This window comes from Camellia sinensis, unplaced genomic scaffold, assembly GCF_055761805.1.
Source record: "Camellia sinensis isolate YWXY unplaced genomic scaffold, ASM5576180v1 Unanchor3, whole genome shotgun sequence".
In the NCBI taxonomy this organism is placed as follows: Eukaryota; Viridiplantae; Streptophyta; class Magnoliopsida; order Ericales; family Theaceae; genus Camellia; species Camellia sinensis.
This window is the reverse complement of record NW_028129178.1, coordinates 19,850,765-19,922,853: the sequence shown is the minus strand read 5'-3', so window position 1 is coordinate 19,922,853 and position 72,089 is coordinate 19,850,765. Positions and strand designations below refer to the sequence as shown.

General features: G+C 34.4%; 2 protein-coding genes and 3 pseudogenes across 7 annotated transcripts; 3 read left to right on the top strand and 2 right to left on the bottom strand.

Annotated features, from left to right (window-relative positions):
• Positions 1-21,208: 21,208 nt before the first annotated feature.
• Positions 21,209-28,093, top strand: LOC114305802 (histone-lysine N-methyltransferase, H3 lysine-9 specific SUVH5 pseudogene; annotated as a pseudogene). 3 transcript variants are annotated; one of them, XR_014358658.1, is made up of 3 exons: positions 21,209-21,393; positions 24,056-26,802; positions 27,689-28,093. The product of XR_014358658.1 is annotated as a histone-lysine N-methyltransferase, H3 lysine-9 specific SUVH5 pseudogene, transcript variant X2 (transcript). The 3 variants fall into 3 exon arrangements; XR_014358657.1 differs by having other exon boundaries at positions 27,664-28,093; XR_014358659.1 differs by having other exon boundaries at positions 21,211-21,393; positions 24,147-26,802; positions 27,664-28,093.
• A 361-nt stretch (positions 28,094-28,454) lies between these two features.
• LOC145816123 (expansin-like B1) lies at positions 28,455-29,883 on the bottom strand (annotated as a pseudogene). Its single transcript, XR_014358553.1, has 4 exons — positions 29,802-29,883; positions 29,495-29,601; positions 28,837-29,149; positions 28,455-28,691 (listed from the first exon to the last, which is right to left on the bottom strand). The product of XR_014358553.1 is annotated as an expansin-like B1 (transcript).
• Positions 29,884-42,702: 12,819 nt separating this feature from the next.
• Positions 42,703-47,388, top strand: LOC145816222 (histone-lysine N-methyltransferase, H3 lysine-9 specific SUVH5 pseudogene; annotated as a pseudogene). Its single transcript, XR_014358656.1, has 3 exons — positions 42,703-42,998; positions 43,812-46,068; positions 46,959-47,388. The product of XR_014358656.1 is annotated as a histone-lysine N-methyltransferase, H3 lysine-9 specific SUVH5 pseudogene (transcript).
• A 189-nt stretch (positions 47,389-47,577) lies between these two features.
• On the bottom strand, positions 47,578-49,541 carry LOC145816223 (expansin-like B1). The gene is made up of 4 exons (XM_082912521.1): positions 49,343-49,541; positions 49,098-49,204; positions 48,148-48,459; positions 47,578-48,002 (listed from the first exon to the last, which is right to left on the bottom strand). Exons 1-4 carry the CDS (start codon positions 49,476-49,478, stop codon positions 47,805-47,807), a joined length of 753 nt encoding a protein of 250 aa, XP_082768647.1. The 5' UTR covers positions 49,479-49,541; the 3' UTR covers positions 47,578-47,804.
• A 14,104-nt stretch (positions 49,542-63,645) lies between these two features.
• On the top strand, positions 63,646-64,683 carry LOC145816122 (uncharacterized). Its single transcript, XM_082912369.1, has 2 exons — positions 63,646-63,710; positions 64,110-64,683. The coding sequence occupies exons 1-2, from the start codon at positions 63,646-63,648 to the stop codon at positions 64,681-64,683; spliced, it is 639 nt and encodes a 212-aa protein (XP_082768495.1).
• Positions 64,684-72,089: the final 7,406 nt, after the last annotated feature.

Below are 72,089 nucleotides of genomic sequence, written 5' to 3'. Positions count from 1 at the left end.
TGGATTTGGTAGAAAGAAGCTTGAATTTTTCTTGCAGATTTATTGGCATTCTTTGATTTGAACAAATGGATTTGATTTGACTGAATAGCTTAATGAAATAGAAAATGGCTTTTATCTTGATCTTACATTTGTGGGTTTACTCTATTTCTGGGAAAATTTTACTCTCTTTTGTGTATCTCTACCTCAACAAAGTTCTTGAATGGTATTTTTGCTGACAAATCTGGAGGAGAATAGATGTCCTTAGAATTGAAATTTTATCTGGTTGTTCAATTTTCTTTGAGATTGAAATTTTCTCTGATTGTTCAATTTTTTCTAGATTGAAATTTTCTCTGGTTGTTTAATTTTCTCTGGATTGAACTTTTCTCTAGTTGTTTAATTTTCTTTGGATTGAAATGTTCAATTTTCTTTAGATTGAAATTTTCTCTGTGATGTTCCATTTTCTCTAGGTTTCTCTAATTTGAACTCAGAGAAATTTCAATTTTCTCTGGGTTTGGGAAGTCTAGAATTTCTCAATTTTCTCTGGTTTGAAACCACCACTCAGACCACCACTGCATTCATCAAAGGCAGTGGTAGAGATATCAAAGATGAATTGTGGGAAAAGAGTACTAAAATCTTGAAGGGATTTGCAAACCAAAAAAATTTGTGCAAACCAGAGAAATAAAAGATGTGAACCTTGAAACCATGATGATGATGAAGGCTATCAAAAAATCAGTTGATTACTGATTTTTCTCTGAATTTCTAGTTTGGTATTACAGTTTTGCTGTGTGCCATTGTTGGATTTAATGTGGATTTTAAAGGTATTTTCTCTGGTTTGGTCAAAAATTTTGATCCAGTGAAAATTCTCTCAACCGCATTAACAAATAACGTTGAACCCAATACTAAAACATCAGAGAAATTCTCTAGTCTTTCCAGAATTTCTCTAGATCGGAATTTTCTCTGGATGTGGAATTTGTGTGAATTTTCTCTAGATTTTTGGTTTTGTATTACAATTTTGTTGTGTGCCATTGTTGCTATTGAAAGAGCTTGAATTGAATTGCAGTGGCTGTATTGAAATGGATTTAATGTTCGTTTTAAAGGGCTTTCATGGTGTTGCTACAACTGCTTATTTGATGTAAAAAAAGATGATGATGATGATGATGACGACGAAGGCTATCAAACAATTTCTCTGAAGTGGTTTAAATTTTCTCTAGATTAGGTAAGAATAAAGCAGAGAAATTTTGATTTTCGCTGGAATGGTTTGAATTTTCTCTGGATCAGGTAAGAATAAAGTAGAGAAATTTTGAAGCTTTGGGAATACACCCTGCAATAAATTACAGATTTGTAGTCCAGAGAAATTCTCAATAATAATGAAGCCTTGTGAACCAGAATTTCTCTAATTCATCCAGAGAAATTCTCTAGATCGAATTTTCTCTGGATTGATGTTGAGGGACCTTAGACATTATGAACATATTGAATGTCCTTTATGCTATAAAATCTTAATACTGGGGACCTTAAAACAAAATCCCCAAAAATCTAACTATTTTTTCAAATACAAAAATTTTAGCCTATTAAAATAGTTAAGAACTAAAATAACTTACTAAAATAGCTTACTTTCCAAACGAGGCCAATATATCAAATATTATATCTACAACACATACACAAGAATTATTGAATTGCAAGTCTCTTAGATTTCTTAAGCAAACAAATCAATAATTGCTAACTGCCACCAACTTGATCAAATACATCTTGAGACTTCTTCCCCTACCGACCTAGGTGGAGATATCAACCACACCTGCTAAAATTCGACACTTCAAATATTTGTCCACCGACAAAGCCTTAGTCAACATATCTGAAATATTATCATCCGTATGAACTTTTTTGAGTTGTAACAATTTCAAATCTAACACATCAAAAATCCAATCACTTTGTTTGGCTTGGGTTTTCCAAAAACACTTTTCAGAAAATTCTACTTTCTTGTTTTCCATATTTTTTTGTTTTTATTGAATTGTTTTAATATTTTAAGCAATTTTTTTTTTTTAAATTTTTAGACACGGCTAACATTAATACACTTAAAAAGTATATTATTTGTGAAAAAAATCTTTAAAAAATTCACTAAATACCAAAAATACAAAAAAAAGCACAAAAATTAAGTATATTTTTTGTATTTTTGTGTATTTATTAATTTTTAAAAATATTTTTTCACAAATATTTTACTTTTTAGATACATCTACGTAAAATGCATCTAAAAAAGTTTTAAAAAAATGTTTAAAATTTTAAAAATATTTACTAAAAACAAAAAACTCAATTTATAAAAAACTTAATTCAAAAAACTCAAATCAAACACACTGATGGCATCTCACATTAATGTGTTTCGATCTCGAATGAAAAGTACAATTACTCAAATGAATAGCACTTTGACTATCACAATAAAGCACATACCTTTCATACTTTAAACTAAACTCTTACAAAAATTTCTTCAGGATAAATTCAGCTTCGATAGTGTAGGCGCCATGCCTTTTTTGAGTCTAAGACCTGTTTTCCACACAAACATTGGACTAACTTGATTTAACAATAAAGAGTCACCACTTAATTTTTAAAGAGGAATTAAGAAACCTTTAACGATGAAAACTAAGTTAAGGACCAGTCCGTCATAACCAAAAGATTTCTAGGTTCAGGAGCTTAGGTATAAAATGGGAAGGTCATTAAATGAAAGCAACCCCTTTTTGCCCAATCCGAAGATTGGCCTCTACTTATTTTCTATTTTATGATTTTAGTGGTTAATTATTCACAAATTTCATTTTAAGCCTAAAACCTTTAACTAACCTAGAACTAGATGATTTGAACAAAACAAGTGTCATTCATTTTAGTTTCAAGAATAAAGCTATAACTTCCTTTAAAATAAAGATTTTTCATCAAAAATGGATTTTAAATAAAACATGGCCATAAACTTGAACTAAAATAAACAACACTTATAAAAACATGCAAAACGAACAATTTTGCAAAGAAAACATTTAACTTGCATCATTGAAATGATGATGCAAGAAGCACACACATGACAAGAAAGACAAGGAGACTTACCCGTATGCCCACTACCAGCATCTTTCATGCAAAAACATAAATATGCAACTAACATACAAAACCTGAACCTAGGTCTGGTTTGAGGCTACTAATGATGTTTATGCACAAAAAACAAATAATATAAAGAGTAAAAATACAAACTAACTACATGATGATTCAAACCGGGTCTAACACATAGATTCTACATGATTACATGACCCTAAACATGCTGTTCTAATGAAAAATAAATGAAAGCATGTGAGAAGAGGCAAGCAAATGAATAAAACGAATAAAATATATGAATTACATGATGATCACGCTATCCTAACAACCCTAGATGACTACATATTTGAAAAGAAGAAAGAAAAAGGGACTGAAATAACCAAGCCTCCCTCAAGTAAGGGTTGTTGATTATAGGTCAAGTCTCCAAGTCGTTAGGATGTTTTTTAAGTGTTTAAGGTTTCTGTGAGGTGGGATTTTCGAGTTAGAGGGGAGGGGGAGCGTTTCTTTCTCTAAACTTTCAAATGCTCTAAAAAATGCTTCAATTTGTCACCAAAGTCTCACACCCTCTAAAGAATGGGAGGAGGGGGGGAAAGGTTACAAGTACTCCTAGCTTGGGGAGGAAGCCAGATGACGCTACTTGCTTTCTCTCTAGTGCCTCTCTTCAATTATGCATTGCCATCCTTGTAAAGTTTCCATTTCTATCTGTCGGGGGAAAGTGTGGCCACATAGATGAAGTGCAACTGCACAAGAGAAGTACAGCCTCACAATCCAGTTGCAGTCGCACTATGTACGTGTGGATGCACGTGCGACTAGGGGTACATGTGTCAACTTTGCAGGTTAGGTGTGGGTTTGTATGGCCAGGTGCGGTTTTGCATGGCTTTTGCTTACTTAGGGTCCAAGCAAGCTCAAATTGTCCTTAGATCAATGTTTTTGATAAAACTGGTTAGTAATTTTGGAAAATACCATCAATCCAAGTGTAATTGGGCTTCCTTTATCTCTCAGGGTTGAAATATTGATTTTTGGCTGAAAAACAAGTTCAGGGGTATTTTGGTCATTTTTGTAAAAGTTAGTTTTTGGCCAAAATAGGATATGATAGCAACTTTAAGCAATTTTCATCATTCTTAGGATGGAGGTATTGCCATTTCATCATCGGAAGGCCTACAAGCGCCTGAAGTCTTAGGGTCAGTTATAATAAAGTGTCTACAGGTAGTTGAGAGAGTAATACATTTTTGCAATTTTGATTGCCATGTCACAGCTCTCCCTAGAAAATTCATCAAATAACCCAAAGTAGATTTCTTAGAATCAACATTACCGGTCGTGTTGGAATCCGTGAACCCATCAAGCAATGGTTTACCATTCCCAAAACATAAACACACATTTGAAGTGCCTCAAAGGTACCTTAGAATCCATTTCACTGTTGCCTAATGTTCTTTGCCTGGAATAGAGAGATATCGACTCATCACACCAACAACATGAGCAATATGTGGCCTTGTACAAACCATGGTGTACATCAAAGAACCAACCGTTGAAGCATAAAAATTTTTTAGCATCTCTTCTAAGTCTTTCTCACTTATGGGACATTATTTTGAACTAAGCTTAAAGTGGCCAACAAGTGAACAACCAATCGACTTTACTTTATTCATGTTGAACTTCTCAAGATCCTTCTCAATATAGCTTTCTTAAGACAACCAAATCAGTCTCTTCTTTCAATCATGAACAATTTTCATATCAAGTATTTGCTTTGTCGTTCCTAATTCTTTCATAGCAAATGACTTTCTCAACTCCAACTTCAATTTATTAATCATGGTGGCATCTTGATCCGCAATTAACATGTCATCAACATAAAGTAAAAGAATAATAAATTTACTATAGGATCTCCCAGGGGTACCTGAGTGCGTCCGACTATTCAGACTCCCAATGGGTCTCTGTTTTTCACTAGTGCAATGTGAAATAGAAAATGAGGGTCCAGATCTAACAAATCTATAGAAATCCACTAATCGCAAAATATGCCAGAAATGGACTGCATTACCAGATTTCAGAGTCACCACATAATCTTTTGGGAAAACTAGGAAATCCATGGCTTGTACCGAAGGCCACTGTCCGTCACAATCAAAGTGTCTCGGTTTAAGAACTTAGATATGATGGGGAAAGGTCATGAATTGAGCATCCCCACTCATCCGATCAAAAGATCAACCTCTACTAAATCATGATATGAGATTTATAAAACAATATATGCTCATGTTACATTTATTATTAATATTAATGCTAAGATTACTATGTGAAATGAGCAACTATAGACTGTCATTTACTTCGGAATGCATTGATCTCACGCATTTTGAAAGACATGCAACTCAAAGAAAACAAAAATGAACTCACATGCATAGAAATCAATGTCATTCCAATTTAAGTGAAACAACCTCTATTCACTGGCAATCACAGAGATAGATCAATTAAGCAAGTAGCCGCATGGTAGGATACTAAGCATAATAAGAAAATTATGTACAAGCGGGATGCTAAAAATATAAATGCTCATCTAGTATTTACTCACACCACGTAAAAAGATGGAAAAGACTTAACGAAATATTCTATATGCAAAATACTAATGCAATACATACACGAGAATATAACTATAGATTCGGCCACTAATACATGACATGTGAGTCATTTCAAAGCATGAGATAGCGCACAAAATTACATAGGAAATGATAGAGTCCATAAATGCAAATGAGCCGAATCCAAATGCATGAAAAATGGATGTAAGCATGAGGATAATGATAAAGAAAACATAATGCTATAAACAGGTATGAAAAGCGTGGAAATAAAAGGGGTAGAAAGAAATGGGGATTGGAAGACATACAAGGAAATGGATAGAAAGAAATGGAGGTTGGAAGTTATTACATCAAGCCCTTACAATGAAAGGAATAGAAATAAATGGAGGCTAGAAGACATACATCAAACCTTTACAAAACGGAACTTCTCTACAAGAGTGTTCGAATAAACTATCTAACGAATAAAGCTCTATATGAATTATTACATTGTTGAATCTAACAAATCATAAGAATATGAGAATTTGATCTAAAATAACCAAGAAAGGAGATGATAGAAATTGCACATACGCAGGAGACCATCCTTCATAAACTACTTTGCTTGCTGCCAAAGCCTGCTCTGTTTTGCTGACAAAAACCATCTGTCCATACAAATAAATTGTTTGATTGTACAAAATACTGCTGGCCATACACTTCATTTATCTGGCTGTACAAAAAAAGCTGGAAGTACTTGCTTTGTGTAGCAAGACCAAAACAATGCAAACAAAGTGCTTTCAAAGGATGCTCATCCTTTCTATTCCTTGCTATCATGAAGATTTTCAAGGTAGATGTAGATAGGCTCACTAGTCACCCCACAACACAAGGTGCTACATGATATTTACAAAAGCTATCAAATGAAAAATCTAACATACATAGAAATTGAAGCTAGAAAATGTCAAGGCAAGGAAATAAATGGAAACCTACATTCATCTATTTGTGAATAAGAGTAAATGAATACCCAAACCCATGCTATTAATTGGAGAGAGTAGATTGCCATCATTTCTAAGTGGAAGCCTTGTAGGGCTCCAAGAAAATGGAAAGAAAGCAACGGAAAATGAAAGCTAGAAATTCAATCAAAGAAATAGATGGAAACCTACATTTATCTCTTTGTGAATAAAGATAAATTAATATCCAAATCCATGTTATTAATTGGAGAGAGTAGATTACCACCATTTCTAGGTGGAATCCTTATAGGGCCTCCAAGAAAATAGAAAGAAAGTGAAGGAAAATTCGTTTAACTCATCAAAAGTAATTGGAGATGCATCTTCTTACTTATGGAATATGGATGTAACATCCATTACCATGTTCAAAAATGTATTAAAAAGAGAGTTTTCAACACTTTTGATGAGGAAGCTCTTACTTAGCATAGAGGAAATAGGGAATCTAGCAACTCATCTATGAAAGTAGGACCCTCTACACAAGCCTATATTTAATCTAAATGATTGAAAAATAGTGCTGAAATTACAGTTTAAAAGATGAGAAAGCAAGAAAGAAAGTGTAAGAGAGCAAGAAACTACATCATCTAACAATTCTACGGAAGGATGGCTAACCTCTTCCTCTCTTCACAAGCACAATAAAACTCTGAAAATATAGTGTTTGGTAAGAGAGAGAAATAAAGAAAGTAGATGAGAAAGTTTCAAAAGTTCACCTTTCGAAGAAAGGAAAAACTTCTTGATTACCAAACTCTATTCCAAACACCCTCAAAGTTATAGAGTATGATTTGAATTTTCAACTAAAAACTTCAAATTCAAGCTTCAATGGTGTTTGTATAGCGATCCCGGTTTTCCTTTTCGTGCTTAACTGTAATCCGGATTCGATTTCGTAAGGGTGCTGTTGTCTTATCCTCTTTCTATCCCTTTCTCTTTGTGTTCGAGCTTGGAGTTGTGTTGGGCAAGTTGGGAATAAGTTGGTTGCGTTTTAAAACGTAAAGCCTTTGCCCAGTTTTTGGTCTTTCCGCTCGGGCGGCAATTTTTACGCTCGAGCGGGACTCTGTTGTTGCTTGTCCGTTCGAGCGGGGGTGTTGGCGCTCGAGCGGGGAAATCACCCATCCAGTACTTCTTCTGCAGTGGTATACGCTCGAGCAGGGGATTAGACGCTCGAGCGGGAGTATGTGTCTGACGCTCGAGCGGGGAGTTTGACGCTCGAGCGGGCATCATGTCTGTAAAAGTTCTGGGAGCATGCATCCGCCGCTCGAGCGGGGGATTGGACGATCGAGCGGGGATCTGTGAGTGACGCTCGAGCGGGGCGACTTTTATATATAGCCAAGATCCGACCTTTTGTTCACTTTTCAACATCTTTTCTCTCTCTTACATTTTCAAAATGGTATTTTGAGAGCTCCTCTCACTAAAATCCTAACTTCTCTCTTAGGATTGATCTAGTATGAGTTATTTTCTCACCTTGGGCCTTTACAAAAGTTGTGTTGATCGTCGAGGGCTATCTTCTAATCTGAAAATTTCGGGATTTGGAGCATTTTCGTTTCTTCGTCTCCTTCATTGAGCCCCATCATTCGAAGTAGGGATAACCTACTCCATCTTATGAGCTTTGTCTTTAAATTTTAGTATTTTGTTATGTTGGTGGTTGTTGGATAATTTTTGAGAAAGTTTGGGCCTTGTGTAATTTTACAAAAGTTGGGGTTTTAAATATATAAACCTATATGCATGTTAGGCATAGAGAAATGAGATTAATGTTGGGACATTGATGGAAATGGAACCTTAGGGTTGTTTTGTAAATTATGGTAATTTGCCCTAATTGGTTTAATTAATTAATGCATATAATTAATTGGAGAAAGCGAGGAATTGAATTGAGAATGTTGAAATTGGGAATGTATGGGATTAAAGAGTGTAGACAAATCATTTGTTGCTCACCTAATTGGAATGTTGATATATTATCCATTTGTGCATTTATTTCCTGTTTAGAAATAATTGCCTTGGGCTACCGGTGGAGGGTAGTATTGATTGTTGTAGACAATGCATGATGATTAAGCAAACTAAAACTAATCAATCGGATGTGTCATAGAGTATGACGGTTGATAGAATACATTAACGTTATGTATTGATCGATTGTGTATATGATTCTGTGTTTATATGCATTGTTTGTGTAGAGGGGGAGATGAGGGATGTACTCCGCGGTTTAGGGGAAGATGGGGGATGTACCTCTAAACCGGATAGGATTGGGAGGAGATGGGGGATGAACTCCGTAGATACAGCTCATATGCTTGTCTAGAGAAGTGAAGATACAGCTCATATGCTTATCTTTGTGAAGTGTAGATACAGCTCATATGCTTGTCTAGTGAAGTGTGGATACAGCTAATATGCTTATCTGTTGATGTGTAATATACTTATCTGTTGTGGTGTTGATATAGCTCATATGCTTATCTATTGGAATGTTAATATAGCTCATATGCTTATCTGTTGTAGTAGTGATATAGCTCATATGCTTATCTGTTGTAGTAGTGATATAGCTCATATGCTTATTTATTGAAAGGTTTGTTTGATTTGATATAACACTAAAATATATATCATCATCATTTGTGAAGTATGGAAGCAGTTTATGTGTTATTAATACAACACCAAAATGTGTATCCACCGTGAATTTTGAAAATGTTCTAGTGATGAACTATAATCTCATCAAAACGTTTTGGCCAGAGTACTGAGCCCTGTTTTCAAACCCAAAGTTGAACAAGAAATGAAAAGTGAATTGTAACGTAGGCTTGGTTGTCATGGAATTGAGGTAAGATGTAAATGGAAGTGTAAGTATCGACCATCTATCAGTTGCTAACTTTTAATCATTGTTCATAGTTGGTTTAGTATATCTCTGCTGGGCTGTGGCTCACCCTATATGGGAAAATCATTTTCAGGTACAAGTAGCATGCCACCTCTGAGGACATAGCTTGGGAGGCTAGGGGCAAACATACTTTTGTTGCCTTATTTTCCTTTTGATGTATTACATAAAAAATTCAAGCCAAGGGCTTAATGTGTAACCGAGTCAATACTCTCTTTTGTAACCAAGTGTTAACTTGGAAAGCTGTAAGCCCGTAGGGAATTTACTTTTGTTGTTAACGTGTAATACTTTTGTAATGAAGTACTCTGATGAATTGAGGAAATGTGGATCTTTTGTATATAAATGTATGTTTATATTGATGGGTTTAATGTTATTATTTTGAGGGCGTTACAGTTTGCATGGAGAGAGGGTTGGAAAGTTTTAAAAGCTTTGAGGTTCAAAGATGGTTCTATGCTCTCATAAATGCCTAAGGCTCTTAGAACCAATCTCTAACCTTCAAGAATGAAGTCGGGAGGGTGCATTTATAGATTTCGAGGTAAATATCTTCGAAATTCACCTCAAAATTGCGTAGGTGGCAATCCCATGTGTGTGGAAGCCAATTTTCCCGCATCTGCTCTACTTCTCAGACAATTCATCAAGCCAGACAAAAATCATCCAACCAATAGATTATTCATCTAACTAGCACATATTTGTACAACCGATCAATTTTTAAGGGGAAAACATGTTTTTTTATTTTTTTTCCCCTGAAAATTCTCCCCTCTTCCACTCATCTCCACTTTGTCCTTACTCGATATACTAAAAAAAGTGTAACACTTGGTGTTTGAAATGCGAGCCTCAGAACATTGTAGAAATGTTTGGATCTACATTACCAAAACATTTTGAAAAAGGGTTTCGAAGAGGTCAAAAATGGTTTGGCCAAAAAAGGTATAAGGTTTGGATTAAAGCTTGAACTCGTTTTTACTAAGGAACTTGAAGGATTGCGCTCCACAATTTTCTTCACCGGGTGTTTGGAATAAAGTGACCAATTCTTAAGGCCGGTCAAAATGAGGTGTCTACATTTACCATCCAAAAAATTATTAACAAGAACATAATGGTCCAAAGTGGTTTTAGAGACCATTATCCATCATGAAAGAGTCATTTTTCGCAATGCTTATTTGAGGCCATACAAACTTTTTTTCAATTTGCAAACAAGATTCTCTTTTCCTTTGCCTACAAAACCCTCTGGTTGCTCTATGTAAATTTCTTTTTCAAGGTCACCATGAAGAAACGTGGTCTTCATGTCAAGTTGTTCAACTTCATTACGGCCTTTCCAAGTATATCCCGAATTGAAGATGTCTTCACAACCGGCGAGAAAATCTCATCAAAGTCAGCACATTTCTTTTGCTGAAAGCCTTTCACAACAAGGTGTGCCTTGTACCTTGGATTTTTAACATCATTCTTCAATTCAAAAACCCACTTGTTTTTCAGAATTTGCCTCTTCACCAAATCATAAGTGTGATTTTCAAGCAAAGACTTCATTCCGTATTCCATGGACTTTTTTCAATCACCTTTCATCTCATGTTCAATGGCTTCTTGGTAGCTCTTTAGCTCCCCTTAATTGAAAATCAACACAAACTCATTGGGAGGATATTTTTTTGAAGGTTATCGGTCATTTGTAGATTTTCTCAACTCATATTGTGGTGGCGACTCTTGTGTTGAATGCTCTTTCTCAATTTCGAGCTTAACTTCATTTGGATCGTCCTCAACATCTTCAAGAGGTGGCTGCACATTTTTCCCATTTTCATCATCCACCGAAAATGAAGGAAATGGATCGATGTTAATGAGATCACTAGCTTTTGGTTTCGCCTGATCACTTTTGCCAAAGTCTTCAATAGTTTGGTCTTCAAGAAATACAACATCCCAACTTCAAATGACTTTCTTGTTGACCGAATCCCACAATCTATAACCAAATTCATCATGCCCATAGCCAAGAAAAATGCATTATCTTGACTTGCTATCAAGCTTGGACCTTTCATCCTTTGGAATGTGAACAAAAGCTCGGCAACTGAACACTCTCAAGTGATCATAAGACACATCTTTTTCTATCTAAACTCTTTCGAGAACATCACCATTCAAAGGATACGAAGGAGACAAATTAATCAAATCAACCATTGTTCTCATTGCCTCACCCCAAAAGGGTCTTGGCGATCTAGTATGTGAAAGAAAACACCTTGTTCTTTCCACTATGGAATGGTTCATCCTCTCGACAATGTCATTTTGTTGAGAGATCTTCTTAACTGTCTTTTGATGCCGAATACCTTGTCTACGACAATACCTATCAAATGCCCAATATAGTCACTACCATTTTCCGTTTGGATACACTTCAATTTCTATCTAGTTTTTCTTTCAACCATAGCCTGAAAATGCTTAAACACATCTAGAACTTGATCTTTAGATTTTAGTGCAAAAACCCAAACTTTCCTTGAATAATCATTAATGAAAGTAACAAACTAAAGTGCACCACTATGTGTCCTAACTTTCAAAGGACCACACACATCTGAATGTACCAAGTCCAAAAAAATTGCTCTTCTAGAAGAAATACTTTTATGAAAAGAAACTTTATGTTGTTTACCCGCTAAGCAATGTACACAAGTCTTAAGATATGTACCTTTCAAATTGAGTAGAAACTCTTTCTTGAATAAAACTTGCAGCCCTTTTTCACTCATGTGCCTAAGCCGCTTGTGCCTTATTTCAGTAAAAGCATCATCCTCAAGGGAATTGACAACACCCTTGCAAATTTTCCTTGCATCGAATAAAGAGCTCGTTTGGGATGTGGGTTGGTTTTTTGGCTATTTTAGCCTGAGGCTAAAAAGCCTTGTTTGGGATAGGCTTTTTGGCTTTTTTGACTTTTGTGAGAGAAATGAAATGATTATAGGTTGGATGTGACATTTTGTCTTATTTGGCTAAAATAGCCTATTTTGTCTTATATGTCTATTTTAGCCCAAATGTTCTTCCCAAACAAGCTCAAGTCTTCTTGCCTTTGGCCTTCACTAGAGAACCCTCTACGAGCTTCCATTTTCTATCACCAAAATGATTGTTGTATCCTTCATCATCTAGTTTCCTAGTAAAGATCAAATTAAGGTGAATGTTGGGTACATGCCTTACATCCTTAAGCAAAAACTTGCAACCTATTTCCACGCAAATGTCATCCATGCAACAATCTTGGACAAACCTTCATTTCTCATTTGAACACAACCATAATCTCCTTTGTTGTAGGAAGTGAAGAAATCAACTCAAGAAGTCACATGAAAGAAACATTGAAATCAATCACCTAAGTGCTCTCTTGGCCCACAAAATTGACTCAACCATCTTCACAACCAATCAAGAGATCACCATTGGTAGTAACCGCCATTGTGTTTTCTTGCTTTTGTTCTACACTTTTATTAATCATTTTCTCCTTGTTTTTGAACTTTCGGCACTCTCATTTCATGTACCCTTTTTCATGACAATAACTTAATGTCCTTATTCAAAAAGGAACCATCTTTTTGATTTATCACGACTTTGATCATAAACACGGGAAGTCTTACTCCTCCCCCTTGTTTTAGTTCAACCTATAGCGACCCCGGTCTTTTCCCATTTGACTGTTGTGTCCGGACATAGGTTCCGTAGATTCTGTCATTGTATAATGGTTGTTGTTGTCCCTTATTTTCTCATTTGGAATTATAGGATGTGTTGGGCAGGTTTGTTTCAGGTTGGTTGGGTTTAGAAATCAAGTGTTGCTGTCCAGTATTTTGGATCTTCGCTCGAGCGAGGAGTTTGTCGCTCGAGCGAACTGTTGTTTTTGGTTCTTCGCTCGAGCCGGGGTTTGGTAGCTCGAGCGAGAGTTTGCGTCTGGTTTGGACCTGTAGCTTTGCATTCTTGGCTCGAGCGAGCTTTTCTTCGCTCGAGCGAGTTAGTTCGTTCTTCGCTCGAGCAATAGTTCCTTCGCTCGAGCGTGTGTCTGGTTACAGACCTGAGGGCTTGAGTTCTTCGCTCGATCGAGCTTTCTTTCGCTCGAGCGAGCTTTTGGCTTGTTGGCTCGAGCAAGGCTTCCTTGGCTCGAGCGTAGTTTCTCTGTGTCTGGTCGCTCGAGCGACCAAGGCTTCGCTCGAGCGAGCCTGTCCAGTTTATATACGCAGCAACGGGTTTTGATCAGTCTTTTCTTATTCTTTTTGGTTCTAAACCCTAGGTCCGACTTCTCTCCCTCAAAACTCATCTTCTCTTTAAGTGTTCATCTACTTTTAGTGTGAATCCATCTTAAGTTATTTGTAAGAAAGATAGAGGACGGCTTGGGCTTCATTCTAATCTGAACATTTGGTGATTTGGAGCACATTGGAATTTGGGCATTTATCTCTATCTTCTCCATTCGGGTTATTTTCTTTGAGGTAGGGATTTCCTACTCCATTTTATAGGTTTTGTTCTAAGTTTTGGTATTTTGATATGTTGGGGATACTTTGGTAAATTTTGGGGAAAAACCCTAGTTGTATTATTGAATTAATTTGTATAAGTAATTCATGGAATTGGGAAAAGAGGGTTAAATTCATGGAATTGGGGAATTTATTGATTAAATGGCGTAATTGGGTAATTGGTATCATTTGTCTATTGAATTGTTGACATAGTTATTTTCAGTTTAGAAATAACTGTTTTGGGCTATCGGTGGAGGATAGTCGTGATTGTTGTAGACATTGCATGTGGATTAGGAATAACTGAAACTAATCACATTGGTTAAATCATTAATTTTGACTATGGCATTGATACAGAAAATACGTGTATTGATTGAGCATTGCATTTGCATACATTGTTTTGTGTGCGGGAGGAGATAGGGGATGTACTCCACGGTTTAGGGGAAGATAGGGGATGGACCTCTAAACCGGATTTTGTTTGGGAGGAGATAGGGGATGGACTCCATTAGCATCACTTTTATGTGTGCTTATTTATATAGAAGTGTTTTATTGATACAACACTAAAATGTGTATCAATTTGGAAGTATGAAGTGTTTGATTTGAGCTTGAGTCTCATTTGTTTGTTGATATTGGAAGGATGTGAATATGATATATGTGATTCACTGTTATAAGTTTGGCCAGGTTCTGAGCCATGTTGATAAAATTGGAAAGTAAAACGTATCTTTGGCAATAGTGTCATGAGACTGTAAAATGAAGTAATTGATTATATTGGTTAACCATCTGTTGAATGCTATTGCTTTATTCATTGCTTATATGTGGTTTAGTATATTTCTACTGGGCTGTGGCTCACCCTTTATGGGAACATCATTTTCAGGTTCAGGTGATAAACTACCTCCAAGGGCTTAGCTTGGGAGGGTTTGGCATCTGGATTGAAGAAGACTACCTTTAGTTAATAGTTGTTATTTATTAGTACATGTAAACATTCAAGCCTAGGGCTTTTCTTGTATTGAGATTAGAACTCATATTTTTGAATCCAAGTGTTGGCTTGGAAAGATGTAAGCCTGTAGGGCATTTTATTCGATGTTACATGTAATGCTTTATTTCGTAATACTCTGATGAATGAATTAATTAATTGTCTTCTTTAAATAATGCATGTCAATGATATATATATAATGGGTTATTTTTGAGGGCGTTACACAACCTCTCACAACAAATGCCTCTGAGTGAGAAGAACCTGCTGATTTTCTTCTTGTCTCTTCATTCAATAAGCTACTAGTGACTTGGCTCATTGTGACAACTCCATCAAGTGTCGAATTACTAACTGTCACAACCAAAGTCTCCCAACTTTCGGGTAAGGAACTAAGGCCATGTTTGTTTGGGCGGACTAGATTAGGTTAGATTAGCATTCTCATGACTAATGGTCCTAGGACTACGAATCCTTTTGGATTGTGTATCCTATCCTATGTTTGGATTGAGTTTGGATTATAAGGAGGGACTAATAGTCCAAACTTAATCCAAACTCTAACTTAGTCCTCCAATTTATATCCCACCCCCTCTATGGGATTGAATAGTCCATCATGTGTGGGATACCATATCCGAATGGATTGTTAGTCCATACTTCAATTGTTTAACCAAATATCGGATTAATAATTTTATTGGACTACTAGTCCAATCCCAAGCTCATGTCCACCCAAACAAACATGGCCTAAGTAACATCAAAGCCTGCAACTCATCATCAAAAACAATTTTCATAAAAGCAAGTTAATTAACAACTCTTCATTTCATTCAAATGTTTGGAATTGGGCTGCCCTCTTTATATTTCAAATTAACCAACTTTCCAACAAGAATGCTTTGTTTGTGGCTGATTTTCTATCATAGAGATCTTTCAATTTTTTCCATATTCATGTGCCGAATCGCAATAGAAACATGATAAAAGACACTATTATCAATCTATTGACAGATAACACCAATGACTTTTCGATTAAACCTATTCCATTCATCATCTTTCATACCCTCGGGTTTGCCACTATCACCCTCAATGGGTCTGTACAAATCTTTACAAAATAATAAGTCCTTCATTTTAGTTTTCCAAGTTACCCGATTACTTCCATCGAAGCTAGTCATGCAACCTACATTCCCCTCCATTGATTTACACAAATAAACGAACCTAAATGAACCTTAAGCTCTAATACCAGTATTTAGGAAAAATCTATGATTTCCTGCAAGTGTAAATCAAACCAAACCAAGCCTTAAATCCCATCAAATGGGGTCGACTACATAAATCTTTTTTCTCCACTTGACTCTATCTAAGGCCATTTCGTTAGTCAAATTAAGGAGGTTCATATCTCTATTTATTACACTAGCCCACATCAATCTAGGTCTACCTCTTTCCCTAACACTTTCATCTACCGTCACTATATCGCATCTTTTCACCGCTGCCTCTGTTGGTCTCTGTTGTATATGACCAAACCATCTCAATCTATTCTCTCTCAACTTATCTTCTATTGATACTACTCATACCCATTCTCAAATATACTCATCCCTAACTCTACCTGTTTTAGTCTTGCCACGCATCCACCTTAGTGTCCTTATCTCAGCAACACTCATCTTATCTATATGTTGTTTCTTAGTTGCCCAACATTTCAACCCATACAACATCGTTGGTCTAATAGTCATTCTACAGAACTTCCGTTTTAGTCTAGTGGGTACTCATTTATCGTACTGTACCCCAGATACACTCCTGCACTTAAGTCATCCTGCCTTAATTCTATGGACCACATCCGCTCCAATCTCCCCAACTGTTGTGATAATTGACACAAGTGTAAATCAATTGAAGGAAATAAAAGTAATGCAGAAAAATCAAATCGATAACAATACAAGAATTTTTACATGATTCCCTCAATATGAAGTACGTCCACGGGACCGTAGTCTAATTCCACTATCAACCATAATTCCCTCAATTTCTAGAATTGACTTTTAAGTTCAAAACACAAATTCCAAAACTTCAACTTGCATGGTTGAGCCATAACATTGAAAAACTCGTAGAACTTCATCCAAAACATGAACACAAAGCCAAAAGTGCAAAATCAAAGCTCAAAATCATGGTAATTCCTCAAAAGCAAATTTAAAACTTTATTTCTCAACCATGCATATAACAAGGTAGATTCTTTTCCTTTAAATCATGAACATATGAGGTGTTGAGTGGAGAATTATGTAAAATCCTTTAGGATAACAAGTAAAACCCTCATGCATGTGTGAATTCTTTGAAAATCAAGCTTGAAAATGATGAATTGTACATGCATGTTCCAATTCAACCCGTATTGACTGCATTCATGGTGATCCTAACTCATTCTTCTCAATCCATGTAAAAGGCCTCATAACTTCATGAATTTAACTTTTACATGGTGAATTCTACAAAAATTTAGAGTGATGATCTTACCTAGAGCTTGGATTTAGAGTTTATTAGCTAGATCTTCTCAAATCTCCTTTAATTCCTTGACAATTCTTCATTTCCTCTACTCTAGATGATAATCTCTCTCAAAGTGTAGTCTATCTCTTTCTTTAAGGCTCTCTAGATAGGTTTTGAGCTCAACAAAATGAGCTAAGCTCATTACATCACATTGATATAGTTTTAATTAACTTAAGCTAATTAATTTATTCTAATTATTTGGATCCAAATCAAAAATCTAATTAAACTTGCCATAAAATTCTAAAATTTCCAAACAACTTATTGACCTAGTCAATTTCGTGTTCTAACGCCATTAAAGCCTTCAATTTCCGTAACAAAGCAGAATTCTCAACAGATAATCCTACAACTAACATACAGTTTCAAATATGACATAAATCACACAATAAACACATAATTTCATCTTAAACACTTAATTAGCATTCTTAATTACTGATTAATAGCAGATTACGGAATGTGGTTATTACACCTTTAGTTGTAATTTAATTTTACTAAAAAACTAATATCCTACAATCTTTAAAAAAAAGAAGAAGATTTGGTTACGATAATTTAACCCAAAATTGGATATTCCAATGTTCAAATCAATCCTATTGGAGAGGAGAAATTACTAATCAATGGGAGGTGGTGGAAAAATAACAAAAATGTGAGAATCTTTTGGTGGTGTAACTTGCTGAGTTTTCTTTACTCACAAAAAAGCTGCACTTCCATTATTTTGTAATTATTTTAAGTTAAATAGGTCAAATTTAATTTTTCTTAAATCAAAGCATGTTTTAATATAGGTGTGTTTAATAAAGCTTTTCTTCTATCTAAGAAAGAGTGTCTAGAAGGTTCCAAATATATTTTTAAAAATATTTCTCTTCAATGTAAATAAACTATTATTTTTATTATATTTATATTTTTTTAATGTCATGTGAGACTAACTAGTGTGTCCAAGGCCAGCCCTGGCCTAAGGGCGGTAAGGCCTGTGCCTTAGGTCCCAAAATTTTGGCCCAAAAATAGAGTCTCAAATTTAGTAAAATGTTATAGGCTCAATGTTGTTGTTGTTGTTGTTTTTTTTTTTTTTTTAGGATCAATTTAGTGGGCCCCAAAATATTTTTATTGGGTCCATGTATGGTTTAGTCCATATGTATTTGTAAGTATAGTTTGGCCCATATTTATTAAAAGGAAAATATATATTTAAAAAAAAAGCGTTTGGGCCCAAGAATAATAATACATACAATATATGGGCCCTAAATTTATTTATTTTTACCTTCTTTATCTATTAAATTTTAGTGGAATAAATAATTTTACCCAATAAATAATTTTACTCTAATTTTTTTACCTAGGTCTTTATCAGTTTTAATTGAATAATTTTTTCTTTATTTTTTTAACCTAATTTTGTTTCATTAAATTGTTTTGTTTATAATTTTAATGATTATATGTGCAAGTAATTTTTTTTGTGGCTACAAACAAATAAAAAAATTGTAACTAATCGTTTTATTTATTACCTTTTTTTTTCAATGTAAGAGAGGCCCCCATTTTCGAAATTTTCCTTAGGCCCTCTAAATCTCAGGGCCGGCCCTAAGTCTGTCTAGAAGCTTCCAGGGATATTTTTAAAAATATTTCTTTTCAATGTAAATAAATTATTATTTTTATTATATTCATCATTTTTTTTAATGTCATGTGACACATGTCAAATTAGCCTGTTTAGAAGCTTTTAAGGATATTTTTAAAAATATTTCTTTTCAATGTAAATAAATTATTATTTTCATTATATTCATCATTTTTTTAATGTCATGTGATGTGACACATGTTAGATTAACCAATGTGATTATATTATGTAAACTGGGGTGAGCTCTACGTTCAAATGAGTTAAATTTTAGCCTTGATTAGAAGGTTATTTAATTTTCATTTAAAAATTTTGCTAAATGTGATACATTCCTAAAATACTAAATAATATTATAAAAAAAGAAAAGGAGTTAAATTTTAGCTCTGCTTAGAAGGTTATTTAATTTTCATTTAAAAATTTTGCTAAATGTGATACATTCCAAAAATACTAAAAATATTATAAAAAAAAGAAAAAGAGTTAAATTTTAGCTCTGTTTAGAAGGTTATTTAATTTTCATTTAAAAACTTTGCTAAATGTGATACATTCCTAAAATAATAAAAATATTATAAAAAAAAGAAAAGAAAAAAGAAAAAGAAAGAGATGAGATGAGATGAATTTGTTAACAAACCTTACAAGGTGAATACGCAAAAGGATTAATTAGTAAAAAGTTCATTTTTAATGGGTCATATTTTATTTGGTTTAATATTTAATCTTTTTTTAGTGGTAAAGATACGTATCGAAAATTCACTGACGTCGGAAAAGGAAAATGAGTGGGAGCACTAATTAGTGCTACCACTAATGATGTGGCAGTGGATGGGACCCACTGCTACAATGTTTTTGTGACTTCTTTTTTTTTTTATTTAAAAAAAGTGGGTGCCAACTCATTAATGGTGCTTTAGAGCACCACTTTTAGTGGGATGTAGCATTGCTGCGTCGGAAAAATCATCAAAAAATTGGTTAGAAAAGTCATCTGAAAGTCATCGATGGCTGATAGTGGTAGTGGTCGGCAGTGGCTGGTGATAATCAGTTGGATAGATTGATGATATTAAACAAATATATAAATAGATAAGTGGCACGTATACAGATTATTGACATTTAAAGAAATAATTAAATTAATATGAAATATATATATATATATATATATGAGATTTAAATTGATAAATAGATGAGTAGATTTTAAAAAGATAGACATCCCTTTTGGACAAATAATATATTTTTAACCAAAAATATCTAAGATTAAGCCAATAGAAGTTCTAGCTAAGTGTCCTAAACAAAATACAATTTATAATTAATTAAATTCTTAATTAAAACCAATCAGTCTAAATTCTTAATTGGAAGGTTATTTAATTTTCATTTAAAAATTTTGCTAAATGTGATACATTCTTAAAATACTAAAAATATTATAAAAAAAAGAAAAGGAGTTAAATTTTAGCTCTGTTTAGAAGGTTATTTAATTTTCATTTTAAAATTTGCTAAATGTGATACATTCCTAAAATACTAAAAATGTTATATAAAAGAAAAGAAAAAAAAAAAAAAAAAAGAGAAAGAGAAGAGATGAATTTGTTGACAAACATTATAAGGTGAGTAAACAAAAGGGTTAATTAGTAAAAAGTTCATTTTTATTGGTCATGTTTTATTTGGTTTAAGATTTAATCTTTTTTTAGTGGTAAAAATACGTATAGAAAATTTCCCAACATCGGAAAAATCATCAAAAAATTGGCTAAAAAAATCGTCTAAAAGTCATCGATGGCTGATGGTGGTAGTGATAGTAATGGTCAGCATGATTGGTGATAATCAAGTGGATAGATTGATGATATTAAACAAATATAAAAATAAATAAGTGACACGTATACATATTATTGACATTTAAAGAAATAATTAAATTAATATGTAATATATATAAATATACATATATATATATATAACATTTAAATAGATAAATAGGTGGGTAGGTTTTAAAATGATTGACATCCCCTTTGGACAAATATCGGTTTTTCAGTTACATACGTCTAACCGCTTCAAGAATAATCCTTTTTTTTTTTTTTTTTTTTCTACCCAAAAAAAAAATAAATAAATAAAAAATACCTTTTTCATTTCGTGCCACGTGGTCAAATGAAAATTGAAAAATGCTTGGGAGTACTAGTGCTCCCACTAATTAGGTGGCAGTGGTCCCGCCATGAATAATGTGATGTTTTGATCTTAGAGTTGTAATTTTTTTTTATTTTTTTTATTTTTTTAAATACATTAGTTATGATGTTTTTAGTGGGATTAGTTATGATATTTTTAGTGGGATGAATCAAATGAAAATTAACTTCTTTCACTACTAACTGTGATTCCGCTTCAAGAATAAAGCATAAACTTTTCCTTCACTCTCTCATGGAGTTCTTTCCAGAAACGCTCATAAATTTTCCACCAAGAAACCCTAAATTTTCGATCCCAACTCTCTGCAGAAGTCCACCGACGAATCACCATTGAGTCCTTCGAAGAATCTCTTGGTCTTCTTCTCAAAATCAGGTTGATTTAAACCTCATTTTTTTTACACTTCTAACTGTGATTTGTTTTAATTTTAATATTCGTTTGAATCACTTCACATTTCTCGTTTTCTTGTACGTTTCTACATAATTAGTTGATTTTTAGTGCTAATTTCAGCTTTTTCTTACTTTCTCATCCATTTTATTTTTTCGTTAGTATTTTCTTGTCTGCGAAAAAGTTAATTTCTTGTGTTTATTGTTGATTGGATGTCTATCTGATGGGTTATGAATCATTTTTAGTTAGGTTGGAACTGGATATTGTTAAACTTCAATCACTTTACATTTCTCGTTTTCTTTCGCGTTTCTACTTGGTTTACCTGATTTTTAGCGTTAGTTTAAGCTTTCTTTACTTTCTCAGCTTCCAAACAGTTAATTTCTCATGTTTATTGTTGATTGGTGGTCTATTTGATGGGTTATGAGTCATTTCAAGTTAGGTTGGAACTGGATATTGTTAAATTTGCGTCTTCGCCTACTTAGGATGCATCAATACTGGGCATGAATTGTCTCGGTTCTCTTTGCCATTGTTGTTTTCACGTAAATCACTTGTTTCTCAGTACTATTTTCCTTTTTTTTATTTTTTTTAAAAAAATATAATTTTTATATATAAATTTCCTTTTTCATTTAAAAAATAATAATTTATGCACATTTTTTAGCTACCAAACGTAGGCCATAATATGAATCAAGCTACTCTAAGTTCGACTCATATTCGATTTGTCAAATGCCATTTCAGATTGATTCCTTACAGAAGCAAGTCTATCTAGAATATATTTTAAAACTCATTAGTCTTTAAGTAGAGCTTGAATAACTTACTAGCTGTCATGGCTTAGGCTTTGTTTGGCAAATGCTATTTTTTGCTTTTTGGGCTAAAATCCACAAAAAGATAAAATAGGCTAAAATAACTAATAAGACAAAATGTTACATCAAACCTATAACCATTTCACTTTTTCTCTTACAAACATCACATCCAACTAAAAAAAATCTAACCATCTTTCTAAACACAAATATTTTAGTCTACTAAAATAGCCAAAAACTACAATAGCCAACTTCCCAAGCGATGCCTTAGTTATATACTACAAAAACCAAGCTATTCATACTTAGCTCATTACCAATTCAATTAAAAGCTCAAAGGTAAACAAGTTAAGTTAGAACAATTTTTGAAAATTTTTAAGTTCAAGTCAAATAATCAACTTATTGTTTGGCTCCACTCAACTCATTTACACCCCTACCCAAACAATAAATTTTCCGTCTTTAATTGTTGGGAATGCTGTCAATGTCAAATGGTGCTCTAGCTGGCAGTATTTTAGTCTCCTTAAAAAGCATTTCAACTGTTTCTTAGAATGGGTAGGCATCTTTTTATTGTTTGGTAAATTCCAAACGTAATTTATTTTGTTGCATTTGAATCCTAATTGGTTTTATTTCACATCTGGGAAAAATAGGGGTGCACAAAAGGACCAAATAAATTGTGAACCGAACCAGTCCTGCCTTCATGGGTTGGTTTGGTTTAGTTCTACAGTTCTAGCATTGGTTTCTGTTAAGTTATATGCCAGAAAATTTCAAATTCAGCCAATTCAGTTTGGCTCTGTGTGGGGTTGGTGACTGGTAACCTGGACTAACCCGTGAACTGATCCTTGAAAAGATTTTATAAAATATTATAAGTTTTATAGTTTAATTGGGCACACCGCATGCACTTGAAACTGTCAATATGGAGATTATGGGTGGGTAAGAGTGAAGAGAGAGTCTGTGTTTGTGTAGTGGGTAGCAATTGATTTTACTTTTTAGTCGATACAATAACTGCTAGGCAAAAGTAAATATTTGGAACAAAATATAGGGTTGTAGTTTTTTGGTTGTATGACAAAAGTTCACACCAAATGAGTTGTATGCTTTATATAATAGAATGTTATTGGTTATCACTAAGTCTCATGTGGATACTAGATAGGTCTCTATTGTTTGGCATTATGGTAATAAAATAAAACAATGAATAGGTCAAGCTTTATACAACACAGTTAGACATGCGAGGCCAATCCGATCCAACTGGAATTTCCTGAGGTTGGCTTGGTTCGGTTTTGGGTCTAAAACTGAGAACCAACCAAGATCAATTCGGTTCTGGGTTTGGCTGGCTCTAAGGAAAATACACTTCCAACCACTATCAGGTGTAAACTGAAGAATGCAACAATGGATTAAGGAGACAAGAAAAAATACATAACCACATAGAACACCAAACATTGTGTGGAAAACCTTCAATGAAAGAGAGGAAAAACCACGAGGCAAATTTGAAATTTCCACTATTACCAAAAATAATGGGTATGCAAGAACTCTCTCCATTCAAGTACTGTCACGGACACAAATCAGTTTGTGTTGATTTGTGTCCTTTCTAACCAGTTTGTGTTCTCTTGACCAGAACTGCAATTTCTAACATATAAGGTGTTCTAAATTTATCATTGGTTACATTTCAACTCTAATTTGTTTAGTTTCATAGCTTCTCGTACCTTTAATGTATAGATACATCTCATGAATTTTGTCTATTTTTTCTTTCCCGTTCATATTTGTCCATATTCATTAGCTTTTCTACACTGATTTCCATTTGTTGTATTTTTTCCCATCACATATTCTTCTATTTGCTGCATTTTTTCTTGACGACAACAAAGAGCCGTTTGCTTGCTAGTTATTGAGGAGGATGGGTTCCTCATCAAATGGTGATTTATTTGATGGGAGTTCTAACAAAAGGTCATTGTACAGTGGTTATTGCACCTCTTCTGGTGTTTCGCTTAAGTACAAGAAGCGAAAGGTTTATGCTGTTCGCGATTTTCCACATGGGTGTGGACAGAATGCTTCATTTATCAATCTGATGCCCCAGGATACTGACGTAGTAGCATCACTAGGTGATAAAGAGAATTTGGTGGCTGATGAAAAGATGGTGAAAGTTGCAGAGGGTGATTGTGTCAAAGCTTCTGAAATTGGGAATGAATCATCATCTCATCAATTGGTGGAAAGTCCAGTGAAGTTGGAATTGCCCGACATATTGAATGATTTGTTGGGGAAGGTAGTGGTTGCGGCTGGGAAGGTCAATGGGGCTGAATTGTCCCCTGTTGTTGAGTCTCTGGGAAGTGGCTTGCCAAAAGCTTTAGAAAATAATGCACTAGAATTGTCAAAGGAGTTGCACGAAGTGGAAGTTCAGGCTGTGTTGAAGAGTGAGGGTGCACCAGAAAGCAAAATTGTGTTAGAGATTGTTTCTATGGCTGATGGGAGGGTTCCATCAGGTGGTGCAAAAACATGGTTTCCTCCAGAGTGGCCTACTAGTGATGGCAATGTTTCGAAGGAGACTAACTTGAAAGCTAAATATTTTAGGAGAAGGGTTAGAGCTATTCGTGAATTCCCTCCTTTTTGTGGAATGAATGCTATTTGTCCGACTGAGGAAGAGTGCCTGAGAATTGTCTTGGGAAACAAGGCTTCAGTTGCTCCAGTTGAGGCTGCTTTGCAGGGTACGCTGTCAAGAGAGACAGTGAGGGCTAAAGAGGAATGCAGTCTAGTGAGAAAGACAGCAAGGACTGGCATTGAAGAATTGGACAGGGATGTTCGAGATACAAATGCCAAAAATAGGGATATGAAGAAGAAATTGCTTCCTTCTGGAAAGGCTTCATATGAAATTAAAGGTGCACAGGTTGTCAAGGATAAGGGAGATTTTTCCATATGTGAGCAAGATGAAGATTCTCCTGCAAGTCAGAGACCACATGATTTTCAGGTGATCCTGCCTCCTTTTGGTCCTGATAGCTCGAGTCATGGTAATGTGCGTAGCAAAGTGAGGGAAACACAACGTCTATTCCAAGCTATTTGTAGGAAGCTCTTGCAAGGAGAAGAAGCAAATTTGAAGAAACAAGGATACTTGAGCAGAAGGCTTGATCTGAAAGCAGCACAGATTATCAGAGCTAAAGGAAAAGAAGTTAACATAGGCAAACAGATAATAGGATCAGTGCCGGGAGTCGATGTAGGTGATCAGTTTCAATACAGGGTGGAGCTTGCTCTTGTTGGCATTCATCGTCTCTATCAGGCTGGTATTGATTACATGAAACATGGCGGGATGATCATTGCAACAAGCATTGTTGCCTCAGGTGGTTATGCAGATGATTTGGACAACCCTGATGTTTTAATATACTCTGGTCACGGAGGAAATATAACTGGTCGGAATAAACAACAACCTGAAGACCAGAAACTTGAAAGAGGAAACTTGGCTCTGAAAAATAGTATATCAGCAAAGAATCCTGTTCGGGTAATCCGTGGTTCTAAAGAGACAAAATTATCTACCTTGGATGCAAGAGCCAAGATTGTTCTGACATATACTTATGATGGCTTGTATACAGTGGAGAGATACATGCATGATGTAGGGCCACATGGTAAGCTGGTTTTTAAGTTCGAGTTGAAGAGAATTCCAGGCCAACCAGAGCTTGCTTGGAAAGAAGTGAAGAAATCAAAAAGATTTAAAATTCGGGAGGGTCTTTGTGTTGGTGATATATCAGGAGGGAAAGAGTTATTTCCCATTTGTGCTGTGAACACCATAGACAATAAGAGACCACCCAAATTTAATTATGTAACTGAGATGAAATATCCTGATTGGTACTGCCCTACTGCTCCCAAGGGTTGTGATTGTATCGGTGGATGCTTGGACTCTAAAAAATGCTCATGTATGTTCAATAATGGAGGAAAGATTCCATACAACTGCAATGGGGCTATCGTTGATGCAAAGCCTCTGGTATATGAGTGTGGTCCTTCTTGCAAATGCCCTCCTTCTTGCTATAATAAAGTCAGTCAGCATGGGATGAAAATACAGCTTGAAATCTTCAAAACGAAGTCAAAGGGCTGGGGTGTTAGATCCCTAACTTCTATTCCTTCGGGAAGTTTTATATGCGAGTATATTGGGGAGCTTCTTGAAGACAAGGAAGCTGAAAAAGAACAAAATGATGAGTACTTGTTTGATATTGGACACAATTTCAGTGATTGTTCTCTCATTGGTGGACTTTTGACTCTCAAGCCTGTTGTACAGTTAAGTTCTAGTGAAGTTGTGGAGGATGAGCGTTTCACAATCAATGCAGCAGAGTGTGGGAATGTGGGGAGGTTCATCAACCATAGTTGTTCCCCTAACCTTTATGCTCAGAATGTCCTCTATGATCACGAGGACAAGAGTAAACCCCACATAATGCTCTTTGCTGCAGAAAACATTCCTCCCTTGAAGGAGCTGACTTACCACTATAATTACTTCGTCGATCAGGTTCGAGATTTGAATGGAAATATTAAGATGAAGAGCTGCTATTGTGGTGCTGCAGAGTGCACTGGCAGGATGTATTGATGCAGGGAACAAAGTATGGGGTTTTCCAGAATTAGAGATTCCTTGTGTCTTAATGTAAGTTCTCATTGACTACTTTGTTGTGGAACTTGATTTATTATCTACTCTCTGTGCTAGGCTGTATATTGAATTAGTTTCAGCATGTACTTGGGATGCCCCAACAGAAACAAGAAGATATGGATGCACACATACAGACAAATATCATTTTCATGAACTGAAACACACCCCAACACTGCTAAACTTTTCAACATGACATAAAGTTACATAAACAAAGATTGCAGGACCTTAACAGATTACAATATACAATGTTTTACAATATCTCCTTGTGCTTGTTGGCATGTATGTGAGCTGTGATTGAGTTACATGTAACTCAATACTTTGCACCTCCAAATTGTCATTTGGGTTGGAGGCAACCTTGGCTGAGAGGTTGCTGTGGGTGTTTGTCACTGGCAACAGGCTACTGTACTCCTGCATCACTGTAACTTTGCCATGGGGCTTGGCTGTGTGCATCATCTTCCTCTTTCTTGTTTCTGAAATTATTAGTTATTTCAATCAAACTAAAACATATTATGTCTTGATTTTTGCATGTTGTAACTTTGAGGGTCTTTCTTCCAGCATTTTTATGTCTCTCGTCTGTGATCATGTTTTCTTGATGTAGACACCTTGAACAGTTATCTAATTATGTCATTATCATTATGATAGTGTCCCAAAATCATGTTGTCACTGGCTTTTATTTATGTTCATACTTTATAGATATAAAATGATATTACTTCTGGCCAATTCACAAAGTGGCGTAAACCTCTGGGGAGGACATGGTACAGAAATAACTTCAAATCATAAAATTTTCTTCATGCTTAAAGTAATATAGAATCTAATTCATGAATGCAAAAACTTTACATCTCATCCCTTAATTTTCAGGGATTTGCTTATGGTTCTTGTTTAGATGGGCAAACCTTGCTTTTGATGGAAGCAGACAAGAGGAGAATTGAAAGAAAGTTAAAATGGTTGGTTCGTTCATATCATATTCTGAGGTAGTGGCAGCTCAAACGTTAGTCTGTACGTCAGTTTTTTGACTGTGGTTTCTCAAGTAGTCAAGTTGTTTTCTGATAACACGTGCTGAATTAGTGATTTTGGGGAGAAAATTCTGAAGTGCTAACCTGGTAACCTTCTATAGTTTGGAATGATGGCACTTTTTTCATGTTTTGCTGATTTTGCATGATTTGCAATTTGTACATGTGAATTTTGTGGAAGAGTTATGACGTAAGTGACTTTTTTTTGTAGTGTTTCTGCATTGCAACTTTATGTTTCTCATATTTGTTTAATGTGATGGTTACTTAGGAGTGACAAATTGCTTGCAATATCAATACCCTTTACTCTTACACAAGATTGGCGTTTTGTTTAGTTTCTATTGCAAATTTGCTTGATTGTGAGCTGGCCTTTGAAACTTTTTATTTAAAAGGTTGTTAACTCTTATTTTTTAACCATAAAATCGTAGTGTTCAGACAATCACCAAGAGTTTGGATAGGGTTGAGAGTTAGTTGGGTCCACACTCTTTTAGCTGCATTATTTGCATGTGAAATAAATAAACATAGTACACAATCCGATTCTTTATTGAGAAAGGTGAAGAGCACTAGCTCTAACACCGTAGACAAACATAACTTTAATCACTTAATCAAAACTACTAGGAAATAATTAATAAGCAGCTCCTACTCTGCATATACTGAGATATATTTGTCTTCATTGGGATTAGGAGTTTAATAGGGCTTAAGTAAGCTGAATGGTTGTGTCATAAACAGCCCCAGTTTTCCATTCACTAGGAATCACACTACTCAGCTGCAACCACTTCAACCCTGCACTGCCACTTGGAGTGCCCCTGCTGGTGGGTTAGCCATGTCCCATACTGCACTGTAGGCCTTTCGCATACCCCTCCATTGCTGGCAATCCGCCTGCATCAAGAAAATATATGTCTATTAGACTTTCCAGACCCTGCTTTAGCAAGAGCCTCGTCACTAGGTTGCCCTTAAAATGATATGTACACAAGACAACTTGCTTACAATACCCAGTCCACCAAATTTGTTTAGAAGACTGTACCTGCCACACTTCTGCGGCGGTGATGTCGTTTTGGCCAGCTTGGTACAACATGACTAAGGCTAGGTACACGGGGAACCTGCTGTGCTCATGAACCTTGACCATGAGGTTGTAACCTGGATATTGGCAAGGAATTCTCCGGTATTCTATGTCAACCACGCCATAGGCAAACAAATCCAAGGCTGCGTAGGGATGAGCCAATCTTGAGTAGGCGTGAGTGCTTAGGATGAAGTCAGTCTTGTCCCCTTCACCATAGTCTGTCACCACTACCCTCACTCCCATCTTCAGTGCAAAGTTGTGGTACTTTGCACCTAACCTGTAGTTGTCAATAAACAAATAACTTCCATTGTAGACACAAAAATAAGGGAGCTACTTTTTTTATTTGTTCTGCAACTTCAATTGGCTGCCTATTTCTTGCCTTCAAGAAAGGCATATAGTTTGAAGTTGTTGCACTTTAACATAGTCACAAGCCTCACAATCAAATATTTGTTTGTTTTATTTGAAATTTTACGTAGGAACCTAACAGTATTTATGCATATCCTTAACAGTATTTATGCATATCCTTCCAAATATACTTTTAGAAGTGTCTAGCACTTCATTCTTTGTTACTTTCAAGCTCAAAGAAACTCAAAAAGATTAACTTGTTTTTTAATTGAATTACCTGATAGCATGCACCACAGTCAGTTCCATTCCTACACAGCCTAGAAACCCCGCTAACGCCTCCATCATAGACGGTTCTTCCATATTCACCAAACCCACAGGCTCTAGCTAATTTAACATCATTAAACACATTTTAATCATCGTAAATAAATCATTAATGTAGAAATGTACATACATACATATATATATATATATATTTGCTAATACACATATACATCAGTACCATGTGTGTATATATAGGAGGGAATACATATTTGGAGTTCCTAAGCAATCAGGGCTACCATAATAGGTTGCTCTAGAGCACACACAAGCATCCTGGGAGAAACAAACTAGAGGCAAAAGCACCATGACACAGAGAAGAGAGCAATAGCTCTTAGCAGCAAAACCCATTTCTTATTCTTAATAAGATCTATTATCTCAGAAGATGATGAATAAGGGAAAGATTTTGTGGATGGGATGCTCACATATGAAATCACATATTTATAGTTGAAGTCATGAGGGCTGGATGAGAGAATTGCCACCTTTTTTCTCTTCCACTTAGAGATGTGTACAAACAGACACCTGTATTGACCCCTTAAGACCATTTCATATTTCTGCATTTACTTATATTGTAACTCTTGACAGAGTGAAATGGTAGAAAAAGATTTATCTAGGTAATCTTATCTGATTGGGACACAAAGTTTTGTTTGATTTACTTATATTGTATTTTATCAATAAGCAGTGAGACAAGTGAGTTTTGCCTAACTTTTCTGTCACCTTTTTTGCTACTTTTAGCTAGCTAGTTTATAGGGCATCATTCTCAAGTAGTACTGAATATATTTTTTTGGAAAATACTTGGGAACCCCATTTTGGGAGATCCCATGACCCCCAATGATTGTGATTAGTCATGTGTTTTTGGTTTTTTTTTTTTTTTTTTTTCTTTTCCTATCTCTCTGACACGTGTGCGTGGTTGTGGGGGAGGGGTGTTTGTGGGGGTCTGTATCATTTTTAATATTTTTTTTCTTTGATTTGTTGTACTTTTGGTATTAGTTTTTGGTTCTCTATTCCATGATGCTGCTGAGTGGAAGTGCTACTATTGGTAGGGGGCAATTGCTTCCCACTCAAAAATGTTGTACCCTTTTTTAACGGTATCTTTTTGATATAAAATTGAGCATTTATTTTATTTTAAGCATAGTGATCTTAAGATTGTGTTTGGATTTAACATTTGGGTAGAGATTTATGAAGGGAAAAGTAATGGTAAGAAAAATATGAATTCAATTTTTTTCTTTATTTCTTACTTTTTCCTCTCCCTTTGCAAATTTCTATCAAAATGATAAATCTAAACACAGCCTAAAACAAATTCGTGTGGCAGCAGATTAATGGGGGTCTTTTCCCAAAATAAGCTAAAATAGCAACCCATTTCCCAAATTAGGCCTAGTTTGGGCGGAATTCTCAAAATAAGCTGAAACGCTATTACAAACCACGCTTTCATCATATTACTGGCTCAGTTGCGAAAAATTGGTAAAATCGTAAAAACGTGGTTGCAAATCACACTTTTAATTAAGAAAGCGTGGTTACAAACTACGCGTTTAAGGAAATTTGTTTTATACAGAAAGCATGGTTAGAAACCACACTTCAAATAAAATTTAATTTTTTCAGAAAACGTGGTTCGTAACCACGCTTTTACTATTGATTAAAGAAAGCGTAGTTATCATCCACACTTTTAACCAAAATTCGGTAAAATTCGGTTTTAAAAGAGTAGTGAATTGTGTAAAAAATGTAAATTAAATATTTGCTTAATTTACTTGATATTTTTTAAATTGTTATTTAAATATAAATTTTTAAATAAATTTTTATTTTGTTATATAATTCAAATATAATTTAAAAAAGATCAATGGTGGACAAAAATAAAAACAACAAATAAAAAATTAAAAATTAAAAAAAAAGAAGTAAATAATGGTCTCGAGACACACACCCTCTCAGAGAACATTTTGCGCAATTTCGGAGAGATTTTGTCGAGGCTTTTCCAAACTAAATACTAATTTATTTTCCAAACTAAGCCTACTTTTGCAGAATTTTCAAAACTAAATATTTGTTGTTCCCTTAAATTTTTGTTGCCAAGAAATATTTAAATAAAACTTCACACAACATATACAAAGTAACTAATTTACTAATTGCTACTACGAACAGGAAAACAAAATAAAGGTATGACTATAACACTTATAACACTTTAGAACGACATAACTAGTTCAAACATAAGTGTAGCAACCCTAATTTTCTTAAGTCATTATTTTATTATTATTATGGTTATTGTTATCTTATTTTTATTTTTTTTTGTTTTATTAATTGGGTGGTTACATGAAATTTAATGTGATTGAATGTTGTAATTATTAATTGGGTGGTTACATGAAACTTAATGGGATATTTAATGAATTGAATGTTGTACTTATTAATTGGGTGGTTACATGAGATTTAGTGGGATATTTAATGTTGTAATTAATAAATTTAATGTATCTATATTTAATCTTATATATATAGTAACATAGAAGTATTCAACTAGGTTGGAGAGATCAAAAGAAAAGGAAAGATTAGGGTTTTGTTTTGGTGGCTCTATTAGTTTGCCAGATATTCTTTGATCTTATATAAAATATTGTGAGTACAAACCCACTTCTTTTGATTTATGTTTAATTCGTGTTTTTTAATCTATTTATTTATTTATTTATTTATTTTTATTTTTTTATGTTGGATTGATTTTATATTTGCATGTAGATGATGGATTGATTTTTTCTTATTTTGATTAGTTATGTATGTCTTGTTTCGGGTTTTTATATGGATTTATTTTATGGTTGTAATCGCACTCATGATTATATGAAAATAAAATAAATTAGAAACCCATAGATAAATTCCTTATACTCCACCATGACTCCATGGATTGTTGTTTTATTTGAGTGATGGTGAGAAAGAGTGTATAAAAAAGTGAGGATTATGAGAGTTGTTTAATGCCTTATGCCCGGCATTGTTATATTTGTCTCATGTTGTTGATGAGATGCTCGTTCTCATGAGTAGACGAGTGCTTTGATTTACGCGCGTACGTATATGCTAACCATCCGGGGAGTGTGAGTCAAACTCGGGACGATATCCCCGTGCAAGTTTGGCTTCGGAGCGGTATTAGGTATACGAGAGGCACATGGGATATATGTGTAGGCCAGAAGGGGAGAGCCGAAGTGGTGGAGTTAAGGTACAAAGAATTTAATAACGAGGTTATTGGTATAGTGTGAATTGTGTTGTTTTGTAGATCCTGAAAAATAGTCAGCGACTTCAGTACATTATGAAATTTGAGCAGAGGCATGTATACGAGATTCTAGACAATGTGTTTTTTTTTTTTAAATTGGTTAGAATTTATAATCGGAAGATCTTGATTATTGTAGTTTTGATTTATTTTGGCAATGCAGAGTTTCGAGGTTGTTTTTTTAGGAAATTTAATTCTGTACAACTTTCGTCCTTTGAGTTTTGGTCAATTCGAATTACTTAAACATGAATCGGTGCATTTTTCTACTTCTTTAACAAATTGTTTATGGTTAAATTATACTAACTTTATTTTGCAGGATGGTGGGTCTTACTAACTTTTCATGCAGGGCTGACCCACCATATTTTTATTTCTATTTTGTCTATTTTATAATCAATTTATATTTTGTTGTGTACGGAAAAGAAACTAAATGCCACTGTATCTTGAGAAACTACCCATTTGTCTCAGTGCGGTTGGAACTACTTGTCTTGTCCCGTAACAAGAATTAAATGTATTTTTGTTTGTCTGGTGGGCACGTGGGTATCAATTCTTGTACTCATACCAGTATACCTGTATACTGACCCGTTTTGTCTCTTGGCAACTCGGGTGCGTTCTGTTTGAGCGCAGCCGAGCTTCCTTTGCAGGATTAGTTGAGGCTACAGTGGTGACGTGGAATTACTTTAGTTGTTGGACTTGTTATTGGGATTTCTCATGTTTTCTTGAGCGTAGGGTGGATAATCGTTTATGTATTTATTATTTGTTTTTATGACTTTAGTATTGGAATAATTTGGCATGATTTGTAACCGTATTTTATTTAAGTTGTTTGGACTATTTATTGTTACCTGGATGTGGAGGTATTGGTTAGTTATGAAGTTATGGTGGATGGTTTGGTGTGCATTTAGTTTTTGATTCACCCCTAAGATTTGGATGATGGAATGTTATTGGGGTTTAGTCCTAATTTAATATTTAATTGTCCGAATTTTGGGGCGTGACAATAAGTATCCCACAAAAATAATTTGTGGAAACATTCAGCATGACACAGAACATAAAATAAAACAACGAGTACAATACTTTATAGTTACATAGACAAATATTAGATAAACCTTTCACAAACTCATTGTCGAAAAAGTTATTTTAATACACACAACACATAATTGTGAATAATCTAATATAATTTAGTAGACATATAGACGCCTAATCCTCACTTAAATCGGCAATATCAGAGTCAATCACCTTCAATTTTCAAAATTTTAAAATTAAAACCTACCGAACCTAGCTGTTTAGCTCATGTGGTGCAAAATTTTAATACAACTTCACCCGTAAGTAATAAAACCCCTTACAAACCTATCCCTATGGATAACCATTTTTCCCATTATGATATTTCTTATCCTTTACACACTCTTACACGTGTTGGTTTGGGAGTTACTTCTTTTTTTTTTTCTTTTTTTTTTTGTGTTTTTTTTCACTTTTTTAAAATTTTTTAAAAAAATTATATATATATATATATTGTTAATGAGAAAACTGAGTAATTTTTTTAAATGTTTTTGTTAAACTGAAAATAAATAATTTTTTTATTATTTAGCTAAGAGTTACTTATTTTAGAAATAGTCAAATAAGATAGAAACAAACCTCTAATTTTCCTCAATTCTCTACCCAAATTCCTCACTGTATTTACAGTCTCTCTCTATATCTACAATCATTGACTTGATGTTCAATAACAAAGTTGAGTTAAAATGTGGCCCATATGTATTGTATTGGATATGAATGATTCAAGCGGTTATTCAAAGAGTAATATTATTAATAACGAAGAAGAAGAAGAAGAGAGTAACCCTATCATTTTTAGTTATGGAAGTGTAAGGGAAAAATTTTGACTTCATTGAGGAGAAGATCAGGAGTTCAAACTGATAGAAATAGCAGTGACTATTTAGTTGTAATATGATAACAAACTAATATTCTACAATTTTGGAGGGAAAAAAAAAAAAAGATTTGGTGATGATAATTTAGCCTAAATTTGGGTATTTCACTGTTCAAATCAATCCAGGAGAAATTACTATTCAACGGGAGGTGGGGAAAAAATAACAAATAACAAAAATGTGAGAATCTTTTGGTGGTGTAACTTGATGTGTTTCTTTGCACACAAAAAATTTGCACTTCTATTACTTTGTAAATATTTTTAGTTAAATAGGCTGAATTTAATTTTTCTTAAATCAAAGCATGTTTTAATCTATGAAGATATAGGTGCGTGTAATAAAGCTTTTCTTCATATCTAAGAAAGAGTGTCGAGAAGATTTCAAGGATATTTTTAAAAATATGTATTTTCAATGTAAATATAAATTATTATTTTTATTATATTTATTATTGTTTTTTTATGTCATGTGACACATGTTAGATTAACCAATGTAATTATATTATGTAAGCCAAGGCGAGCTCTACGTTCAAATGAATTAAATTTTTGCTCTTATAAATCTATCCCCATGGATCACTCTTTTTATTATAAACCTGTCCCTATGGAACACCCTTTTTTCCATTAGGGAGATGCTAGAGAGCTCTAAATCTAGAGCTCTAATTTGAGCTCTAGTGATGTGTCCAAGCAATAAAAAAAAAAAAAAAAAACAAGGCAAGGCACAAACATCACATCAGAGTAGGTCCCACATTCCCATTAAAACTATTAGAGCTCTAAAGCAATTTTGTTTTCGATTATGATATTCTTATCCTTTACACACTCTTACACATGTTGGTTTGGGAATTACCTTTTATTTTATTTTTTTCAAAAAAAAAAAATCTAAAAAAATTGGTATGTTAGATAAATGCTACAAAGTTTTTTTTTTTTTTTTTTGATGGGTTAATGAGAAAACTGAGTAGGTTTTTAACTTTTTTGTTAAACCAAAAATAAATATTTTTTTTTTTTTATCTAAGAGTTACTTATTTTAGAAATAGCCAAGTAAGATAGAAACACACCCAATTTTCCTCAATTTTCTACACAAATTCCTCTATGTATTTACATTCGCTCTCTATATCTGCAATCATTAATTTGGTGTCTATGAACAAAGTTGAGTAAAAATGTGGCCCATATGTATTGTATTGAACATGAATAATTCAAGCGCTTATTACAAAAGTAATATTATTAAATTAAAAATAAAAATAAAAAAAAAAGAAGAAGAAGAAGAAGAAGTAACTAGGACTGCAAATGAATAGAGCCGTTCGTGAACAGGCTCAAACTCGGCTCAGTAAGAACTCGTTTGAACTCGGTTCGTTAATTTATTTATTTTTTGCGTTTGAGCTCGAACTCGAACTCGTTAAATTTTTACTAAACAAGCCCAAACATTCTAAAGCTCGGCTCGTCAGCTGGCTCGTTTAATATTTATTATTTATATATTAAATAATATAAAAATATGTATAGAAAATAAGAGAAATATCCTATTTATATATTTAAAAAATATAAATGTAAATAATAGTTAACTATAGATAGTACATTTATATAATAGTGGTAGTAGATATTATTATTTTAATAAAATATGGACTTTTTTTTAGTATGTTTATATTTTTTGTATATATAATTGTATAATCAAAGTTTTAATTGTAACTTTAGTTTCACATGCAAGTATGAATTTATAATTTTTTTGGCTCGTTAAGGCTCGTGAACAGGCTCGAGCTTAGTTCATTAAATTTTTATTCAGCTCGAACTCGAGCTTGAGCTCGTTAAAATCTTAATAAACAAGCCCAAACATACTAAAGCTCGGCTTGACTCGTTTGTTGCCCTAGAAGTAACCCTATCATTTTTAGTTATGGAAGTGTAAGGGAAAAATTTTGACTTTATTAAGGAGAATATCAGGACGGTGACTCCTTTAGTATAATATGACTTTACTAACAAATTAATATCCTACCCTTTTGTCACGATCCAACCCCTGTCCCAAGGGACTAGTGAAGTGCCTAGCCAGTAATCTTAAGATTATCAAATACCTTCTTGAACAAACTCATAAATATAGGAGCTGGCAGAAGTAGATAAAAAAAAATAAATCATCCAATGAGCTGTGCAGATTTATATAATATAGAAAAATTTACACATTTATATACATATATTATGGCATCATTATTACATCATAAACACATTACAGTCAAATTAAAAAAGGATTAAACTCTATATACAAAAACTTGTCTTAATATTCAAATATCTTAATTAACAAAAGAAAGCAAGGACTTAATCCTTGAACACAAGAGCCCTTGACACATGGCACTTGTGAAACCTCTACGTGAGGCACAAGGGTTGACTTGCAAAAACAGACTCTGGATAGAAGGCTCTAAGCTTGGTCATGCGCTTGATCACCTACATACATAAATATAAATAGTAAGCTGGAGCCTAGTGAATAACAACAACGTAAAGGGCTAATGAATGATGTCCATTACGGTAAATAAAACAGTTAAACAAATAACAATGGAATCAATTCTAGAATCAAAATTTGTACCATATCAGAATCATACTTGTACTTATAAGCAGTCATACGTGGTACATCCATAAGCAAAACAGTAGAGTTGGTCATATAGGCCAGAATAGTCATATTTGATGGCCATCAATACAGTTAACCTTAAAGGTTAGACAGTAGTTCCAAGAAATGGAACTAACTGATAGAGGTCTCTGTGATAGATAGCAGATAACAGATTGCAGATAACAGATACAGGTGCTAAGGATGCCACAATTACATTTTAGAAAATGAACAATCATTCATTAATTCATAAAACATCAGTTCAGAAACAGATATAACTTGTAACTCATTTCCTCATTATTGTTGTCTAAACAATGGCTTAAAAATGGAATGATGATGAATTTATGCACATAGGAATGCATTACAAAATAACTGAAAACAGAGCAGTTCGCTCAAGTGTTAGAAATGCATTACAAAAATGCTGAAAAATAGAGCAGTTTTCTTGAGTGCACCCTTGGTTGCTTGAGCAGTCTGCAAAGTCTGCAAAACTTTTGGATGTTGAAAATCTAGGCTCGAGCCAACTTCGTGGTCGCTCAAGTCATAAGCTATGCAAATGTGAGTTTGCTCAAGTGCACATTTAGTCCCTTGAGCCAACTGCATTGATCCACAAAAATACTAAGAGCTTTGAAAGTGCGCTTGAGCGACGGTTTGATCGCTTGAGCAGTGCAACCAAATTCTGGAATTTCTAGAATTGACTTTTAAGTTCAAAACACAAATTCCAAAACTTCAGTTTGCATGGTTGAGCCATAACCTTGAAAAACTCGTAGAACTTCATCCAAAACATGAACACAAAGCCAAAAGTGCAAAATCAAAGCTCAAAATCATGGTAATTCCTCAAAAGCAAATTTAAAACTTTATTTCTCAACCATGCATATAACAAAGTAGATTCTTTTCCTTTAAATCATGAACATATGAGGTGTTGAATGGAGAAATATGTAAAATCCTTTAGGATAACAAGTAAAACCCTCATGCATGTGTGAATTCTTTGAAAATCAAGCTTGAAAATGATGAATTGTACATGCATGTTCCAATTCAACCCGTATTGACTACATTCATGGTGATCCTAACTCATTCTTCTCAATCCATGCAAAAGGCCTCATAACTTCATGAATTTAACTTTTACATGGTGAATTCTACAAAAATTTAGAGTGACGATCTTACCTAGAGCTTGGATTTAGAGTTTATTAGCTAGATCTACTCAAATCTCCTTTAATTCCTTGACAATTCTTCATTTCCTCTACTCTAGATGATAATCTCTATCAAAGTGTAGTCTATCTCTTTCTTTAAGGCTCTCTAGATAGGTTTTGAGCTCAACAAAATGAGCTAAGCTCATTACATCACATTGATATAGTTTTAATTAACTTAAGCTAATTAATTTATTCTAATTATTTGGATCCAAATAAAAAATCTAATTAAACTTGCCATAAAATTCTAAATTTCCAAATAACTTATTGACCTAATCAATTTCGTGGTCTAACACCATTAAAGCCTTCAATTTCCGTAACAAAGCAGAATTCTCAACAGATAATCCTACAACTAACAGATATAGTTTCAAATATCACATAAATCACACAATAAACACATAATTAGCATTCTTAATTAGTGATTAATAGAAGATTAAGGAATGTGGTTATTACACCTTTAGTTGTAATTTAATTTTACTAAAAAACTAATATCCTACAATCTTGAAAAAGAAAAGAAGATTTGGTTATGATAATTTAACCCAAAATTGGATATTCCAATGTTCAAATCAATCCTGTTAGAGAGGAGAAATTACTAATCAATGGGAGGTGGTGGAAAAAATAACAAAAAGGTGAGAATCTTTTTGTGGTGTAACTTGCTATGCTTTCTTTATCACAAAAAAGTTGCACTTCCATTATTTTGTAAATATTTTAAGTTAAATAGGCTGAATTTAATTTTTCTTAAATCAAAGCATGTTTTAATCTATGAAGGTATAGGTGTGTTTAATAAAACTTTTCTTCTATTGAAGAAAGAGTGTCTAGAAGCTTCCAAAGATATTTTTAAAAATATTTCTTTTCAATGTAAATAAATTATTATTTTTGTTATATTCATATTTTTTTAATGTCATGTGACACTAACTAGTTTGTCTAGAAGCTTCTAGGGATATTTTTAAAAAATATTTCTTTTCAATGTAAATAAGTTATTATTTTTATTATATTCATCATTTTTTTAATATCATGTGACACATGTTAAATTAACCTGTCTAGAAGCTTTCAGGGATATTTTTAAAAATATTTCTTTTCAATGTAAATAAATTATTATTTCTATTATATTCATCATTTTTTTTAATGTCATGTGATGTGACACATGTTAGATTAACCAATGTGATTATATTATACAAACCAAGGTGAGCTCTGCGTCCAAACGAGTTAAATTTTAGCCCTGTTTAGAAGGTTATTTAATTTTCATTTAAAAATTTTGCCAAATGTGATACATTCCTAAAATACTAAAAATATTATAAAAAAAGAAAAGGAAAAAGAAAAAGAAAGAGAAGAGATGAATTTGTTAACAAACATTATAAGGTGAGTAAACAAAAGGATTAATTCGTAAAAAGTTCATTTTTATTAGGTCATATTTTATTTGGTTTAAGATTTAATCTTTTTTTAGTGGTAAAGATATGTATCGAAAATTCACTAACGTTGGAAAAATCATTGAAAAATTGGCTAGAAAAGTCGTCTGAAAGTCACCGATGGCTGATGGTGGTAGTGGTGGTGGTGGTGGTGGTGGTCGGCGGTGGCTGGTGATAATCAGATGGATAGATTGATGATATTAAACAAATATATAAATAGATAAGTGACACGTAAATAGATTATTGACATTTAAAGAAATAATTAAATTAATATGTAATATATATGTATATATATATATATATATATATATATAAATATATGACATTTAAATAGATAAATAGATGGGTAGATTTTAAAAAGATAGACATCCTTTTTGGAGAAATAATATATTTTTAACCAAAAATATCTAATATTAAGCCAATAGAAGTTCTAGCTGAGTGTCCTAAACAAAATACAATTTATAATTAATTAAAGGAAAATTTACCCATAAGTCCTAGTTTCTGAAAAGTTGAACCATTTAGTCCTAAAAGTTTTCTTATGCTCCATTTAGTCCAATTTGCACATCAATCTAATGTTTGAAACATTAATCTGATGTTCGAAATCTAATGTTCGAAACATTAATCTGATGTTCGAAATCTAATGTTCGAAACATTAATATGATGTTTAAAATATTGTAATGGGACCTTTCAGTCTATAAGAAAACTTTTAGGACTAAATAGTGTATAAGTTATTAATTTGGGATTTATTGGTGCATCCCCCTTAATTAAATTCTTAATTAAAACCAATCAGTCTAAATTCTTAATTAGAAGGTTATTTAATTTTCATTTAAAAATTTTGCTAAATGTGATACATTCCTAAAATACTAAAAATATTATAAAAAAAGAAAAGGAGTTAAAAAAAGGAAAAGGAAAAAGAAAAAGAAAGAGAAGTAATGAATTTGTTAACAAACATTATAAGGTGAGTAAACAAAAAGATTAATTAGTAAAAAGTTCATTTTTATTGGGTCATATTTTATTTGGTTTAAGATTTAATCCTTTTTTAGTGGTAAAGATACGTATCGAAAATTCACTGACATTGGAAAAATTATCAAAACATTTGCAAGAAAAGTCATCTGAAAGTCACCGATGGTTGATGGTGGTGGTGGTGGTGGTCGGCGGTGGCTGGTGATAATCAGGTCGATAGATTGATGATATTAAACAAATATATAAATAGATAAGTGACACGTATATAGATTATTGACATTTAAAGAAATAATCAAATTAATATGTAATATATATATATATATATATATATATATATATATATAAATATATGACATTTAAACAGATAAATAGATGGGTAGATTTAAAAAGATAGACATCCCTTTTGGACAAATAATAAATTTTTAACCAAAATATCTAAGATTAAGCGAATAGAAGTTCTAGCTGAGTGTCCTAAACAAAATACAATTTATAATTAATTAAATTCTTAATTAAAACCCATCAGTCTAAATTCTTAATTAGAAGGTTATTTAATTTTCATTAAAAAATTTTCTAAATGTGATACATTCCTAAAATACTAAAAATATTATAAAAAAAGAAGAAGAAAAGGTGTTAAATTTTAGCTCTGTTTAGTAGGTCATTTAATTTTCATTTAAAAATTTTGGCAAATGTGATACATTCCTAAAATACTAAAAATATTATAAAAAAAGAAAAGGAAAAAGAAAAAGAAAGAGAAGAGATGAATTTGTTATCAAACATTATAAGGTGAGTAAACAAAAGGATTATTTAGTAAAAAGTTCATTTTTATTGTGTCATATTTTATTTGGTTTAAGATTTAATCTTTTTTTAGTGTTAAAGATACGTATCGAAAATTTATTGACGTCGGAAGAATTATTGAAAAATTGGCCAAAAAAGTCGTCTAAAAGTCACCAGCGGATGATGGTGGCGGTGGTGGTGGTGGTGGTGGTGGTCAGCGGCGGCTGGTGATAATCAAGTGGATAGATTGATGATATTGAACAAATACATAAATAGATAAGTGATACATATACAGATTATTGACATTTAAAGAAATAATTAAATTAATATGTAATATATATATATATATATATAAATATATGACATTTAAACAGATAAATAGATGGGTAGATTTTAAAAATATAGACATCCCTTTTGGACAAATAATATATTTTTAACCAAAATATCTAAGATTAAGCGAATAGAAGTTCTGGCTAAGTGTCCTAAACAAAATACAATCTATAATTAATTAAATTCTTAATTAAAACCAATCCGTCTAAATTCTTAATTAGAAGGTTATTTAATTTTCATTAAAAGTTTTTCTAAATGTGATACATTCCTAAAATACTAAAAATATTATAAAAAAAAAGAAGAAAAGGTGTTAAATTTTAGCTCTGCTTAGTAGGTCATTTAATTTTCATTTAAAAATTTTGCCAAATGTGATACATTCCTAAAATACTAAAAATATTATAAAAAAAAAAGGAAAAAGAAAAAGAAAGAGAAGAGATGAATTTGTTAACAAACATTATAAGGTGAGTAAACAAAAGGATTATTTAGTAAAAAGTTCATTTTTATTGTGTCATATTTTATATGGTTTAACATTTAATCTTTTTTTAGTGGTAAAGATACGTATCGAAAATTTACTGACGTCGGAAGAATTATCGAAAAATTGGCTAAAAAAGTCGTCTAAAAGTCACCAACGGATGATGGTGGCGGTGGCGGTGGTGGTCGGCGACAGCTGGTGAAAATCAAGTGGATAGATTGATAATATTGAATAAATACATAAATAGATAATACATATACAGATTATTAACATTTAAAGAAATAATTAAATTAAAATGATAGACATCCCCTTTTGGACAAATAATATATGTCTTACCAAAAATATAAGATACGAAACCTCGTAACGGTTTTTCAGTTACATACATCTTACCGCTTCAAGAATAATCCCTTTTTCATTTCGTGCCAAAATGAAAATTAACTTCTTTCACCGCCCATTTTCCATATAAAGCATAACCTTTTCCTTCACTCTCTCATGGAGTTCTTTCCGGAAACGCTTATAAATTTTCCACCAAGAAACCCTAAATTTTCGATCCCAACTCTCTGCAGAAGTCCACCGACGAATCACCATTGAGTCCTTCGAAGAATCTCTTGGTCTTCTTCTCAAAATCAGGTTGATTTAAACCTCATTTTTTTTACACTTCTAACTGTGATTTGTTTTAATTTTAATATTCGTTTAATCACTTCACATTTCTCGTTTTCTTGCACGTTTCTACATAATTAGTTAATTTTTAGTGCTAATTTCAGCTTTTTCTTACTTTCTCATCCATTTTCTTTTTTCGTTAGTATTTTCTTGTCTGCGAAACTGTTAATTTCTTGTGTTTATTGTTGATTGGAGGTCAATCTGATGGGTTATGAGTCATTTTTAGTTAGGTTGGAATCACTTTACATTTCTCGTTTTCTTTGGCGTTTCTACTTGGTTTACCTGATTTTTAGCGTTAGTTTAAGCTTTCTTTACTTTCTCAGCTTCCAAACAGTTAATTTCTCATGTTTATTGTTGATTGGTGGTCTATTTGATGGGTTATGAGTCATTTCAAGTTAGGTTGGAACTGGATATTGTTAAATTGGCGTCTTCGCTTACTTAGGATGCATCAATACTGGGCATGAATTGTCTCGGTTCTCTTTGCCATTGTTGTTTTCACAAAAATCACTTGTTTCTCAGCACCATTTTCCTTTTTTTTTTAATTTATTTTTTTTAAATATAATTTATATATATAAATTTCCTTTTTCATTTAAAAACATAATAATTTATGCACGTTTTTTAGGCCATAATATGAATCAAGCTACTCTGAGTTCGACTCGTATTCAATTTGTCAAATGCCATTTCAGATCGATTCCTTACCGAAGCAAGTCTATCTAGAATAGATTTTAAAACTCATTAGTCTTTAAGTAGAGCTTGAATAACTTGCTAACTGTCTTGGCTTAGGCTTTGTTTGGCAAAGGAGTTGCACGAAGTGGAAGTTCAGGCTGTGGTGAAGAGTGAGGGTGCACCAGAAAGCAAAATTGTGTTGGAGATTGTTTCTATGGCTGATAGGAGGGTTCCATCAGGTGGTGCAAAAACATGGTTTCCTCTAGAGTGGCCTACAAGTGATGGCAATGTTTCGAAGGAGACTAACCTGAAAGCTAAATATTTTAGGAGAAGGGTTAGAGCTATTCGTGAATTCCCTCCTTTTTGTGGAATGAATGCTATTTGTCCGACTGAGGAAGAGCGCCTGAGAATTGCCTTGGGAAACAAGACTTCAATTGCTCCAGTTGAGGCTGCTGTGCAGGGTACGCTGTCAAGAGAGACAGTGAGGGCTAAAGAGGAATGTAGTCTAGTGAGAAAGAGAGCAAGGACTGGCATTGAAGAATTGGACAAGGATGTTCGAGACACAAATGCCAAAAAGAGGGATATGAAAAAGAAATTGCTTCCTTCTGGAAAGGATTCATATGAAAATAAAGGTGCACAGGTTGTCAAGGATAAGGGAGATTTTTCCATATGTGAGCAAGATGAAGATTCTTCTGCAGGTCAGAGACCACATGATTTTCAAGTGATCCTGCCTCCTTTTGGTCCTGATAGCTCGAGTCATGGTAATGTGCGTAACAAAGTGAGGGAAACACAACGTCTATTCCAAGCTATTTGTAGGAAGCTCTTGCAAGGAGAAGAAGCAAATTTGAAGAAAGAAGCATACTCGAGCAGAAGGCCTGATCTGAAAGCAGCACAGATTATCAGAGCTAAAGGAAAAGAAGTTAACACAGGCAAACAGATAATAGGATCAGTGCCGGGAGTCGATGTAGGTGATGAGTTTCAATACAGGGTGGAGCTTGCTCTTGTTGGCATTCATCGTCTCTATCAGGCTGGTATTGATTACATGAAACATGACGGGATGATCATTGCAACAAGCATTGTTGCCTCAGGTGGTTATGCAGATGATTTGGACAACCCTGATGTTTTAATATACTCTGGTCATGGAGGAAATATAACTGGTCGGAATAAACAACAACCTGAAGACCAGAAACTTGAAAAAGGAAACTTGGCTCTGAAAAATAGTATATCAGCAAAGAATCCTGTTCGGGTAATCCATGGTTCTAAAGAGACAAAATTATCTACCTTGGATGCAAGAGGCAAGATTGTTCTGACATATACTTATGATGGCTTGTATACAGTTGAGAGATACATGCATGATGTAGGGCCACATGGTAAGCTGGTTTTTAAGTTCGAGTTGAAGAGAATTCCAGGCCAACCAGAGCTTGCTTGGAAAGAAGTGAAGAAATCAAAAAGATTTAAAATTCGGGAGGGTCTTTGTGTTGGTGATATATCAGGAGGGAAAGAGTTATTTCCCATTTGTGCTGTGAACACCATAGACAATAAGAGACCACCCAAATTCAATTATATAACTGAGATGAAATATCCTGATTGGTACTGCCCTACTGCTCCCAAGGGTTGTGATTGTATCGGTGGATGCTTGGACTCTAAAAAATGCTCATGTATGTTAAATAATGGAGGAAAGATTCCATACAACTGCAATGGGGCTATCGTTGACGCAAAGCCTCTAGTATATGAGTGTGGTCCTTCTTGCAAATGCCCTCCTTCTTGCTATAATAAAGTCAGTCAGCATGGCATGAAAATACAGCTTGAAATCTTCAAAACGAAGTCAAACGGCTGGGGTGTTAGATCCCTAACTTCTATTCCTTCAGGAAGTTTTATATGCGAGTATATTGGGGAGCTTCTTGAAGACAAGGAAGCTGAAAAAAGACAAAATGATGAATACTTGTTTGATATTGGACACAATTTCAGTGATTGTTCTCTCGTTGGTTTACTTTTGACTCTCAAGAATGTTGTACAGTTAAGTTCTAGTGAAGCTGTGAAGGATGAGCATTTCACAATCGATGCAGCACAGTGTGGGAATGTGGGGAGGTTCATCAACCATAGTTGTTCCCCTAACCTTTATGCTCAGAATGTCCTCTATGATCACGAGGACAAGAGTAAACCCCACATAATGCTTTTTGCTGCAGAGAACATTCCTCCCTTGAAGGAGCTGACTTACCACCATAATTACTTCATCAATCAGGTTCGAGATTTGAGTGGAAATATTAAGATGAAGAGCTGCTATTGTGGTGCTGCAGAGTGCACTGGCAGGATGTATTGATGCAGGGAACAAAGTTTGGGGTTTTCCAGAATTAGAGATTCCTTGTGTCTTAATGTAAGTTCTCGTTGACTACTTCGTTGTGGAACCTGATTTATTATTACTCTCCGTGCTAGGCTGTATATTGAATTAGTTTCAGCATGTACTTGGGATGCCCCAACAGAAACAAGAAGATATGGATGCACACATACAGACAAATATCATTTTCATGAACTGAAACACACCGCAACACTGCTAAACTTTTCAACATGACATAAAGTTACATAAACAAAGATTGCAGGACCTTAACAGATTACAATATACAATGTTTTACAATATCTCCTTGTGCTTGTTGGTATGTATGTGAGCTGTGATTGAGTTACATGTAACTCAATACTTTGCACCTCCAAATTGTCATTTGGGTTGGAGGCGACCTTGGCTGAGAGGTTGCTGTGGGTGTTTGTCACTGGCTACAGGCTACTGTACTCCTGCATCACTGTAACTTTGCCATGGGGCTTGGCTGTGTGCATCATCTTCTCTTTCTTGTTTCTGAAATTATTAGTTATTTCAGTCAAACTCAAACATATTATGTCTTGATATTTGCATGTTGTAACTTTGAGGGTCTTTCTTCCAGCATTTTTATTTCTCTCATCTGTAATCATGTTTTCTTGATGTAGACACCTTGAACAGTTATCTAATTATGTCATTATCATTATGATAGTTTCCCAAAATCATGTTGTCACTGGTTTTTATTTATGATCATACTTTATAGATATAAAATGATATTACTTTTGGCCAATTCACAAAGTGGCGTAAACCTCTGGGGAGGACATGGTACAGAAATAACTTCAGCTCTATTTGCTTGAATTGGCTGCCCTCAAAAATCATAAAATTTTCTTCATGCTTAAAGTAATATAGAATCTAATTCATGAATGCAAAAACTTTACATCTCATCCCTTAATTTTCAGGGATTTGCTTATGGTTCTTGTTTAGATGGGCAAGCCTTGCTTTTGATGGAGGCAGACAAGAGGAGAATTGAAAGAAGGTTAAAATAGTTGGTTCGTTCATATCATATTCTGAGGTAGTGGCAGCTCAAACGTTAGTCTGTACATCAGTTTTTTGACAGTGGTTTCTCAAGTAGTCAAGTTGTTTTCTGATAACATGTGCTGAATTAGTGATTTTGGGGAGAAAATTCTGAAGCGCTAACCTGGTAACCTTCTATAGTTTGGAATGATGGCACTTTTTTCATGTTTTGCTGATTTTGCATGATTTGGAATTTGTACATGTGAATTTTGTGGAAGAGTTATGACGTAAGTGACTTTTTTTTGTAGTGTTTCTGCATTGCAACATTATGTTTCTCATATTTGTTTAATGTGATGGTTACTTAGGAGTGACAAATTGCTTGCAATATCAATACCCTTTACTCTTACATAAGATTGGCGTTTTGTTTAGTTTCTATTGCAAATTAGCTTGATTTTGAGCTGGCCTTTGAAACTATTTATTTAAAAGGTTGTTAACTCTTATTTTTTAACCATAAAATCGTAGTGTTCAGACTATCACCAAGAGTTTGGATAGGGTTGAGAGTTAGTTGGGTCCACACTCTTTTAGCTGCATTATTTGCATGTGAAATAAACAAACATAGTACACAATCCGATTCTTTATTGAGAAAGGTGAAGAGCACTAGCTCTAACACCATAGACAAACATAACTTTAATCACTTAATCAAAACTACTAGGAAATAATTAATAAGCAGCTCCTACTCTGCATATACTGAGATATATTTGTCTTCATTGGGATTAGGAGTTTAATAGGGCTTAAGTAAGCTGAATGGTTGTGTCATAAACAGCCCCAGCTTTCCATTCACTAGGAATCACACTACTCAGCTGCACCCACTTCAACCCTGCACTGCCACTTACTTGGACCCTGAAGTTAAGTGCCCCTGCTGGTGGGTTAGCCATGTCCCATACTGCACCGTAGGCCTTTCGCATACCCCTCCATTGCTGGCAATCCGCCTGCATCAAGAAAATATATGGCTATTAGACTTTCCAGACCCTGCTTTAGCAAGAGCCTCGTCACAAGGTTGCCCTTAAAATGATATGTACACAAGACAACTTGCTTACAATACCCAGTTCATCAAATTTGTTTAGAAGACTGTACCTGCCACACTTCTGTGGCAGTGATGTCATTTTGGCCAGCTTGGTACAACATGACTAAGGCTAGGTACTCAGGGAACCTGCTGTGCTCATGAACCTTGACCATGAGGTTGTAACCTGGATACTGGCAAGGAATTCTCCGGTATTCTATGTCAACCACGCCATAGGCAAACAAATCCAAGGCTGCGTTGGGACGTGCCAATCTTGAGTAGGCACGAGTGCTTAGGATGAAGTCAGTCTTGTCCCCTTCACCATAGTCTGTCACCACTACCCTCACTCCATCTTCAGTGCAAAGTTGTGGTACTTTGCACCTAACCTGTAGTTGTCAACAAACAAATAACTTCCATTGTAGACACAAAAATAAGGGAGCTACTTTTTTTATTTGTTCGGAAGCAACTTCAATTGGCTGCCTATTTCTTGCCTTCAAGAAAGGCATATAGTTTAAAGTTGTACTTTAACATAGTCACAAGCCTCACAATCAAATATTTATTTGTTTTATTTGAAATTTTAGGTAGGAACCTAACAGTATTTATGCATATCCTTATCAGTATTTATGCATATCCTTCCAAATATACTTTTAGAAGTGTCTAACACTTCATTCTTTGTTACTTTCAAGCTCAAAGAAACTCAAAAAGATTAAGGCCTTGTTTGGTTTGTGTTTCTGAAAAAATTTTGGGAAAAATTCTCTACAAATAAGTTTTCAAAAGTAATCAAACCAAACAAATTTTTCCAAATTTTTTTTCCAAAACTTGTTTGGTTTACAAGTTTTCCAAACAAATCTCTCTCTCATACACATCAAATCAATCACTTTTTTCAAAACTCTCTCTAAAAATAATTTTTCAAAACATCTTTTGAAAAAAAATCAAACCAAACAAATTTTCGTACTTTTTATCTCAAAACATGTTTCTCAAATACAAACCAAACAAGCCCAAAGTTGTTTTTTAATTAAATTACCTGATAGCATGCACCACAGCCAGTTCCATTCCTGAACAGCCTAGAAACCCCGCTCACGCCTCCATCATAGACAGTTCTTCCATATTCACCAAACCCACAGGCTCCAGCTAATTTAACATCATTAAACACATTTTAATCATCGTAGATAAACCATTAATGTAGAAATGTACATACATACATATATATATTTGCTAATACACATATACATCAGTACCATGTGTGTATATATAGGAGAGAATACATACTTGGTGTCCCTAAGCAATCAGGGCTACCATAATAGGTTGCTCTAGAGCACACATAAGCATCCTGGGAGTAACAAACTAGAGGCAAAAGCACCATGACATAGAGAAGAGAGCAATAGGTCTTAGCTGCAAAACCCATTTCTTACTCTTAATAAGATCTATTATCTTAGAAGATGATGAATAAGGGAAAGATTTTGAGGATGGGAAGCTCACATATGAAATCACATATTTATAGTTGAAGCCATGAGGGCTGGATGAGAGAATTGCCACCTTTTTTCTCTTCCACTTAGAGATGTGTACAAACAGACACCTGTATTGACCCCTTAAGACCATTTACAATTAGTGTGGCAGCAGATTAATGGCTAGCAAACCCATTTACAATTGACATTGTCAGATGGCACAAAAGATGCTTGAATCTTTGTGTATCCAAATTCTCTGTATTTCCAAGAGCTGGATTCCCTTATTTATGTACTATATAATAAGTGTCATATCTATGTGTAGGACTTGTAATATTTATAAAAAAAAAAAAAAAAATGGATTAGGCATGCCACATAAAAAGCCACGTAGGATGTGAATAATTCCGATAAAATATTTCGTTGATATATATATCAACCTCCTCTCTCTCTCTCTCTCATAAATGTATATGTGGAGATGTTACAATATGCGCCCTCAAAAAGGTGCATATGGTATATTTTTCATAATTTTTTCACTGAAAAATGTCATAACAAAATCTCAAAGCGTCATAACAAAAATCACAAAATATCATAACATTATCATTCCTAATTTTATGATGCACATCATAAATTTGCTATTTATAACTTTACTACAAAATATCATAACACACATCACAAACAATGATAACGTTCATCATAAAAAATCATAATTTTTTACATTGTGTACCATTTAAAAGGATGCACATTGTAAAATTTTCCATGTATATGACATGATTTTATCTTCCAACTTTCTAAGTATGCATAATATGTTGTGGGAATGGTATTGAAAGGCGATTGCTTTTTTTATTTTATTTTGTAAAACTGGAATGGCCCACTTTGCAAATTTTATCTTGGCCTCTCCTTTTGGACTGAAGTCTTGTTAATTGTTATGCAGGTTCTATGTAAAATTGTTAAACAATAATATTAACTTCTCATCTTTTCATATATAATTAACTGGGTTGATTTTAAGCCCTCCATTTGAGTATTATAAAAACACACACACACATAATGATATTCATTCAAATTAATGTTGCCTGATGTTATCAATTCCAAGAATTTGTAATTTAATTTTAACTAGCCGTCGGCAGGTTGTGCATTCATATTAGGAAAAAAATCAAGTGTATTAGCCATTTAATACAAAGCTTGTTTAATGCAGTTTATTTGATGCAAGTTATGATTTATTTATTTATTTATTTATTTTTGATAATTTTTGTTTATATATCTTCTCAATATCTTCTCATTACAAGAAGCAAGATGAGGTGTTTTTAATTTATGTTTTTCTTTTTATTATTAACTTTTAATTTGTTAAAAGTTGTACCAAACAAGTTCGCAGGAGTTTGTGTCAGTTTATTTGCTATAATTACTAGTATTTACAATTCATAAATCATAAATAATTTAAATAAGTTTAAAAAAATAACTAATTGTCCAGAAATTGGGAGAGTGGTGACTTATATTTTTCAACTTAAGATAAATTACAATTACAATAGATTCTATTGTGGTTCTTATTACAAAATAAATTTACTCATTAAATGGGAGTACCACCACCTGATATCAACAGGGTTATACATTTCCTAATCAACATTTTAAGTTGATAGTTTTAAAATCATTAATCAAAAGCTATGGCCTATTATTAATTAACAACAAAGGGTTAACCTACACCATAAAAATTAAGGTTTTAGAAATTAAAATTTAGGGATAAAATTATTTTTTTGGCACTAAATATTTTTGTTGCGAAAAATATCATTATATTTTTAGTAACAAAAATTAGACATTAGTGGTGAATTATTATCTTTTTGAAATCAAATTTTTTGTCTTAAAAAATATGCCATTTTGAGATCAAAATATTTTATCCATAAAAGTCTATTTATTAGTGATATTTTCAAAATTTTACTGTTAAAAATTTTGTTTTTGACTTTTCAAGTCGACCTTTTAACAACTATTCTCGTAACGATAAAAATTGATTCTTAAATATTTTTTACAACAATTTTTTTTTAAAAAAAAAATCAAAATATTTAACCTTTAAAACTCTTATATGATATATTGCTACCCAAACAAATTTGGTTATGAACGCACTAAGGCTGTCAAAATCCTCTAATGCGCTCAAGGCAGTCAAGACAGGTCATCACAAGTCTGGATAAAGTGAACTTAAACATTAGGAGCAAAACCACTCACCTTTTATATATGATTTTCAACAAATAAAGTGTATGTACCCCAAAAAAATAAAATAAAATAAAATAAAATAAAATAAAAAATTGGTGAGGCCAATTTTGTGTCACATTTGGAGTAGGTGATTTCTAATCCTGACCATCCATTTGGGAACCTCTTAGCAGATGAGCTTGAAATACTAATTTAAGAATTTTAGGTTGCATTTGGTAGAGTTTTGTAAATATGATTTGAGAGTATGAATTGTGTTTTGAGTTTATGAATTGTGAAATTATGATTTGAGTGCATAAAATTTGTTTGGTTATAATTTTTCAATAGAGTGTTGAATTAAGTTTTGAATTGAGTGTAGAATTGAGTTTTAAAAGTTTGATTTGACATATGAAGTAAGAAAATTTGTTTGGTTATGAGTTTTAAAAAAAGTTTTCAAAACTTAATTCAAATTATTATAACTCATAACAAAACACATTACTTTCACACTACTGAAAATTCTGATCAACACTCATAACCAAACTCTTTTTAAAATTCAATTAAAAAAATTATTATTAACAGAAAATAACATTAATCAATTTTTTAATTGAAAATACTATAAAGAAAATAATTTTTTTTCAAAATAAATATTCAAAAAATTTAAATCATAAATATTTATATAATTTAAATCATCTAAAAAATTTAATAAGTAAAAAATTAAAATAAATATTCAAAAAATTTAAATCGTAAAAATTTAAATAATTTAAATATTCAAAAAATTTAAATAATTTAAAATGTTATTATTTTAAATTTAAAAATAACTCTACACTCAAATTGTAACCAAACACATAAAACAAAACTCAATTAAGAAAATATTTTTAAAACTCATAACCAAACACATAACTCGAAACTTCATATTACTCTCACAACTCTACACTCAAATCGTAACCAAATACATAACAAAAAAATTAAAATATTTAAAAATATTTTTATAAAATAGAGTTTAAATTTATTTTTATAAAATATTTTAAAATTAAAAAAATTAAAATCGTAATATTTTGAAATTAAAATATTTAAAATCTTAACAAAATTACAATATTTTTAAAATATTTAAATATTTAAAAAATTAAAATATTAATTTGAGTTGAGTTTTGAAAAGAGTTTTGAATTATATGATTGGTTATGAGTTTTGAAAAATAATGATTATGTTTTGAATTGAGTTTTGAGAAATAGGTGTAGAATTATGATTTGAAAGTTCAAAACAAATAATACACTCAAATCAATGGGTAGAATTATAATTTGAGAGGCTTGACCATACGGAGCCTTAAAATTTATAAGATTACATTTAATTCCGTGGAGGATCTTAATTCGTCATCATCCCCATCATTAGCGTTAAGAGTGGTGGAGACCATTTTTAATCTAGTGACATTAATAATGTATTATATAAAAAAAGTTTCCTAATACATTTTTTTTTTTATCAGTAAAGAAAATTTCATTAAAAAATATGAAATTAAAGGCATAGAAAGATGAATAACATAGAAAGAGATTCGAGAAAGTATAGACTAACCCTATTACTACTACTCGCAACCATCTAACCCCTCAACTTCACAATTTTTTTGAAACAAGAAAACAAAAAAATCAGAAACAGAAATAAAAAAATTAAGAACTCAACTCCAACACACCAAACCCAGAACCCCCTTTCACACTAAACCACACCCCACTAACAAAGATAAAACAACACTTTTCCCCCCAAAGAGGCCAAACACCAACCACTGCTTACCAACACAACCCATGAACCTTCTAATAAAATATGGCCCCTTTCAAACCAAACACACCACAACACACACCCAGGACAAAACACCAACCCCCACTTACCCGAACTCCTGAAAATTATTTACTTGCACCCCACTACCTAACTCTCTCTCTAACTCCAACTCTATTAATTTTTCTTTCTAATTTTGGCTTTGTTGCTCATCTCCAACTCGATAAAATCCTTGAGGAAGATGTCTTCTCTACCACCAAAATCAATCTGCAATTTCTGGCCCATTTTCAAGGTTTCTGTTGCTCCAACCAAAAGGAGTCTAAACTCGTTTTCCTCATCTTCATCTTACTGTTCCATCTCCTCATCATATTCCAGCAACTTGTTTAAGAAGCGCTTGTTGCATACCCGAAATGAACTAGACGATATTGATGATTGCGAAGGCTACGAAGATCAGGCAAGTTTGGCATCCTTTGATTTTTTGTTGGAACCTTTGGTGTATCTCCCTTTATTCAAGAATTTGTGGGGAAGCCCCAACTCAAGAAGTGAGAGTTTCTTTCTTCTATTGGTGGATTTGTGTATCCTAATAGGACTGTTTTTGTGCAGAAAGGTAAGGGCTTGAGTTGGGTTGAGGCAGTTTGGGAATGAGGCACGATTAGGGCTAAGAGATTTCCTCACTAGGTTTTGGAACAAAATAGAGTGGCTGGAAGAAGAGCATAGAGCATTGGGGTCTGTGCATTGATATACGTCTAGAAGCTCTGCCTCAAGCGTGCAAAGCTCAGCGCCGTTCGTACTACGTGTGACATTACAAGAATCCTCAACTTGGCTGAGAAGAGCTACGTCATCATCACCATGATTCTCTCCCGGAGCTAAGCCTTCGAGATCACCGCCCAAAAACACACCCTATAAGACATTTCCAGAGCGGACTAAGACATCTTCACCAACGTTGAGATGATCACCATCATTTTTCGCACTCTAAACATCACCGGGCTTTTCACTAAGGAAGCCTTCAACAAAATTAGATTCATCAATACCTTCATCCACCTTAACTGCCGCTTTAGGGTAGTAAGACGAGCCTAACATGTAGATCTTCTAAAAATCCAACTCTGAAACTTTGATGTCGAAAAAAAATTAACCGACTTTCAATTTGCAAAAACCATTTATTGAATTTTTAAAATTTGTTTCCACAAGAACTTTTCCTCTTTCCAGTTCCATGCGTGAAGTAGTTTTTCCATCAACAGAAAAAAAAACTCAACCCCAGTTGCTGGCAATTTTGGTGAAAGTTGTGGAGTTCCAAGCATTCAAAGGAACCCCTTCAATGGCCAGCCAAACTCTCCTTGACAGCATAAACTCTCTACCATGCCACTCATACACTACATCAAACCAAGTTTCTAACCACTATCTACTCCCATGAAGCATCTTTTTTATATCTTCCACAGTATTAAATTACAACAGAACCTTAACACGTCCTAGTGGCTTGATTATTATGAAATTGACCCCTTCAGTTCTCATTGCCTCCTCAATCATAGGAATAATTTTGAAATCTCTGAATATACCAATCACACAAGTCTTTACCCAAGAGTCATCAATCTCTTTCGTTTCAACAGTGAAAGAAGAACCATTTGGGTTAACTTCGACTCCTTCTATAGAATACGGTGAATGGTCTTTGGGGTCTTGTTTATGCCTCCAAATCTAGTTGCCTATTGGGGAGAGAGAATGAGGCAAAAGAGTCTTCTTCTTTCTCCAAATCAATCTTTTCCCAGAGAGAATGATTGCTCTTTTCACCACTAGTATTTGACCCCACCACCAGACCCCATTGAACGAACGAATGGCTTCATTGGCCTCCTCTTCCTTAAGGTATCTTACAAATCCAAACTTACTATTACTAAATCTGCGTCTCTTGAAAGGAATAAAAGCATCCACAATCGTCCCACATCTGTTACGAACTCTTCTAAGCCACCAACTGTAAGTTTGCTCAAGAAGATTATCAATGAAGATTGAGAAACACTTTGATTTGGAACACCTTCCATTAGTCTTTGAAAATCAACACCTTCCATTAGTCTTCCTAATACATGACCTATATAAGTGGTTGCCTTAATAGTAAATACTATGCTTGTGCAATGTGTGCATGAACAAGAAAGGTGAGAATAAAAAGAAAATGAGGAGCACTGAACAAGTTGTGGTAATTTTTTATTTATTTATTTTTTATAACAATAAGTTATGTTTGAATCATAACTTTGAGTAGAGATTTTGAAAGGAAAAATGAAAAAAAAGAAAAAGATGGGTGAGATGTAAATAAGCAATTAGAAGAAGAAAAAAAAAGGTTCAAATATGGCAAATTCACGTTAGAAGTTTTTGAGCTCTTTTTGTATTCAGTTTGAAACCGTCTTTATTGAAGCAAGTTGAGGCCTCCTTTGAGAATATGTTATTTTAACAACTTTTTAGCTTTTTGACTAAAATATGAAGTAAAAAAAAACTAATATATTTAGAATGACTTTTTAGATTTTACGAAAAGATATGTAAAAAGTAAAAAAAAAAGCGAATATTTGACTTTGTGGTATATGTTATAGATTTTTTGATTTTTTTAGTAATTTTTTAACTTTTAAGCTAAAACTATAACTTGTCAAACGAGGCCTGAATGTGTAAAAAGTGTAAATTCCCCAAAAGGAGGCTGAAACAAGCAAGGAAACTGAAACCCTAGTGCACCTGCAAAAGACCTTCACCTTTAGTTTGCCAATCTGATCCGCCTCTGCATGCCGAGAGAGAGAGAGAGAGAGAGAATTAATGATAAGAGGAATGATGTCAACCAACAAATTAAAAATAAAGAGAGAGAAACATGCATGCCGAGAGAGAGAGAGAGAGAATTAATGATAAGAGGAATGATGTCAACCAACAAATTAAAAATAAAGAGAGAGAAACAGATAGAAAAATTCAACCACAATACCCCAAATCTCACAACCTTAACAGCAATGGTAAAAACAAGCTCTCCCTTTTTTTTGTTTTTTCCTTTTATTTTTATCCTTTCCTTTTCTTTTTTATTTATTTCTGTCTTTGCATATTGGATATTCCAAATGAAAGTAAAATGTTACTAGTTACTATATATATTCACATTTTTTTTAATGGATAACCAAACAATAAAATGGAATTAACCAAACAAAAGAAAGAATTTGGCTTCTTTCACTTCATTTTATTTTTCCATCTTTTCTCTGTCCTTTATTTTTTTAACTCCACATATCTAAGATCAAATCATAACATTACAAAAAACAATCACAATGGTGTTAAAACTGCAAAAAATGAAAAGAAAATTCGAAAGATGTTTTTAGCTAATCCATTCCAAAATTTGAATGTACGTGAACAACTTCAACCACAACCGTGCTGTTTCAATTGGTGGGTCATATCCACTTAAAATATGATAAATAATACACTGTTGGGATTGAGAAACTAAAGCATCTGTGTGCGTGATTCATAGTTCCAACACTATGACTCAAAATCTCCTTCCTACACTTGGTGAGGTGGGGATGAAAGAGGGACGGATTAGTAAGCAACAAAAGGTATAACCGTTCTACCAACCAACAAGGCCTCTCTTCAGTCACTCTCATTGCAACCCAACAACTGTAACAAGATAATAATCAAAAAACAAGAGCAAGGTGTAAAGAGAGCTACCATAAAAGTTAAATCAGCTACTCCATTCTAACTAGCCGTCGGCAGGTTGTGCATTCATATTAGGAAAAATATCAAGTGTATTAGCCATTTAATACAAAGCTTGTTTAATGCAGTTTATTTGATGCAAGTTATGATTTATTTATTTATTTATTTTTGATAATTTTTGTTTATATATCTTCTCAATATCTTCTCATTACAAGAAGCAAGATGAGGTGTTTTTAATTTATGTTTTTTTGATTATTAACTTTTAATTTGCTAAAAGATGTACCAAACAAGCTCGCAGGAGTTTGTGTCAGTTTATTTGCTATAATTACTATTTACAATTCATAAATCATAAATAATTTAAATAAGTTAAAAAAATAACTAATTGTCCATAAATTGGGAGAGTGGTGACTTATATTTTTCAACTTAAGATAAATTACAATTACAATAGATTCTATTGCGGTTCTTATTACAAAATAAATCTACTCATTAAATGGGAGTACCACCACCTGATATCAACAGGGTTATACATTCCTAATCAACATTTCAAGTTGATAGTTTTAAAATCATTAATCAGAAGCTATGGCCTATTATTAATTAACAGCAAAGGGTTAACCCACACCATAAAAAATTAAGGTTTTAGAAATTAAAATTTCCGGGTAAAATTATTTTTTTGGCACCAAACATTTTTGTTACGAAAAATATCGTTATTATATTTTTAGTAACAAAAATTAGACATTAGTGATGATGAATTATTATCTTTTTAGGATCAATTTTTTTGTGTCAAAAAAGAAGTCATTTTGAGATCAAATTATTTTGTCCATAAAAATCTATTTTTTAGTGACATTTTCAAAATTTTGTTGCTAAAAATCTTGTTTCTGACTTTTTGGATCAATTTTTTAGCAACTATCCTCGTGACGATAGAAATTAATTCTTAAATATTTTTTTGCAACAAATTTTTTTTTAAATCAAAATATTTAATCTTTAAAACTCTTATATGTTATAGTGCTACTCCAGACAAATTTGGTTATGAGCGCACCAAGGCTGTCAAAATCGTCCAATGCGCTCAAGGCAGTCAAAACAGGTCATCACTATTCTGGATACAGTGCCCTTAAACATTACGAGCAAAACCACTCACAATATCACTATATACGGATTTTGTATATATGTACCTTTTATATATGATTTTCAACAAATAAAGTGTATGTAGCACCCCCAAAAAAAAAAAAAAAAGATTGGCGAGGCCAATTTTGTGTCACATTGGAGTAGGTGATTTCTAATCCTGGCCATCCATTTGGGAACCTCTCAGCAGATGAGCTTGAAATACTAATTTAAGAATTTTAAAATTTATAAGATTAAATTTAATTCCGTGGAGGATCTTAATTCCTCATCATCCCCATCATTAGCGTTAAGAGTGGTGGAGACCATTTTTAATCTAGTGACATTAATGTATTATATAAAAAAAGTTTCTTAATACATTTTTTTTTTATCAGTAAAGAAAATTTCATTAAAAAACATGAAATTAAACGTATAGAAAGATGACTAACATAGAGAGAGATTCGAGAAAGTATAAACTAACCCTACTACTGCTACTCGCAACCATTTAACTAACCCCCTCAGCTTCACAACTTTTTTGAAACAATAAAACAAAAAAACTAGAAACAGAAATAAAAAAGTTAAGAAAAACTTAACTCTTAACACACCAAACCTAGAACCCCCTTTCACACTAAACCACACCCCACTAACAAAGATAAAACAACACTCTTCCCCCGAAGAGGCCAAACACCAACCACTGTTTACCAACACAACCCATGAACCCTCTAATAAAATATACCCCCTTTCAAACCAAACACACCACAACACACCCAGGACAAAGAGAAAAACTAGTGATCATGAAAAAACTTTCATGAAAATGATCATGAAAGATTTATGACTCTTGGATTGTGGTGCTTTATTTCAAGTGTAATCCAAAGGTCATAAATCTTTCATGATCATTTTCATGAAAGTTTTTTCATGATACCTAGCATTGCTCCAGGACAAAACACCAACCCCCACTTACCCGAACTCCTGAAAATTATTTACTTGCACCCCACTACCTAACTCTCTCTCTAACTCCAACTCTATTAATTTTTCTTTCTAATTTTGGCTTTGTTGCTCATCTCCAACTCGATAAAATCTTTGAGGAAGATGTCTCCTCTACCATCAAAATCAATCTGCAATTTCTGGCCCATTTTCAAGGTTTCTGTTGCTTCAACCAAAATGAGTCTAAACTCATTTTCCTCATCTTCATCTTCTTGTTCCATCTCCTCATCAACTTCTTTAAGAAGCGCTTGTTGCATACCCGAAATGAACTAGACGATATTGATGATTGCGAAGGCTACGAAGATCGGGCAAGTTTGGCATCCTTTGATTTTTTTGTTGGAACCTCTGGCGTATCTCCCTTTATTCAAGAATTTGTGGGGAAGCCCCAACTCACAAAGTGAGAGTTTCTTTCTTCTATTGGTGGATTTGTGTATCCTAATAGGACTGTTTTTGTGCAGAAAGGTAAGGGCTTGAGTTGGGTTGGGTTGAGGCAATTTGGGGATGAGGCATGATTAGGGCTTTAGGAAAAAATTAGAGTGGCTGGAAGAAGAGCATAGACCATTGGGGTCTGTGCATTGATATACATCTCAAAGCTCTACTTCAAGCGTGCGAAGTTCAGCGCCGTTCATACTACGTGTGACATTACAAGAATCCTCAACTTGGCTGAGAAGAGCTTCGTCATCATCATCTTGATTCTCTCTCGGAGCCAAGCCTTCGAGATCACCGGCCAAAAACACACTCTGTATCTGGCAAAGCAGTCCATGTTTGACACTTCTTTATTAAAATCAGTTTTCCAAAACGATTTGCCAGATTTGGACTCTTTGGTGATTTATCAATCTCACATTACACATTGTGAGGTCAGATTAAGAACCGTGACATTTGAGTCCGAACTGTAGCACAGCATAACGCCCCTCGGGGCACATTTACACATGGGACTCCCAGTTTGAAAACTAAGTCTAAAAATGTATTTTTTTCACAACTTAAGCTTGAAAATAGGCCATCGGAGACCAAAATCATGCAACAGCCACGAGATGGGGCAAGAAACACCTCGGGAGGGACCAATGTGAGTCGTGGAAACTTACGGGACTAGCACCGGACTCCCAGTTTGAAAACTAAGTCGAAAATTGCACTTTTTCACACTTAAACTTGAAAATAGGCCATAGGAGGCCAAAATCGTGCAACAACCACGAGACGGCCTGGGGAACACGTCAAACGCCTCGGGAGGGACCAATGTGAGTTGTGGAAACTTACGGAACTAGCACGGGACTCTCGGTTTGAAAACTAAGTCCAAAATTGCATTTTTTCACACTTAAGCTTGAAAATAGACCTTTGGGGGCCAAAATCGTGTAACAGTCACGGAACGGCCCGGGGAACACTTCAAACACGTCTGGAGGAACCAATGTAAGTTGTGGAAACTAATGGAACTTGCACCAGACTCCCGATTTGAAAACTAATTCGCAAAATGCATGTTAAATTGTATATTTTATGGATAAGATAATAATTGTCTAACTTGCATTTTTTTTTTTTTTTTGTGTTTCATTTTTTTGCAGATTCGAGATTTGATATGGACATGTTTGGTAATTTGGAGGGCAGATGGTAGCTCATTTTGTGTTTTTGTTCACATTGCCTTATATGTATTTTTGTTGCGTTATAAATTTTATATTTTTGTTGCTATTACAGGGCATGTTTGGTAATCCGCCCTTGATATTTTATTTTTGTTGATATTAGTAGACATGGTTTTTGTTGGATATTAGGAGATGTGTTTGGTAATCCACATGCGATTGATATTATATTTTTGTGGATATTAATAGACGTTTTTTTGTGGATATTAGGAGACATGTTTGTAATTCGCATGCAGTTCATATTGTATTTTTGTGGATAGTGCTGAAATTCGATTGTGATGTTTATGAAAATGAACAGATTTTTATATTGATTTGTAATAGATATTTTATTGAACAGGTTATTGAAATGCGCAGGGAATTGTTACTGAAAAGAAAAAATTTCGGAAGAAAATAGTACCCCCATTTTCAAATTTTTTAATTTTTATTAGTGACGAAATAAAAAATGTCGCTATTAGTTTTCAAAAAACATGACAAATAATTTTGTCACTAATGATATAGTACGAAACAAATAATTTCGTCCCATTTGCTGAATATTTCGTCGCTAAATTGAAATATTTGGTGACAAAATGTTTTTTGTCATTAAATAATTTTATTTTTTGCTCATTTTAGTGACGAATTTTTTTGTCACCTTAATCCATATTATTGGTGAGGAAAACTTTCGTCACTAAAATATATTTGATGACGAAATATTTCGTCGCCAAAAACAATTAAAATAAACAATTATTTAGGGTGTGTTTGGAAACGTTTACGTTTTCAGTTTATATTTACAAAAATTTTATAAACTGGTTTTTGTTTATTTTTTGTTTATTTTTAGGAAAACATAAACTATAAACGCGTTTGGTAATTGACAAAATGTTTAAAAAAATTTAAAAATATAAAAAAGAGTGAGAAATGACAAGTGGCGGCAAGTGACGGCGGAAGACGATGGTGAAAAGTGGTGACGGTGGGTGGTGGGTAGCTGGTGGTGGTGGCGGGTGGATGGGTGACGGTGGCGGGTGGTGGGTGGCGGATGGCGGGTGGTGGTGGGTGGCGGGTGGTGGGTGGTAATTGGCCGATGGTGGGTGACGGGTGGTGGTGGTGGTGGGTGGGTGGGTGACGGTAGCGGGTGGTGGGTGGTAGCGAGTGGGTGGTGGTGGTGGTGGTGGTGGTGGCGGATGGGTGGCGGATGACGGGTGGTGGCGGGTGGTGGCGGGTGGGTGGTGATGGTGGGTGGTAGTGGTGGTGGTGGTGGGGGCGGCGAGTGGTGGGTGGCGGATGGCCGGTAGTGGTGGGTGGTGAGTGGTGAGTGGCCGATGGCAGGTGGTGGTGGATAGCGGGTAGGTGGTGGGTGGTGGTGGTGGGTGGATGGGTGACGGTGGCGGGTGGGTGGCGGATGGCGGGTGATAGTGGGTGGTGGCGGGTGGGTGGTGATGGTGGTGGGTAGGTGGGTGGGTGACGGTGGCGAGTGATGGGTGGTAGCGAGTGGGTGGTGGTGGCGGCGGGTGGTGGTAGTAAGTGGGTGGCGGATGGCGGGTAGGTGACGGGTGGTGGTGGATGGGTGGGTAGGTGACGGTGGCGGGTGGTAGGTGGTAGCGAGTGGGTAGTGGTGGTGGGTGGTAGGTGGTGGTGGCAGGTGGGTGGTAGGTGGTGGTGGCAGGTGGGTAGCGGGTGGTAAGTGGTAGCAAGTGGGTGGTGGTGGTAGTGGGTGGCGGGTGGGTAGTGGGTGATGGTGGTGGTGGTGGTAGTGGGTGGCGGGTGGGTAGTGGGTGATGGTGGTGGTGATGGCAGGTGGCTGGTGGTGGCAGATAGTGAATGGTGGTGGCAGGTGGGTAGTGAGTGGTTGGTGGCAAGTAAGTGGCGAGTGGTGGTGGCGGGCGGTGAATGGTAGTGGCAGGTGGTGGGTGGTGGCGGGTGGATGACAGGTGGGTGGTGGTGGTGGTGGTGGTGGCGAGGGGTGGCTGGTGGTGACGAGTGGGTGGTAGGTGGGTAGCGGTGGCAGGTGGTGGTTGGTGGTAGCAGGTGGGTGGTGACTAGTGGTGGCAGGTGGTGGTGGAGGGTGGGTGGTGGTGGCGGAAGACGGTGGTGGAAAATGGTGGCGGGTGGTGGCTAATGTTGGGTGATAAAAAAAAAAAACTGAAAACTCAAAATGGAAATACATTTTTTGTGTTTTCATTTTTTGGCCTAATTTATAAACTGAGACCAAAATTTTACCAAACAGGTTTTTATTTGAGTTTTTTAAATTTTTATAAATATAAATAGAAAACTGAAAACGTAAGTATTACCAAACGGCACCTTAGTTTTGGTAACGAAATTGATGTTTTAGAGGACGAAAAATTCAACATTTAGAGACGAAACATTTCGCTACGAAATTGTTTTTCGTCACCAGGTACTTTCAGCGACGACGTATAGGCCACAAACGTGGTGACAAATTTTTTTCGTCACAAATCACTTTAGTGACGAAAATTTAATGTTTGGAGACAAAATCAGTCTGTCACCAAAGGCCATTTTTGTTGGAGTGATAGATTCCTATTTATTAAAGAGAATTAAAGAGTGAGAAGCTGGAAATCTTGACCCAAAGAAGTATCTATTACAAGAGGGAGTTCTTTGGAGGAAGGAAAGAATAGTGTCAGAGCCCACATCCCCAATGAGATTTACTATAATCAGTGAACTGTATGAAACTCTCCTTCGAGCTATTCCTGTTTTCATAGGACTTTGAAAAGGGTTCCCGAATCATTTTATTGGCCGGGATTAAGGAAGGATGTGCAAAAATGTGTAAGGAAGTGTGATGTATGCCAACACCACAAATCAGAAAATGTTGCTCCACCTGGCCTTTTGCAGCCATTTCCTGTGCCAACGCGTGTATGGGCTGAGATTGCAATGGACTTTATTGAAGGACTTCCGAGCTCACATGAGAAGTCAATCATCCTTGTTATGGTGGATAGGTTGTCGAAATATGGGAATTTTATTGTTATTTCTCATCCTTATTGAGTAGCCACAGTGGCAAGGCTTTTTGTAGAGCATATTTTCAAGCTACAGGGGATGCCAATCTCATCGTCAGTGATTGAGATCCTACTTTCACTAGTTCTTTTGGGCAAGAACTCTTCCAGTTGCAAGGAACTCAATTGGAGATGAGTTCCTCTTATCACCCTCAAACCGATGCGTAAAGTGAGGTGCTTAACAAATGCTTAGAAAATTATTTTCGTTGTTTCACTAGTGCACAATTGAAAGAATGGTCCAGGTGGTTGCCTTTGGCCTAGTGGTGGTAAAATACTAGTTATTACTCTGCCACCAAAATGACACCCTTCGAAGTTGTCTATGGTGTTCCACTTCCAGTGGTGAAGACAAGCTCTAGGAACACCAAAAATTCAAGCTTTAGAGGATGAGTTCAAGGACTGGGATAAAATTCTGAGGGTTTTGAAGAAGAATTTGGAAGCTGCTCGTGGAAGGATGAAGAAATTTGCAGATCGGCATAATACTGAAAGGCAATTTGATGTTGGGGATTGGGTGTATTTACAATTGCAGCCATATCGTCAATCATCCCTGGTTGTTCGACGGTCGATGAAGTTGTTTGCCAAATACTATAGGCCACGTCAGATTGTTAGACGCATTGGACCAGTTGCATATGAGTTTCTCTTGCCGATAAACGCAAAGGTATATCCTGTATTTCATGTCTCCCGCCTAAGGAAGAAGCTGGGCAGTCGTATCGTTCCCATTAGTTCGCTGCCACCATTAACTGAAGGCAGTGAGTTGCAGCCTATACCAGAGTTCATACTTGATCGCAGGTTGGTTCAGAAAGGAAGAAGGGGAATTACAGAGGTCTTAATTAAATGGCGAGAGGTTCCAAGGAAAGAAGCTACATGCGAAAAATATTATTCAATCATGGAATGCTATCCCCACGTTGACCTTAGGGACTAGGTCGTTTGAAGGGGGGAGGACTAATGGGTCCAGATTTTGTTATTTATTTTTCTTTAATTTTAAAGTCTTTGTTTGCTCTGTTTTTTTCCATTTTTTTTATTCGGTCAGTAGACTAAATGGTGTCGTTTTATCACATCATGCACTCCCTCACCAATTACCATTCATTATGTCTCTTATATTTCTCAATTACTTAATACAAATAATCAATACTCTATTTTCTTCGCCAATCATACTACCATAGTGTATTCCTAAATTACTGAATAATGATCCCAAAAAATCTTTAAAAAAAAATCAAGTAATCATTTTTTAATTTTCTTTACTTTTGCAAGCCATTATCAAACACTTCCACTTTGTTTGATTTGCATTTCAAAAATAATTTTTTAATTATTTTTTTAAACATAGAAATTAATTTGATGCAAATAAATATTAAAAAATAATTTTATATTTTTAAAATTATTTCTATCTATCGAAAAATAAAACAATATGAAGATGATCAATATTTTTTATTTTTTAATTTTTATTTCACCAAATTGTATTTTAAAATTTTAGAAAAAAAAAATTGAAAAAAAAATTATGAAAATCAAACCACCAAGCAGAGCGTTCAATTTTTTCGACCTTATATGTAAGTTAAGAGGTCAAACAATTACTAAAAAAAACACTTTCCAAACAAACCTTTACGGTATTATAAGTTTTAATTTATAACTTATTTACTATCCATTTTTTTTTAAAAAAAAAAGAAAAAATGAGTAAAATATCCCTCTCCAACTTTTGGTAGTAGAAGAGGTCTAATATATTTTTTTATTATTGGTTAAAGTTCTTTAATAATATTATTAGAGAACTTTCAGTTCGTTACTGAAAATTTTCTGTGTTGAATTGAAATTTGTCCGTGTGTCGAAATTTCTCTATGCCGAAATTTTTCTATAAAAATGTTAAGGAATCTCAACTATTATGAAAATATTGCATGTCATTTATTATCTGTTAGGTTTTATTCTTGGCAATCCCGTTTGACAAAACTCCTTTCAATTTGTATTTATTTTCGCACTTTTATTTCAGTGAGGCTATGAGTGTTTAGATGCGAATCCAACCCGAATTGTGCTTTTCAGAGAAGTTTGTGATACTAATGCTTTCAAGATTGCCACTTCGCTGATTATGACGAGGATCGAGCTGCCCGGTCAGCTCGCGGGGGTCTAGGGGGCAGCGCCCCTTGGTGGGTCCAGGGCAGCGCCACGGCGGGGTCGAGGGGCAGCGCCCCCGAAGCAAAATGCAAATATGCATTCCAAGTTGCCTGTCCGCTCGAGCGGACATTACCCCGCTCGAGCGGAGAATCCCTGGTTCTAGCAGTTTTGGTCGCCTGCAAAAGTACTGAGATGTGTGATTTCGCGCTCGAGTGGGTTTTATAGCGCTTGAGCGGACCTCTGTTATATCACGCGCATATTTTGCTGAAGACGCTCGAGCGGGCTGTTGGGCGCTCGAGCGGAGATCGCGGGACAAATTCTATAAATTCGCGTGTTGGGTCAGATTTTAGGATTACTTCTCCAGATCTTCTTTTTGGGTTTTAGGGTTTATATCTGGGGATACTTTGTGAGTTTTCTTTGATGTTTTATTGAGTATTCAACTCATGGTTTAAAGAGAGTACATCAAAGGTTTTGTTTGCTATACAAAAGAGAGTGTTGTTCTTCAGTGGATTCTGAAGAATTCGAGCCTGAAGCTTTGGTGGATTCCGGGGTGGTTCATCGTAAAGACAATTCCGAGGTGAAGACGGGTTGGAAGAGGCACATAGAGGTTGGTTCAATTAGGCGTGGATTCGCTAGGTAATTGAGAGTATACCTGTGTAATTCCTTTAAATCTTCTTAGTGGATTGTTTTGTGGCTGTTGCCCGTGATTTTTTGATCACAGTTGGAGGTGTCCAGTTGTGGTTTTTTCCACGTAAAATCGTTGTGTCTCTTTGTCTTGATTGTTTGATTGAGATTGCTATATTCTGCTTAAAATTGATACATAATCACAAATCAACATCTAGGGGATTTCTAGATTTTTCATTATCAAATCTTAATATCAAAGACTTTAAACTAAAAACCCTTTAAATATATATATATATATATATATATGTGTGTGTATATATTGCAGAAAATATTTTCAGAAAAATGTCAACTATACAAAACATTTGCTTTGTGTCTGGTTGCAATTCTAAAAACAATGTGCTAGTGGTGGAACCGGGAAGATGTCTTTCACCTTCAAAAAGTAAATAAAATATTTTCTGCTCTAATCAACTATTTTTTATATTGACTGGAAAAATAAAGCTATTGTTAAATTTTAATTTTTATCACACCAAATACGAAAAGATATTTATTTTTTAGTGAAACGCACAAATCGTTATTAGAGGTCATGAATCAAATGAGAAATACTCTTTCAGAACTATGAGTACCTAATTTATAAGGTAATAAAGTTGACTCTCTTCTAATTTAATTCTTCATCTTGAGAAATTTTTTAATTATCAGATTTATTTCTTTTTTATGTGTTATTAATACAATAAAAGTATGTCTATATATAAGACCCACTATATTTAAAACAAATTGAGACTTAGCATGCAACATGGGGAAACACATAAGAGATGAAGTGCTTTGTCAAATAATTCGATGATATTTAGAATTTTTGGTTTTCCTTTTTTTGACAAACAGATATAGCTTTGGATTTGGTTGGTCGCCATCCTAAATTAGCTACGTCAACACTAGACGACGCTTGTGCCTTGAAAATTATGGCTGTGCAGGCGTCTTCATTCCCAAGTGGTATTCGCCTGAATCGTTGGCAACGATTAATCTATTCTTGTGAGTTTTTTTTCTAGCATCCCTCTTATTAAAGAAACTTAGATTGGATAAATCAAAAAGAAGAAACATAAGGCTGAGTGACTAAACAAACTGCATCGTGGCAAACTAAACATATCTTTTAATTAGGCTGGTACATACATGGAAGCTAATCATGTGCATAGTCTTAGAATATTTTAATAAAATAAATTATGTTTTGATTAATATTTAAATATTTTAAATTTCATAAAGCAAGTTAAAATTCTTTCCAAATATTTGTTGGGGATTTGGGATCTCGCCCAAGATCTTATAGAAATCATACCAAGCAAACAAAAAACACACACACCAAGGAGACACCATATTTAACGTGGTTCGGTTTCAATGCTTACGTCCACGGGAGACTAACTAGTTATCACTATTACAATGGAGAGATTACAAAAAGATGGCAATAGAGGAGGAGCTCACACTAACCTCACTCACCCACTCACCCATCTTCCTCTCTCACACCAAGAGAGACGGTCTATCTGCCTCACATCTCTCACTCTCTCTTGGTTTGCTCTCTCATTCAACTCTCCCCTTAGCCTCTCCATTTTATACACCAAGATGGAGGAAGCTGGAGAGCTTGGCTGGCACAACACATGGCCAGCTATTCCTTCACTTTCGGTGCTGTCCATCTTTACAGTTTATCGGTTGGCAGCCGCTCTCTTTGACATGCTGCAGCTGGCTTCACATGGAAAAGATAATCACCCCTCTCATATGGGGTGATATCCAACAAATCGCCCCCTCAACCCATGTGAGGTGATCCAGTGCACACACTGCTACTAATCTGGTCACGCCCGAATTTCAACATAGTCTGAACCTCCTCACTAAGATGCTTACACCCCTTGAAGCTAGAGATAACACACCAGAGATACAAGAGGAGGAGGGAATCCTACATCGTCAACTCAACTCACACCACTCTCTGATTTGAAGACAGCCTCTGCTCCTATGTCCCACAGATCTCTTCCACGCTTCCAGTCTCGAATGTCTTCACTTGCTATGCTTGAACTTGCGTGACCAAGGTATCCGATACCCCTTGATTGAATGCTCTGCACCCCCTGCCAAGGATGCCTCTGACTGACATGCACCACCTCGCATAACCAGTCATTGGAGCAACAGAAAACTCATCATTTGTCCCATCAACGTCCTCGGTTTTCTTTGCAGCTTTTTCTCTGAACTATCAGCCTTTGCCCTCTGCACTTCTGAACAACATTCTAGCGTTTCCACATACGCTCATTGTCTGTGCCTTTGCAATCCATGATTTGTTGTTCAGTAGATTGATGGTTGATAGTAGCTCTATCTGTCAAAGCATTGTCAGCTATGCAATTTCTTGCATAGTGCTCGCACCTATGGCTTATAGTCTCCCTGAGTCGAGCTTGCTTGAGAGATCCGCATCAACTCTACTTTCCACTGGCATGGAACTAAAGAAACCACCATAGAGAAAAGAGACTTGCCACACCTTGGCGCGCACTCTTGCATCTTATCCGTCTTAATTTCTCTGTCTAGAGGTTTCTATGAACTTTCAACAGCCCGTTGTTGCACACTCTGTCTGCGCCTTCTCTACACTATACATCTGTACCTAGCACGACTCTTTTGCGTACCCATCTATGCTTCTGTACTTGTGTGCTTACTCCTAGTATGCTCCTCTCCAATTATTCTTCTACCCATCCACATACCACTAGTACGAACTCATATACAGAAGCTTCAATAGCCGCAGCATTTCCCTAAGCCTATACTAGTTGCCAAATCATATGTCCGTCGGTGAATGGACTTTTGATTGAACCAGATCTTCCAATCAACTCTAAAGATAATCATCTTTGCAATCCTCTAATCGCCTCTAACCAATCCTGATCTTCCTCGATCCACTACTTGATCAAGCTTGATATCCTCTAGTCTCTAATGATCTATCTCGATCTGTATCTGGTTGTCCAATCTAGTTAGAATCTGCCCATTCTAACCTCTTCAGTGAATTCGCAGCGTTCCACGATATCCGACAACCTCCCTTCGACTATTAAAGATGACAACCCCTCGCGTTTTGACAATCTTCAAAAAAAAAAAACCACTTAGAATCTCACTATTCTGACCCCGTGCTTGCGTCCGGAATGGCCCATTTAGCTAAGATCAACCTTCGTTGCACTTTCGGGGACCTCACTGAAAAAATTTCCCAAATCCTGGAGCAAAATTGCAAATTTCCCAAACCATAGGGACCAAATCGTAATTGTACAAACTATATCGGCCAAAATGAAAATTTCCAAAAATTTAGTAACCAACTTGTAATTTTTGAAAACTTGAAGGACCAGATTGCAATTTACCAAATTTCAAGGGGCCAGTATGTAATTTCTTGAACATTCTAGGCCATTCAGTAATTTCTAGAAACTCTAGGGAATATTTCGTTAACCGAAAGGAATATTCCGTCCAACTCCATTGACGCTGTCTACTACGTGTCACCGTTGACATCATCCCGTGTCATCCTTAACAAAAAAAAAAAAAAAAGAACAAAGTCTTTTCTTTTGTATTTCATTAGAATGGAACTTTTGCATTTCTTTTGCATGGAGGCTTCACCCTCCATGCACCCAATCCACTTTGCCAGCCAACCCTTCCAATATATGTTTCGCGAAGAAAATATATATTACTTAAAAACTTCAGTCATCTTCAACCTCCAACTTCCGTCTACTGAACTTTCCGGCGACATGCCGGCAGCACTCCAGCGAAACTTCAGGCCGCGAGTGGGAGAGCGTGACACCTCATTTTGAGCTGGTTTTTCTGGGTCTAGATTCCTCTCGTCGAGACCTTTCTCCTGGTATGTTCAAAACTTGATTTTGAGCAACTTGATTTCTGGACCATTTCAAAAAACACAATGTTTTTCACCACCTCGCTGTGATACCAATTGTTGGGGATCTGGGATCCCACCCAAGATCTTCCAAAAATCATACCAAGCAAACAAAAAACACACACATCCAAGGAGACACCATATTTAACGTGGTTCGACTTCAATGCCTACGTCCACAGGAGACTAACCGATTATCACTATTATAATGGAGAGATTACAAAAAGATGACAATAGAGGTGGAGAGATTACAGAACGATGACAATAGAGGAGGAGCTCACACCAATCTCACTCACCCACTCACCCATCTCCCTCTCTCACGCCGAAAGAGACGGTCTATCTGCCTCACATCTTTCACTCTCTCTTGGTTTCCTCTCTCATTCAACTTTTCCCTTAGCCTCTCCATTTATACACCAAGATGGAGGAAGCTAGAGAGCTTGGCTGGCACATTACATAGCCAGTTGTTCCTTCACTTTCGGTGCCATCCATTTTTACGGTTTGTCGGTTGGCAGCCGCTATTATAAATTAATTGTGTTTTCAATGTTCCAAATTAATTTTATTTGTATTATATGTTTTTAACCAAATGAATACAATTATGGTTGTATATGAATTTATTAAATAATCACTGTTGGTTTTGTAAAAGTTCTTCAATTTTATAACCTTATTTATATATTTTATTGACCAATTGAAATTTCACTGATCTATCGTATGTCAGTAAAATTTTATCAACTTTATTTTTTTTTTAGAATTTTGTATTAATCATGGGTCTTGATGAAACGATTCAAAAAATATAAATTTTATAAAAAAACATAAATCTATATTCAAAGTTATAGAAATTTTGAAAATTTCAAATGAGATTAAATAGTTGTATAATTTTGTCACCATGTGTTTTGAAGGATCTAGATTAATATAGAAAATTGTGTTTTCCTTATCATTCTAAAAAAGTAATTTTAAGAATCTTAAAATAAAGGATCTTAAAATAAAGGACCCATTGGAGAGGAGTGTTGGGTATTAGTGGGCCTTGATTCGGATCCATGTCGATAATTTAAACCGCTCAATGTATAGAATTTGTCTAGTATATTAATCTTGCAAAAAATCACGTTGATTGGATATCGATAACTACTTGATCAGATCATATTTTCAAATATAATTTTCAAAGTAAATTGCGACAGAAATGCATGCGGATCAAGTGGCACTACAAAAAATTAAGGTTTTAGAGACCAAAATTTAAGGACAAAATTATTTTTTAGGGACCAAATATTTTTGTTGCGAAAAGTGTCGTTATTATATTTTTAGTAACGAAAATTAGACATTAGTGATGAATTATTATATTTTTGTGACCAAATTTTTTGTTTCAAAAAATAAACCATTTTGCGACCAAATTATTGTCCCTAAAAGTGTATTTATTATTGACATTTTCAAAATTTTGTTGCTAAAAGCCTTACTTTTGACTTTTCGAGATGGCCTTTTGGCGACTATCCTCACGACGATAAAAATTGGTCACTAAATGTCTTTTACAACAAAATTTTCACTTTTAGAGTAAAAAAAATTTGGTCTCTAAAATTCTTATATGTTGTAGTGTGGTTATCGATATTCAATCAACGTCATTTTTTATAAGAATAATATATTCGACAAGTTTTATATATTAAACGATTTAAATTATCAACATAGATCTATATTAAGGTCTACCAACGCCCAACATTGTCTCTCCAGTAACTGGAGAGGAGCCATGTCCTAAAATA

Bases quoted from the DNA above. Each gene is read 5' to 3' on its own strand.
- LOC145816223 (XM_082912521.1), bottom strand. From the start codon at position 49,478: ATGGGTTTTGCAGCTAAGACCTATTGCTCTCTTCTCTATGTCATGGTG. The intron at 49,205-49,342 runs GTATGTATTCTC...ATGTTAAATTAG, and splicing joins TGATTGCTTAGGGACACCAA to CTGGAGCCTGTGGGTTTGGT. The intron at 48,003-48,147 runs GTACAGTCTTCT...TTCTTGATGCAG, and splicing joins CTGCCACAGAAGTGTGGCAG to GCGGATTGCCAGCAATGGAG.
- LOC145816122 (XM_082912369.1), top strand. From the start codon at position 63,646: ATGGACTTTATTGAAGGACTTCCGAGCTCACATGAGAAGTCAATCATC. The intron at 63,711-64,109 runs GTTGTCGAAATA...CCAGTGGTGAAG, and splicing joins ATCCTTGTTATGGTGGATAG to ACAAGCTCTAGGAACACCAA.